Genomic DNA, 71,507 nt, shown 5'->3' with positions numbered 1-71,507 from the left:
CATTCGTGGGACCCTAGGGGTGGTGTCAGGGTGCTGAGAGAATTGGCTAGCATCCAAGGCTATTGTAAATAATCTTTGATGGAGTTTGGGAAAAGTTTCCTGTCATTGGAGAAGAACAAATGCTGCACCCCTGTTCATAAAAGCTCAGAAGGATGGTCCAGATTTCCCTGCTGACAAATATTTAATTTCTATAGTTCTGATAAAAAATGATAAAAACATGTTGAAAGTGAATACTTCAGTTATCAATGGCATTCTATAAATGTTAATACTTATGCTGACTCTAAAGACAGAATGTTTTTGAAAATTAAAGGAAAGCAGGCAGATGTGCATTAAAGAAATCTTAAAGCTACTTCTGTTCTCCCTCATTCTGCAGAGTTTCCAAATATGTAACATAAAGACTTGGCAATGCAGTTGCTGCAGTCCTGAATTGGATCATTGATACCCCGTGCTGTTTTATTTTAGAGAAGAGCAGAGCTGGTAATGACCAAATGAAGAGTTTGGAGAAAATCAACTCTGCAGTTGAAATGATGTCTCAGCATGTCATTAACACATATTGGTACTGCAACCTCACAGATGGGACAGAAGCTTTTTACATGAAGACCATATGTGCACTAAAGAGATAATGTAATGACCTTTCTGCTGTGGCTTTGGCTTAAGGGGTTACTGCTCTCAGCTGCCCGACTCCTTTTGTCTATGCTCTGTTCCTTAGCCCCTGCTGGTTGAACTGTTCACCTGTGTGATTTCTAAAGCAGAAACTAGTCTCTTAAAATGTCTTAACTATAAATAATTTTTTCTCAAAACCAGAATGATTCCTAACTGACGACATTTATGGTTAAATGAAGCATCCCACTATGGTGCAAATGGGGTGTTAACATCTGAAAGGGGCAGAAAAAGTCACGTGGGAGTGAATGGTAGGTAGTAATTATATAGTTCTTAGAAAAAGAGCATGCACATAGTAGGAAAAATTTCTTCACCAAAAGGAGTGTCAAGCCAGACAGGCTAGAGCAGGCAGCTCAGGGAGTCACCATCCTGGAGGTATTTAAAAAACATGTAGATGTGGCACTTGGGGACATGGTTTAGTGGTGGACCTTGCAGTGCTACATTAACAGTTGGACTTGATGAACTTAGAGACCTTTCCAACCCAAACAGTTCTATGATTCTACATGTAACCTATGTGGACCAAAATATTCCTGTCTGAGTGAGTCCTTCGCTACATGTTAGCTCAGGTTCCTTCCAAGACACTGCCACTGAGCACTCTGGGACTAGTATCAGCTGAGCCACAGACCTCCCTGTTAAATGAAATGCTTTCTACCTCACTGTGAGGCAAATCAATATGTATTAGAATGTTAAATGGTTTTCTTAAAGTATTTTGCTGCATAAGTCAATTATTTATGTGGGAATTATACCCAATGAACTGTGAAATATTGTTTTCCTCTACTTTCCAAATGCTGTTCTGCTCTGTACCCAACCTATTGTGCATTAAGGCTCTTCCTCTGTACTCTGAAACCAGGGTCTTTTTTTCAAAGCATTAAAAGTAAGTGGCAGTATGGAATATTACCTTCTCCTAAAAAAAAAAATTGCTGTGGCTAAAGGCAGGTTGGAATTGACACAAACCCTTAGATAAACTAAATGTTCCTGGTATGCATATGAGAGAAATACGCATTGGACAGAAAGGGGTATGTGTGTGCAAATACAGCATGGCTCTTGCTAGTATCACTTGTTCACCTGTAAGAGATTGTTTTGTTACAGCTTTCTCTTATATCTGACTGCCTGAAGATTTCACAACTGAAACAATTTTCAGAACTGGAAACTGAACAGACTTTACCCCCTTTGGACTATGCTGATCTCCAGAGTGTTCACAGTGACTACAGGAGTGCAAAATGTCAGAAAATACTAGCATGGAAATTCTCACTGCTGTGTTGTAAGATTTGATGTACATTTTAATCTGCACAAGAGGAATTGTGGCTTCTCATTGATTTGTAATATACAGACTTCCATAATTAATTTTTAATTAATTCATTATGGATGCTGTCATATTTTAAATGATCCTATGCTCTGACATTGCTCTTTGTGCATTGCTAGATCATGTCACTATTTTTTTAGTCTCCTTATTATAAGATTCTTTTAGTTTTCTCTGGGATCAGCAACATATTTCTTGATTAGGTAGTACCTCTGTTGTAGCTGCAAAGAAATCTGCCTGAGGATTGACTGTATCAACCATTTTTTTATTTTTTGATCTCTTACCCAGAGAAGGCGTGGATGCCCCATCCCTGGGAGTGTTCAAGGCCTGGATGGGGCTTTGAGCAACCGGGTCTAGTGGAAGGTGTCCCTGCCCACGGCAGAAAGGTTGGAACTAGAGGTTTTTTAAGGCCCCTTCCAACCCAAACCATTCAGTGATTGTATGATTTTGTGCTACATACATCAAGAACACAGAAATTGTATTGCTCACTGCCTCCCGGAGCCCAGTTTTGGAAAAGTTGTCATTAGAGGGAGCTACAGAGCAATTTATGAGCAGATCAGCTTTAAGCGTGTTAAGTATACGCACACAATAATAATAATAATACACCAACGATTGGCTCAGAAATGGCTCCGGGCGTTTGTCCTTGCTCTGGTGAATTAATTTTGGCCCTCCTATGAATGGTTTCCTCGCCACTGTATCCCGAGTCTTTTGTTTTAAAGCACTTGTTTGTTTTCTTTGACACCCCTCCCTGCTGTGCAGTATTCCCATTCCCTTAGCACACACATCATTTACAAAGGTGCTCAAAACATTTATGTAATCACCAAAAAATGACCTCTTTTGTTCTTTAGGCCACTACTCCTCTCATCTTGGTAAGAAAAAGCTCTAAGGGAGTTTCAGAGGGGGTCTGCCCTTCCCGTGGATGCATTGGAGCGCCGGGCTGTACTCGAGGCCCCCCAGTGCCAGCCTGCTGTGCCGAGGACCCGCACTGGGCATGAGCTCTGGAAGTGCAAAGAGGATTTCACCACAGTCCACAGCAGCTGGTGCACAGAAGAGAGATACAGCCTGTGGTTGACAAGGGAGTTCAAAAATCTCAGACCTGTTGATTGCCAGAAGCTGAGGGGATGAAGCAGAGCCACGAGCACTCCCCTCCAGTCCTGCTCACAGCAGCTGAAGCTGGCTGAAGCTGGCTCCCACTTCCCGCTTTTGCGGAAGACTGCGGCAGAGTTTCTCACCCAAAGCTTACGCTGAGAAGGACACACAGAAATCACACAGTGATTCACAGTCACACAGAAATGCACTGGAGGGAACTAGTGATTTGGAAAAGAGAAGAAATGTGAGAAACCACATTTAGATCCAGGTTAAACTCCCTGAGGTTTGTGCAGAGAGGGGACCGTCTCCAAATAAGAAATCTGAAAATATGAATCCAGGTGTAGCTGGTGCTGTCGTAGGATGTCTGCCTGCAAGGCAGTGGTAGTCCTGGCTGGGTTTAGTGTGTTTCCACTTCCAGCACTGACAGCACTTATTTGTTATTGATGCACAGGAAAACAGTGACTGTCTTGCTGTCACCGTCTTGGAGACATATTTATTTATTTTTTGTATCTTATCTAATATTAAATTAGATATGAGGGAGAAGTTCTTTACTCCGAGGGTGGTGAGGCACTGGAACCTGTAGCCCAGAAAAGTTGTGGATGCCCCATCCCTGGATTTGTTCAAGGCCAGGTTGGATGGATCTTTGAGCAACCTGGTCTAGTGGAAGGTGTCCAGGGCAGGGGGTTTGGCACTAGATCATCTTTGAGGTCCCTTCCAACTCAAACCATTCTGTGATTCTGTTACATCTTTGCTCTGCGACATTCCCTTCAGATGCAGCCTGCCCATCTGCACTCATATTTCCCCTTGAAATCCTAGGGAATTTTGACTGAGTGAGGCCGTGCACAACTTGACTTACAGAGGCAAAAGCAGTTTGCAGATACAAAATACAAGTGAGCCTTGAAATGTCTGTCCTTCATCATTTTGCATTGACTTGCTGTGGTCTGGGCCATCTCCAGCAGTTTTTCTGTCTGCACTCAATACTCCAGGCAATAATGAAACTGAATAAGCCAAGTGACGAACTTGGCCTTGACACGGTCATAATGTTGTTGAAAATGGTGGAAAATACAAACATACTGCCTTGGCCATGGGAACCTTCCTGCTTCATTTACAGTTAAAAAAAATCAGAAATCCTTAATTCCCTCAATTCCATAGTCAGTTTCAGACTTCTCTGGCACAGATCCACTCTTAGGTATTGTAAAAAACATCAGAGACCAAAAAGTCAGAAGACTTTCATAATTTGATCTTTCCATTCTGTCAGTGAGAATTTTTTTTTATTTTAACTTCCTATTAAAGCAACATGGGTAAAGTTGTAGGGATGTTTTATTTGTATTAAAATGATCACTAGGGATGGTCACATCACTTGGAAACAAATGCTCGTTTTGAGTGATGGTCTCCTGCTGCAAGATGAACCAACAAAATAAGATAAATGGTCTTAGGTAGGGTTGCTGGCATAGCCTTCATTGTGGTCTTGAAGCAGCAAGGAAAGATGTAAATACCTACGTGTCTACAACAGAATCAGAGTGATTTATCTAAACTGGTTTATGTCGGCACATTTATGTGTGAATAGCTGAAGCGAAGCTTCCAGGTTTGCTGATAAATAACAGAAAATTAACCCACCACTCCTGGCTTGCACAGCATAGTTCACATTGCTTTGCAGCAGCTGCAGCATGGGGTTTTTACATTTTGTGTAAACAAGCAGATATGATCCCAGCACAGGGCAGGGCTCCTGCCAGGCTCCAGTGCAGCAGCTCCATGACCTCCTGGCCAAGAGAAAGCAGTCACTGAAGCCTTTGATGGCTATCCAGATTTCTTAAAACTGGCTATTTTATTGTTTGGCTACAAACTTGCTACTGATTAGTTGGAAGTGGGTTTGTTTAATTAAAAAAGAAAAAAAGAAAAAAAGAAAAAAAAAAGGCCAGCTAATTGAGTTAAAACAACATGGTTTATGGCAGAAAATGCCAAAGTTAATTATGGCTACCAAATGTTTGATCAAAATTCTTATTTGCTTTGGATACCTCTATTGTCAGGTCAGTGCTGGTTTTCATATCTTTCTCAAATTTATTCCAGTGAGGAGGTACTTTAAAATTAAATTACCTTACTCTCCATAACCCTGAGCAGAGTGGTGATGTCTGCAGTGACCTTATGGTGCTATTTCTTGTAAAGAAAATATTGCTGTGGCTTTAATCACTGCAAGCTTAGCTCTGCAAGTAGAGAGCTTGCATGGCTTTTTCCAGGGATTTATTAAAGGAAATCTGTGTGTTTCTGTATGAGGCATATTGCAAACTTGAATTGGCATTCTTTTCCCCAGTATCTCCTTTCCAGTACCTGACTATCATTTAATTTCTGATATATCAGTTCTCAAAAAATCCATGAAGAATTCACCTCTCCCCATGGTACTTCTGCACTCACCCTGTTGCTAAGGGCTATGTCACAATATATGAGTCAGCTACCTTGAGAGTCTTGCAATACATTTGTATGACAGAGTCTGGAGGAGCTGCGTGACTGGACATAGCATGAGCTTCTACCCCATGAACTTGATTGCAACATGAGGCCATTTATCACAGGCTCCTGCTGTACTGCTGGACTGCCTGCATTCCCTAGGGGATGCTAGCACTTACACCACATCTTGACTGGTTTCCAGGAGGCTTGTGAGGTATTTGAAATCAATGTTATGTATTAACTATCAGTAAATAGAAGAGGCCAGACTGTTGCTTAGGTGATAGAAGCAAGGCTGTGAAGCTGGCATCAGAAAAATGGCAAAGTACAATAACTTATTTTAACAGCACATCTCTTATTATATACACATTCACCAAAACATTCATTTCTCTGGCAAAGGTATCACTGACCAAATGTTTGTCATTTCCAAGACTCAAAGGAACACATGAACTCCTGTGTACTAAATCCTATGAATTCAAGGAAAATTCAATGGAGATTTGATCTGCTTCTGGAAGGAAAAAATCTTTACCCTGCTTCCTTCAAAGAGAAACAATAACATCCTTTATTATTCTTAGTGAGAGGACTGTGCTGCTGCTACCACTCTACATAGTGAAATGACAACTTGAAAATCTTGCTGCTCTTACATCTTGAATAAATACTAACCTAATGGGAGTGATAGAGAATTAGGCAATAAGATTAGAAAGAGAGATTGTTCCTGAATCAGTCCATTAGGATTAACCAGGCTTTGTTCCATGGCAACTTAGCTAAGAATAATCATGACTGCAAATAGTGCTGTTCCAGTTTCTTGGGTGGAGCACACAGTAAAATTGCCGGTCTCCAAATGCAATTGTTAATGTGTTTGCTGGTTCTTAAATGTCACTGTGGCTGTACTTCAGCAATTCAGTTAGAATTGGTTTTGCCATCACATGTGATGCATAAGGAATTCAAAGCCCTGCAGGCACGCTGAGTTCATAACGTCCTCGTATTTTCAGATTATTTCTGGTGGGACATGATTTCTGGCATTAGCAGTTGAGGCTGCCAGCATTGACTCTGCCACATGAGTCACTGGTTGTACACGAGGTATGAAAGGAGTGTGTGAGAGATGTGGGCTGGGGCAGTCCGGCTGGCACATTGGTGGGTCCTGATGATAAACCAGTTCTCAAGAATGTGGAGCTCAGGTGGAGGAGAAATTCAAAACACCTCTGTTCATTGATGCTGCAGGACATACATAGCCAAGCCCTGTTGTGGGAGCAGCTGAGCTGAACCCAAGGAAAGGCAGTGTCACCAGTGAACAGTTTGATTATGTTGATCACGTCCAGGAAGAATCCTGAGAATCTTTTAAGAATTGTACATCCTGTATTTCTTTATATTACTTGTTTTTATTATTATACTGTATATTCCCCTACCTCACATTGCAATATATTTTTATTTTAAATGCATCTGCCTGTCTCATTTGTGCTTGGAAACTATGGTGCTTCCTTAATACACCAATCTAAATTGGCATGAATCATTTCTACATGTTTGATTATGGTGTGACAATTATTTAAACAAAGATGATGAGAGTTAATTTAATCACTCCACTGCAGGCCATACCAAACTTACTCGGGGTTCAGGTAGCATTTATTTGTGTACTCAAAACCACTGCAAAATACTCTGGTAGGAAAAAACCTGCTGTATTTATTGGCTTATGGTTTAATATGTTTACAAACAGTCACTTATTTTTCCTGAAACCAGCCAAGGCCCTAGAAGAAGGTGTGTGCAGGGACATCCCTGCTTCACAAGTGCCCCTGTTTAAGGGCACTCACTGGGGTAAATATGTGCCTTTGGGGCACTCTCCAGCCTCTCCTCCCCACAACCATTACTAGGTCTGTTGATCCAACAGTCTCAGCTCTTCTGGGCACCCCACAGCCTCTGTCTATGGTGAGTCTGGCTGATGCCAGGAGCAGATGACATCTCATTTAGCTTTAATTGTTTGGCTTTCGCCTGCTGCCCAGGTTCCTCCACCAGCTGGTGGCACGTGGTGGGTACCTCCAGGGAATGGCTCCGGGGCTCTTGTGGCAGCCTTGGGGTTGGAGGAGCTGCCTCCTACCGCAGACTCTACCTCCCCTCCCCCGGCTGCAGACAGGGCACAGGGATCCAGTGAAGACCCAACCTAAATGTGTAAGAAAGGAAGGGAGATACTTGCCAGCCAAGTGATCCAAAGACAAATTCACTGAAATAAAACACTGTTTATTCATCTGAAGGGACGTGAAGAGCAGAAGAGGGGATAAAGAGAGTGAAGCCCATGCATACATTTCCCCATTAACAGTAGGTTTTGTTTTGCCTGGTCTCACTCTTGAGTTCAAAGTCACCCTTTATTATGGGTGTTTCACCCAGGTGGTGTTGACAGTTCCCCTTACACACACAGAGATACACACACACAGATACACAAACCCTCCATCTGGCTTCTTTGGCAGATCAGCACCTTTCAGCTTTTGGTCTCCTCTTTTGTCCTAGCTCCAGATTTGGGTTCTCACCAGCCAGGCACTCACGAGGGTATTCCCCAGCTCACTGCTGTTTTGCAATGGGCTTGTGGTGTTGGCTGAACCCCGCCTTGCCTTGCCATCACTGCCTTTCCCAATTTTTTCCCCCTTCAATTACCTGCTCCTTATTTAACTCCTTACAACCAAGTGAATAATGGCAAACTCATAAAAATTACAGCATCTTTACAATATAATATTCATCCCAGTCACGTTTACCACATGCTGCTCAAACTCTTCATCATAAAGTTTCATTGAAGGTAATTCTGGAGTCTGCTTACTTTTAAAATAGACAAAAGTATATATATGATTTATGCTTGTGGTTACGTACAGCCTTGTGTGCCTTTGGTAGAAAACACCTGCAAATCTTGTGGAGACATGACAGATAGCCTTTCTGGGGTATATAATTTGGAAACTGTTATGCAAGATTGCAGAAAATCCATCCCACTGATGGCAGTCTTCAGACTATAGGAGATTATCCACACAATGCATTGGGCACAGACATAGTTTGCAACAAAGGACTCATCCCATCTAAGTCATTTCTTGGGCAGTGTGGTTTACTGGAAGAGTTGTGCATGTGTGGTCACGATACTGAAGTTCCCATCTGCCATCCAATTTTCTTGTCCTGGTAGAAGCCTTGTTGTGTGCCCTTTTTTTGCCATGAGGAGGAGTACACATTGCTTACCAGCTGTGTTTTGATTCCACTGGCTGCCCCTGCTCTGTGTCCTTGGGTATGTACACCTCTTTGGTTGTCTGTCAAATCATGCAGTTGAGGCTGAAACACTCTTCAAGATACTGGGTTAGGAAATATTTATGAAGGAACAACAAACAAGAGAATGTGGCCTCTGTGTTGTCCTTTGGCTTAAGAGCTAAAATTAGGTTTGTCAGCAGGAGAGGGGAGCAGATGCTCTGCAGGCCAGTGCTGGTGCACAGGCTCCAGGGCCAGCTGAAGCCATGAGGAGAGGGCTGTGCCTTCAACACACAGCCCTGGGCAGCTCACACTCACAGCGCTGGGGTAAAGCTGCAGTGTGTGTAACAAAGAACCCTCCATGCCCTTCATCTGCCCTGAGCAGGAGGTAGGACAGTCCTTGTGCCACTTACCAAGTGCATTTTTGATCTTTGATTCCATTTAAAAAGAGAAAAATTTAGTGAAAAATAACACACACCCCTCTTCTCTAAATTACAAGAATTTTTTCAGTGCTTCATGCTTTTCTGCCAAGTTCAGAAAGAACACCTCCTTTTTAATGCTTTGTAGGAAAACAGTGATACGTTTTCCAGAACTGATTTAATCTGTACAAAATGTTGTTTGATATCCTGTGGATGTTTGGCTAAATTCTAATAAAACAGTCAGAGTGCCCCACCATGGGAATAATATGAAAATCCTCCTGAGGAAAACAATATTCATCCCAAGGGATGTGTCATAGGTCAAAGAAAAGCTTTCATACCTCCTTATTTTGAAAGCACCCATCCTCTTAACTTTTATTTACAACCAATATAAAAAAGCTTTTTGTCAGCAATTTGTCTTTTTTTTTATATGCTGGTGTGCTAACTAATTATTACAATTCCACACAGTGCTAATCTTGCCATAATGGTATTTCTAGTATGACAACTTTCATCTGCTGACTAAACAAGCACAGTCTTGCCTTTTCTCAGCATGGCCATGAGTCAAAAACAAGTCACTGGGAATTAAGGATCTTAGGGCTCGCCTGTACATGGTTTTTGCATGAGTGCAGTTAGACAAGTTCAAGTCAAAGCAATGCATCCCCCAAGCATGGGTGAAACTGCATTCCTGTTAAAGTCAGCACAGCTTATCTGAATCAGCTCAGTGTAACAAGCAGTCCATGTTAAAACTACTGCTCTGGAGTTCATGGGCTGGCTGTCCTGCTCTGGCTGAGACAGTACCACAACATCCACCACCATGACAGTGTGTCCAGAGCATTTTTTTTCTGACAGTATAAGTGTGGGATTTTAGAAAGAGCTCTTAGGACAAGAAATTGGACATCATACTGTTCACCAAAAAAGTGAGATTTTTTTCCCTCTGCCTCCTTTCAGATCTGGGAATTGGGAGCCTGGACTCTGAGCCTACAATTGGTTACAGGGAACAACACAACACAGGGAACTTTTGTTAATCTCACACTAAATGACTGGGTGCAGGAAACACACCCTTTGCCACACACCCTAGAGCAGCAAATGTTCTTCTGACGCAGGAGCTCATGCAAGGGGCTCACCATGCAGAAACCTCACCACAGGACCAGACTGAGGGTAGTTGTCCTTTACCACGTGTTGTACTGTGCATGACACATCTTCTGTATCATGGGAGTTTTGTTTGCTCCTTTTTTTCTTTTTTTTCTTTTCTTTCTTTTTTAAAATCCTGACTACCATGTGCTGATGGTGCAGGTACACAGTGTGTTTTCTTTGGCAGTGAAAGCAGCTGAATAATTTCCCACTTCAACCCCCAGCCCAGCTGTTCACCCTGTTCCTCTTGGTTGTGCTGACTGTTTGCATATGGGTAGTACAAGCCAGGACAGAGAAATAACAATGTTAAAAAGTAACTTTCAACAAAAACCCCCAATATTCACAGTTGCAAGGAGGACATTGACTTGTGATTGGGACAGGAATGCACTGCAGAGGACATGCAATTTTTAAATACATCATTACGAAAGTAGTTCATACAGGACTCTGCAAAAGAAGTAAGAAGCAGCTTGTGTTAGGGAAAAGGATGTTAAAGCCACAAAACGTGAAAAACAAGTGTTGAAATAAATAGACTAAACAACTAAGATGACATTTGGAATTACACAAATGTGTTGTCATCTACTGTGAGCATCATGTGTACTTCTTCAATCTGTCTAATCTAATATAAACACAGAGCAGCAGGTATATCTAAAAAAAGCCTCTTTGAAAACACCACAGATACCCATCTTGCCTTGGGGAGATAATACGGAAGACAGCAAACCAGGTATGAGAGCACCTGGAGGCATCATTTAATGCTTGGTTAGAAGGCATTCGAATTCCACTCTGATGAGAGCAGCAAAGAGGAGAGGAGAGGAGAGGAGAGGAGAGGAGAGGAGAGGAGAGGAGAGGAGAGAGGGACTGTGCAAGTTCAGCATTAAAAAAAAAGAGGTAGACTTAAATCTTTTGGATGCTAAATTTACTGGAGCAAATGGAATGGTTTTTATTGCCACTGACATATGTAAAAGCAAGTTTTCCTTCAATATTTTTTTTTCTTTTTTGTCTTATAGCAAGCTGTTATGATTAAAAAATCCCACCTGTTTCCAAACACACAGCATTAAGACAAAAGACTCTCTGCATGAATTCTGGCTTGAAGGAGTAACTTTGACTCAAAATGAATCTCTTTTGGGACATTCCTAGAGCTTGTGCTTTGTAGAACTTCAGGCTCACTAATTACAGAATTTTTCCTTGACTGGTAATTTATGAACCTACATTGGTTTGTTCTTCCACCCTAAAGTGTTACTGGCAAGCAAAGTGAGGTGTCAAGATTTGATGTGATTTACAGTGAGGATAGGAATGAAGCTGCCATTTGATTTTAATGGTAACTTTCTGTACCCTGGTTTGCCCACAGATGACCTTGCTCAAGAAAGAGGAGGGAGAACTTCAGGTTCTGCAGATGAGAAAACTGCCTTCTGAGAATAGAAACAACACTGCCTGATGTGTGACCCTTGAACGTCTTTTCCCTGTGACGTTAAATTAAGCTAACAGATACTTATTAAAACTTCTGCCATATTTTAAGTGCTGTTTGGATGTATGTACAGTAACAACATCCGAAATGCCTCTGCTCTAAACAGGAGAGGATTTAACATGCATTTTTGTCTCATGCTAAGAAAAGATTTCTGAGCAGGATTAGTCAAGGAGACAGTGTTTGCATTTGAATTACTTTTCTGCCTTAAGTTTAAATTCTGCTACAATAACACTGTCTTTCTAAAAGCCTTTTTGGTGTGATTTTCCCTGACAATGCTGGCAATCCTGTGAAATCACCAGTGATCATATTTCATAGGTTTGTGGGTGAAATTTTGAAGGAGTTACTGAGATATTTTGGCTATGCATAGTCAGAAATCAGACAACCGTCCCTTCTTTCTTTGGTTTTGACGCAGAACTGCTCCTACCTTAGTGATACAGTTTTTGCTCCTGTCCATGGTGCTCTGGCAGGAACACCTGCACCAGCTGTTTCCTTCCCTTGCTGCTCTTCCCCCTCACTGCCACACTGCTCAGATCCTCTTCCACCTGCAGAGCTGGGCTTTAATTACCCAACATGCTGTTCCCTTAAAAAGTTCTCACTTCAATCTATCTTGGCAACTTTTGTCTGTGGCCTGGAGGGAAATATTTTAAAACCCAGCAAAGAACAGATTTCAGCTGTTGACCTCAGCAGTTCTTGCAGCTACAGCATTTCCCTGATACTTGTGATCTGGTAACCGGAGAGGGCGCAAGTTGGCTGGCTTTTGGCCAGGGAGCTGGTTGCTCTGCTCATTTCTGCAATCACTCCAGTCCATTGCCACAAGCACCACAGGAAGCTTAAAAAAAAAATACCCCAAAGATCTGTGCTTCAGTCTTTGCAGTTGTATATGAAAGAGAAGCCGACAGCCTGTCGCTGCTTTGGGGACTTACAGTACTGGGATGTGAACGAGACCATCTTCTGATACTCATTTCTGCACAGGCACTGCTGAAAACAGTGGTAAAGTGGTGCTTTTTTCCTGAATTTCAGAACAACCCCCTATTCCTGGGAGGGCCCCATTCTTCTCCCATCAAGCACGTTGGCACTTACATGAACTGATGGTCACAGAGAATGAAAATTTAGGCAGAGTGAAATATCAGCTTACCCAGGCAGATGTGTGCTCCCCTGGCCATGTGAATGATGGGTATTTCTGTGGATCTTGTTCTCTTCCTCTTGTGTGTTTACTCACACGACAAACAATGTATTTACTCATATTTCAACCACATATATGCTGACAACTTTCTTTTACAATGTATCTCCCTGGTAGATCTAAGACAGATCTTTACATTGAATTTCAGCTATTGCAGCACAATTAGTACTAAACAGCTACTCTTGCTGCTTTTGATGTTTTGGGGGTTAGTTTGGGTGGGTTTTCTCTGTTCTGTTCTGTTTTGGTTTTGTGTTAGGACAAGCACTTCTATCTCTTCACAAATAAATTCAGGCTCTTTCCGCACTGCAGAGGTAGGCACTGGAATCATTGGGGATTTGTCACTGCTGTTCGGCAGGAGTATATCAAGGGTATGTTATCCCTGCAAGGTGCCTGATTCTCTTGTAGCCATCACTCCCAAGGGTCACCACTGGGACAGTCAGACCAGCTCCTGCTGCAGAGAAGGCCGAAACAGCTAAGGGAGCACACCTGGGCAGTGCTGTACGTGAGGCTGACACTTCCTAAGGCCATAACTTAAAACTACCAAAGCAAATGGTACTTAAACCCTTTGAAAAGTTTATCACCACTTCCTAGTCCAATATTTTGGATACTGGGCCAAAATCTGAGTTCTCTTGGATTTTTGGGGGGGCATTGTTCAGCACTTTTTCAAATCAAAAGCCAGTAACCCAAGGCAAGCCTGGTGGAAAGGGTTCATTCTCAAATTCTTCCTAGTCTCAGCTCCTCTGTCTAGCCCCAGAACAGCCAGGACAGTAGAGGAACTGCATTTAACGAGAAGGGCATACGCAGCTCTAAACCTGACCATGTTTTCAGGAAATGTAAAAGTTGTTTACCATGTCTCTTCTGAGCATATGCAACACATATTTTTTCAGACAATTGTAAGCTGGACATAGGAAAAAACACATTTCATGCCAAACTGCAATTTTTTCCTCACGAGGATGGTGATATCGCAACCTTTACATAATTTTCTGTGTGAAAAACCTCACTTTGGTGTTATTCTGCAGTGCCTTGTCTCCCACAGCTGACATGAAAAGAAACAAGCTTCCCCCTGCCCAAAGCCCTTGATTAAATCAAACTGAAGTCAGAGAATGGAAAATTTTAGACCATATGTTCAAAGTTATAAACACTTGAAACCAAGGTATTTTTCTAGCCAGAACTATCTAGCCATATCTACAATGATTAATTCTAGTTATGTTTCTTTAAACAGAAAATCCTCTTCCTGAGAAGATGAACAGAAAGAAAATATAATTCAAGTCGGAAACAAGGGTACTGTTCACAGCAAAAAAAACCACCAAAAAACCATAGCTGGATCTGCTTACAGAAATGGCTTACACTCAGAAGGCATGTGGGTTTGTTGCCACCCTTGGCAGCAAATGACTTTCATTCCCCGTCCATAGCTTTTTGACATGACTGTCCATGGCTTTATCACAGTTTTCAATGAGTTAACTGCACACAGTCTCCAAACTTTCCTGAGAGGGGGAAAAAAAAGGTTGGATTTTTAATCCTTCATGGTTTTTACATTTTTGACATATTTGTGGCTTTTGCTGCATAGCAGGTAACCTGCAGAGGAGTATGTACATTTAAATGTTTCTGTGGCCACCTACTCAGCAGCTTCACCCTCAGCAGTCAGCAAACCTCAAAACCCATTTCTATTTGAGAAAATCTGCCAGGGTGAGGATGATTCCCTAATTAGCCAAATCCTCTGTGTTTCACCATTAGATAACACAAGGAAATGTGTTCACGGCTTGCTGCTTCATCAAGCTGCTGTAGTGATTCATTCCACATCGACTAGCACTGGGAGAGCAGAAAAGCCCAGGCTGACATTAGGGATGTGAAGGAGAGCACCGTTCCTGTATGACTTCAGACAGAGTCTCTCCCACTGTTTTTCCACAGATGAAGGTTTGCCCTGTGGTGCCCCAAGGACCTTGCCCTCCATTTACCTCCCAGAGTAGGAGACGTTTTTGTTTGGGTCAGTTGTTCAAAACATGTGTGTCAAAAAGTGTGTTTCTTGAATGTGTGTTTGTTCTCATAGAGGTATCAGCTGGATGCCAGCGTCTCTTGGGAGCAAGAAAATATTCAGTTCCCATGAAATTGTGCTCCTGGAGACAGGACGTCTCTTGAAGACATTCTTGTAGACACGGGACTATTTGCCTACAAGAAGAAATGGGGCACGATGCCCTGCTCTGAGCACTGTGCACACAACACAATTAATCATTCTGTGTGGGATCCCCCATTCAGCTGTGGCTGTCTGAGCACGGGTGCATCCTCCCAGCGCAGGGCCTGGACTCCTTCTGCGGCCAGGGAACAGCAGCCACATGTATGCATCTCCAGCAGGTATTTAATCTGTCTTGTTTCAGACACTCACAACTGTGCAGGAAACCTAAGCAACCATTTTTGGATCGAGCTCTTAGAATGCTGTACTTTAGAAAGATGCTCGCAGCCCTCTACATGCAGTAATAGGCATCTCTGCATTTTCACTTGATTCCATCTGTCCCAGCATCATTCCTTGTCGCCCATATGTAACCTGCCTATGCTTATGATTGAATACTCTGTGTGTGTGTAGTCTCAGGGTCTATCATTAGCCTGTTAAGAAATGTGATGGGTGCAGGAATTACTGACTGTACAGCCTGGTGCTCTCAATTATTTCAGGGCCTCAGAGTTATTTTTGAAGGGTGCACTGTATTTTATATTACATGTCTGCAACACTGTTTCTTACAACTGCAGAAAGCCATTAGCTTTTATTTCAAAGAACAGCCTCTTTCAGGTGTCTTCACCAGGCCTGTCATGTCTGCATGCACATTCCCTAAAGAGATGAAGAAACACTCAAATGTATCATGGACTCAATGACTACTCTCCCAGGAGTTATGCCAGCCTTCAGGATTAGACTCAGTTCATGGAAAAGTGCTGGGAGTTTTTCCCTCAGGAAGAAAACAGTCTGTTTTGTTCAGTGAGGGTTAGCATTCATCCCAGCAAGAAATAATAGTTTTATGGTTTAGCCCTGGTAGCAGCACACCAGTTAAGTCCATATTAAAACATGGCTCAAGTGTACTTTGTCAGTAGTTTGTGGCCAGATGGCAAGGCCTTATGCTGACCTGCATCAAGGGAAATACTGTGATTTAAACTCCAGTACTGCCTAGCCCAGGCTGCTGCCAAGCTCCTCACCCCCAGCCTCTTTACCTACCACTGAGCAGGCGGATCAGCTGGGCATTTGAATTCTCAGTTCTGCTTTGTCTGTCCCCATTCACTTTCCCTCCAAAGGCTCCCTTTCCCTCCTGAAGGCGTCTCTTCTCATGCATTGGTATTGCAGCCCAATCTGCTCCAGAAACACACCTAAAGATGACTGATACCTGTCAAGCAAACAAAATGTTTAACATTATTCTAAGTGCTTTGATATTAACCATGTGTACAATGTAGGGAAGGTGGGTTTTGGTTGTAATTCTTGTCCCACCAAAAAAATCCCGAGTGCTTGTTCTACTGTTAATGACCTGCTACACACCCTATTTTCCTGTAGCATTTAATGTATTCATTTAGACTCTGCTGAGGACACAGACAAGGATGAGAAAGATGTGGCTAAAAGGAAAACATATCCTTAGGAAAACACCATCAACTGTTCTCTCCATCAAATGGGAAATGATCTATTACTTCTCATTAAAGGTGCTCACCTTCACTGAAAGGGGGGTTTTGCCTTTGTCAGTGTTGTAATCTCTAAAACGTACACACATCTTAAAAAGAGAGAGAAGTATTTTCTCATTGTGTCTGGTCAGTAAAACTAATATATGATTACTTTTGTAGCTTTGAAATGTTGTGGAAGCTCCTTACCTTGCATCAGCTTCTCAAGCAGGGCATTTGTCTAATGTTAAAGTAGTCTGGCATGCTAGCCTGACTTTTAAGAAGACAGTGTCCTTAGTATTAGTTGTATCTCTTTTGGGATGTCCTTTTATTCTTTATTTATGAATAAGTCTGTTAAATAATGTTCGTTATCAAACTTTCCATTCTTAGGAAAGGAGGGGCCTTTTTCCTCTTTAAGAGTGTTTGTTCTAGTGCTTCTGAGGATTACTCATATCCAGTACATTGGCAGGTAGCATAGGCAGCAGGGTTTAGCAACAAATTTACTATACCTGAGTCACAGGATGTACAATGGAAAGAATATAATGTTATTTAGAAGGAATTACTGTCTCCAGTGTAGGGCATACACAGTTCAAAAACTAGCAAAATTAAAAGGTGGTGATGTGTCACCATTTTCTTCCCAAAGAAAATGTGGCCAAACCCACATGAATCAATGTGTTTAAGAAAACATATGAATCAATATGTTTAAGAAAACATATGAAGCCTCTAACATATTTGATTTCATCTCCTTTTTGCACTGTGATCTGTTTTGAAATAGTTCCTCCTAATTTCCATAACCTTAATCCTATTCTTTTTAATGCAAAGCAGTAAATAACTTGAGATGTAGCTCCCTGCTGCACAATTACTTGGAACAGAAAACTACTGTGAGTGGGGATCAGTTTGAACCATCACTGCCTAAATACTTTCTGTGTAAAAAGCCTGTCTCTTCTGCAAAAATTTCTGTCTTGGCCTGTTGCTATGCCGGTTACTTGTGGAGGTGCCCACTCCTGGGCTGCCGTTGGATCAAGCAGAGCTCCTCAGAACACATCATCTTCCTGCTCTTCGCCATCTCTGAGCTCTGTCCCTGTTGGCAGCAGCCCAGGCTGGCTGCCAGCTGCTCATGCCCATACCTGGGTAACAGCTCAACAACTACTTGAAGTACAATTGATTCGAAGTACAGTTGGCCACACTTTCAGCCACAAAGATAGGTAAAAATCAGTGTTCTGCAGTCTGTGATCACTCCATGAAACATGAGAGTGTGATCCAGGAAAAGGCTGCAGAATGTTATTTGTAAACAATTGCCCACACAGTCACTCACCTATACAAGTGAAGAACAGCAAAGAGAAGTAGTAGTGAGGGACAAGCCTTTAGACTGTGGCCCTTTTTCTTGGTTGTAAGAGCAAATCTCTGTGACACTGCTGTACAAATGAACTCGTGTCCTTCTTCAACAAAAAATGTTGAGGAACACTGGAATCAACATCTCTCAGTTTCTCTGATTTTCTCCTATGCAAAGGGTAACTTAAACAGCATTTCACAAAGGTGGTTCTGTCTCTTCTGCAAATGTGACCTCCTTTAGCACCAAACAATGTAACAAGCCAGGGTGGCTGATGCCCCTGCCTGAGTAGCCTCTCTATGAAACCCCTTGAAGAGGAGCACCAAGACTTCTCCCATTTCACTGAAACAGCCATTCCCCACAGATGTTGGTGTAGTGATCCCCTGATCCTCCTTACAGCCCCGCCTTAAAATCCTTCTCTGATGTTCCACCAAACCTTACAGATACCCACCAGCAAGCAGTGGGCCAACTATTACAAATTGCACAGCCTTGCTTTGCCTCAGCACTTGATCACTATCTTGTCTTGTACTACAATCAAACTGTAAAAGTCTGGGGTGATGACTATCTCCTCCTTTTCTCTGGACCTCTTAGGCCAACAGGATCAGGCTCATGATAAGGATATCGAGGAGCTACAGCAAAAGAAGTAAAAAAAATTCCAAATAGTTAAAATAATAAAGATTTAAACAAAGGAAGTAATAAGCACCCATATTTAGCATATTATACATAATTTTAAACAGTGATGGAAAAGATCACCATAGGAATAATAATTGTTACTATTTTTGTCTTGTGTAGATCTTTTAATCTATGACTCTCTGAGCATGCTAATTAAAGATTTTGCACATATCCAAGTACAAATAATTCCTGTCTGGAAGGGATGTGATGTGAGAGTGAAACAATTTAATGGCAAGAATATCCTCATCTGACATTATTGCTGCAGAACTGGGGTTGAGATTCCATTTTTAATTAGCTAGCAATCTTAGTGTGACATAGATGGATTAAGTACATCCTCATTTACCGTTTGATGCATGGGCCAGTAGTCACCATCAGATTATGGATGTTTGCAATGGGCAGGTACCAGCAAATCTGTGACCTCTGAAGTGACTCGGTTATCGGCCAGAAATATTTGTGTGCCAGTCTGCAGCTGTAAAACTGGGACTCTGCTTCAGACCTGAAGGTGGCAACTTCCTTCTCATTTTACCACTCATTATGTGTGATAAAATAATTCCTAACTCCCATTTCTTACTGATGGCATTAAGATTTCAGCTTTTCCTTTGTGGGATGGCAACCACCTCTTTTCTGCAGTAAACAGCAGAGGTGTCACTATCAACCACAGACTTTTTCCTTGGAGCCAGGAAGCCACAGCCCTAGAAGACAGTCTGCTCAGTAGAAAGAAGCAAGTATTTAAACTTTCACCATACATTGATTTATTAAAACTTTTGCAGGTGGTTAGATGACTTTTCACTTTGCTCTGTGCCCATGGGGAGGGATAAAGGCAACCACTTTCTCCCCTAGCTGCCCTGTTTGACACCAAGGTGAGTGATTCCCATCTCTCTTTCAGAGGTCAGCTAGCCATTTGCAAAACTTGCAGGGTCCTACTCTCTTCCCTTTTCACAAACTATCAAATCCCCAGTATTTCTTGGAACAGCTCTGAGTCAGGTTTGGGTACGTGCCACAAACCCGTCACAAGGAGCCAGGCAGCCAAGTAGGCAAAAGGCACCGCAGTTCCATTTAGCTGTATCTTTCAGTAGCTGTATCTTTCAGTAGTTGTAATTCCTCTTTTGTTCAGCCTGGAGCAGATGGTGAATCAGAGCACATTTGGGCAGGTGGAAAATCTTCCAGCAGCAATGTCTGGAGCTCTGAACTCGGCTCCTTGCATGTCATCCCCCCTGCCTGGCTGTCCTGGCCCGGGGTGCTGTGTCTGCTCAGATGGCTCCAGACAGAGAAGAGGGCTGGGGAGGAAAAGTGGCAGATGGCAGCTGAAGCTGGATCAAAGCAGGAGGCCTCACCTCCATATAACAAGCACTGATAGGAGATGGATTTTTTTCCAGCTGTGCTTTGGGTGGCTATGTTTAGAAAGTGTCCCTTTACAGAGAACTTTGAGGTTTTTGATTTTAAAAATCCACAACTTTTTGCTGCTTCCCCCATCTCACCCTGCCCATGGGCATGAAGTGACAGATCCAGACCTAAATGAAATTATCTGTAAGTGTGAAGCTCAGGTGGCAGGTCCCCATGGCCCAGTGTTTACCAGATGTAATGCTCCAGCTGTGGCAAATTTTTTCAAGGGGTGATCCATCTTTATTGCCATGTTTGCTGTGTGAACATGTCTCTGCAAGATGTGTAATAAAAGCAAGGCAGCTTTTACTATGGCCTTCCTGAGTTAGCAGAAAGCTGGCAAAGCTTTTATAGCCCTTCCCAGGTGCCCTTCTTGTGACCATGCCAACATGTTTTGCAAACACCAAATTGGCCAAAACAGCTGCTTTCACGTAACCTAAAATTTGTCCACACAAAGTGCTAGGAGGGGATGAGTAAGAGTGGTGAGCAGGCCTGTAGGAACTGGTATATGCCCCTGCAGTGCTGTTCTCTGTGCAGCTCAGGATACAATAATGCTCTTGTGCAGGTCTGGGGGTATTTAGCAGAGGTATTTGGTACCTGCTGCCAGCTGTCACTCTTTTTTTCACTTCTCCTGCTTTGACAAAAAAAAAGAAGAGATGGATTCTGCCACCAGGATGATGACAAGTCCTTGAACAAAGCAAGTATCAGACATTTATAATTTAATTTTGCAACCTCACGATATGGAAAAGCTAAAGAGAGACCAATACATGATAGGAAAACTTGCTAGCAGGACAAGAAAATGTGGCAGATATATCAGGACAGCTCTAAGACTTAGGTCTTCACTACTTACACTGATTAGGCAGCGCTGCTGAGATCCATAAGCCTGTGTTTGCTGCTCCACCAGAAGTGCTGGTGTCAGTAACTGTAGTCTTGCCATAGGACTGAAGTGTCCCAGCCACTCTGCCATGAGATCCCCAAAGCAAAGGAGATCTAACTATGAAGTTTGCCAGGCTGGGGAAATTGAAACCCAAGCTAATCTGAATCACAGAATCACAGAACAATTTACATTGGAAAAGACCCTTGAGGTCATCCAGTCCAACCGTTAGTCCAGTTCTGCCAAGTCCACCACTAAACCATGTCCCCAGGTGCCACATCTACATGTCTTCTAAATACTTCCAGGGATGGTGACTCACCACTTCCCTGGGCACCCTGATCCAGTGCTTGACAACCCTTCAGTGAAGAAATGTTTCCTAGAATCCAATCTAAACCTCCCCTGGCATAACTTGAGGCCATTAATTATGTTAATAGTAGACCGGGGACAATCTGTTCCTCCTGGTTTTCATCCTGATGATTAGGACCACTTCAAGCATTTCTTATCTTCTCAATCTATCTGGAGGAGGTTTCACAGAACATGCAATATCTCAAGGAGAGCAATACTCAAGTAAATTGAACTGTGTGACTTATTCCAAGCAGGAAGTGGTCTTGATAAGCATTCCTGATTCTCTGCTTACAGCTTCAAAAGCAATTTGCCAACCTAGGAGACACCTTGTTACATGACCAAGGAGAAGCTGTGCTGGCAAAGGTCCCTCCCTGGTCCACCAGCAGGAGGCCGGGCTGGAGCAACTGGACTCTACTTGCAAGTTGTGTCCTGCAGCGCTATGTGGTTCGTAAATGGTTATCCTCTGTGTCTTTCTTTTGAGCTGGGCTCCATCCCATCATCACCTGTAGATGGAAGGACTTACAGGGAATCCCCTGTCTGATTGCATGTGGTGTGATCTGCTTCCACGGAGGTAACTTTGCACTGCACAGGTACCCTCTAAAATAAGCTCAAGGAAAAGTGCTTTGGTCTATTTTAATGTCTGCACTAATTGGTTTTGTCATTTCACAGACATGAGGTGACATGACAAAGATTTCACCAGAAATTGTGGGGCATTGTCCTGCCTGTAACTGAAAGGAAAACATCTGGGTTTCTCAAGGCAGATTTGCAGGAAAAAAGCCAGGGACCTGCCAAAAGTTTGCTAAAATTTAAAATATTAACTAAGCCTTGGAGAAAAGTTTGAGGTGGTACTTCCCCAACTGCAGTTTTGAGTGAAGACCAGGGAGGAGGGCAACACCACCTCAAGACACATTCCTTGCAGAGGGGAAGGGGACCCACTTGCATTCAAACAAGCCCTGCAGATTGGCAGGGGATCAGCCTGCAGCACTCAGCCCCTGGTGTGCTGGTGAAGGAGTCCATGGGCTCCATGGCTGAGGGGGTACTAAAGAGGGATAACACTCTTTCAAAGCATGTCTGGAAAACCTGGCAGTACCCAAAACACTTACCATAGTTCTGAAGGTCAATTGTGTTATTTTCCTTTTGTTCATGGCTGCCAGATTCTCCATGTTATTTGCAGAAATGGAAGAGCCAGAAATAATCTGAAAAAAAAGCTGTCTTCCAGCATGTAGATCTACATTATAGGCTCTTGCATCACCATGGCAATTAAGAAATCTCTGACATCTTAGATCTCACTGAGAAGGAAATAAAGTAGTAAAATGTCACAACACGGCAGGATGAAATCTGTCCTGCCTGGATACTTGGTGAGATAAACAGTTCTGGACCCGGGTCAGACAGAGCAGCTGAACTATAATAGGCTCCTGACAAAGGGCTCTACTGGCAGAGAGGAGTAATGTTTTGAGTGGTTAAAGTGCATTGAAAATTTCTATCCTGCCCCTTGGAAAAACATATTAGTTTAAACATTATAGTGGTTCCTTTGCCAGTGGCACAGGTCACAGGACGAGGACAAGCACAGACAAATGACCACAAACTTGTTTCTCTCACCTTTCACAGATCCAGTGTTACATCCTGGTTTCAGGCTTCATAGGTCATATTTATCTTATAGTGCTCCTGACACAGTGATTTTAGGAAACACTTTGCTGGTTAGCCAGCACAGGCTAAAGCCTGCTGAAGAAGGTGCTGCTGTGTCAGTGCCACCACTGCCTTGTTTCTCAGTCTCTCAAATATTTGCTACTGCCATGTCATTTGGCTGGATACTGGCGCTTCTCTGACCCTTCTCTGAGACGAGTTATTTCATTAAGATGGCAGAAAGCTAAGGAAAACTGAATCCCTGCTGGGTCTGTAGCAGGGAACTAGATCCATTCACTAAAGGGTCAGACAGCTGGAAAGGAAGGAATTATATATTGGGGAAGAGCAGGAGTTGGGAAGGCAAGGAGCATGTCTCCCTCCTTTGGAAACAAGGAGCTGTTGGAGCAGGTAAGCTGTATTGTCTGATTGCAGCCATACTGCTCATGGTGCAATGGCACCCTGGCAGCTGGGCTGGCCTTGGCCCCTGCTCCATCCTCCAGTGAGCAGGGCAAGTGAGACAGGACAGGCTGCAGGAGCCACTGCAAGATGGGTTTCACTGGGCCTCTGACTTGGGGGAAGCTACATGGCAGTCTAGGGCAGCAGAGATATGAAAAATATGGCCAAGGGAAGGGGGAACAGAGAAGGAGGCTTTCCCTGGCTCCAGCTGCAGCAGTCCCACATCCTGTTTTGGTTACTGCATTCCCTCCCCTATGCTGATTTGCTCCAAAACCTGCAGGGGAAGTGAAAGAATAACCAGAACAACACGTTTGCTACTGAAAGGCACTCAGCCTTGATCTGAACACATGCAGCAGAAAACAGGGTGTCAGAATCTGGTGCTGAACATGACAGGCCAGAGATAACATAGATCAGGCAAAGACACAAGGTCCCAGCCCCACGGGGTCAGGAAGAGTGTGACATGGGATTTGTGCTGTCCCTAGGCTGGACGCAGGAGATGATGGGTGATCCAGCATAAAGCTTGAGCAGCACAAATAGATGATACTAAAGCTCCTGTGAAAAAACCCCCAACCCTGCCAGCACAATAGATTAACTGTGAAAACTTGACTCAGCAGCAAGGGTTTGGTGTAAGTCAGCACTTTACACTGTGTGGCCACAGTGATTTTGGCTTCAGAGCCCTAATGCTGGATTTATTGCACTGTGAAATCATGGGCACAGGAAGGGCAAATGACCAAGTGAGGCCAAAGCACCCAGCATCTCAGGGACAGAGGCTGGTAGGGCTAAGACTGAAAAACACTAGATCTGCTGGGTTTGGCAGTGTTCAGAGCTCTCGGCTCTACTGTAAGCACTCATCAGAGCAGGTTAACAGCTTGCCAAGTCCAGTGTCTGTATGAAAAGTTAGGAAGAAGAAATACGATAAATTATCTTTCCATATCCTGATTGCATCTAATTTGGTAACTGACCATCTGTCTACTTTTTTTTTAGCCTCTTTTAAAGTCTGTGATGTGTACTTGTTTTCCAAATCACTTCCAGATATAAAATTCAGATAACAATCCCTTTTTAAGTCTTTCACATTAGACATTTGGGTGTAATGGGTATTGGTGAAATGATTTTTTTACCACTGCCTTGTTCATAAACTCTTCTTTTTTAAAGTGTGCCAAATTCCAGAATAAGAATGCTCTGCCAGTCCTCTTATGTAAGTAGTCCCAGTGCCTACAGTATACACACTGACATCCAAAGTTGCAGTTCTACAAACCCCTCTGCACAAAAAAAGGTCCTTTAAACTAGCAGAGAACTGACCCAACTCCTGGGGTAGTGTGCTTAAAGTGGGGTCTGTAGGAAGGAACCTTATGAGAGAAAGGAACCATGTGAGGAAGGTACCAGTGTTGTCTAAATCTAACAGATTTTTTAAAAATAGCTGGAAGGACTGGCGTGTCAGACTTGCACAGTGACAAGGACCGAGTTCACAGAAAAAATTAAATAAGATAAACATTAAATCCATATGGAATGCCATGAATTTGAATGTCTAAAATTGGTCTCCCAAGGATTTCTGAACGACAAATTCCAATACTCTTTAACAGACAGTGAAAATGCTCTGAAGCCAGATCTGAAATGAATGCATTTCTCAAGATGCCTCATCTCCTCTCGTCTTTTTACTTTCTGGCTCAGCTTCAGATAACATGTGGGAACCATAGTCTCTACAGAACTTATCACAGGCACTATGTTCTGGCTACTGGCCTTCATATTAAGATGAGGGATCTCAAATATTTCCATTTCTTTTATGAGAAAGTTAAGAATTTCTGCATAAAATTATCAGTAAGGAAAACACCTTCTCTGAAACTAGCTCCTGGTTATTCATGTTACCAGGAAATAGGATAATGAAGATAATGGATATTTTGAATCACAGATAGTTCAGAAAAAAATGACAGGGAAAAAGAATTTTGAGTTGCATCAAAACGGAAACCTTTCAGAAATGGCTGGTGAAATCAAAAAGTTTGAGAAAAATAATTTCAGGATAAATGAAATACTTGGTTTGACTAAAATGCATTATTCTTTCTGCTTTGAGCATTGCCATACATATGAAACATAATAGAAAGTAAATTTCAAGGAACTACCAAGTCAGAAAGGTCAAAAGAAATCCATTTCATTTTGAAAAAAGCAGAAGTGAAACAACAAATTTTCTTAAAAAGAATTTTAATTTTTTTCTTAATAGACAATTATAGCCCAGCATCAAATCACAAAAACTCGCAGCATTATTGAAACTTCTCTGAGAAATAATCCCACATTTGTGCATGTAAGTTGCTTTTCAGGTGGAAAGAGGAGAGAACAGGAGGGGGATTCAAATAGCCACAAGGAGACAGGAGTTACAGGCCCTGCTGCCCATCTCCTCTGGTGAGTGTCCTGAGGGGCCCCAGTCCTGGTTTAGTGGCAGGACTCAGAGAAAATGAATCCACCTGGGACTCCCAGCTGTGCACAGATTGAGACGTCTTGAGCCAATGAAAGAAAATCAAAACCTCTTGTTCTGAAATGACTTTAATCTGGTGAGGGAGAGACCTCCATATGGATGTTAAAATAAGCAGAAATTCTTACTGACAGCGTAACCCATTTAGATTTCCTGTAAATGTGGATTTAAGGAATAGACACTGGAACACTGGTTTTTGTGACCCCCTTCCCTGTTTGTGTGTGGCACCTGAGATGCCATGCTGCCCTGACTCAGAGGAAATTCCAGAGGGAGAAGCCCTCCTGTCTCCCTCCCTCTGGGTCAGCTGTTGATGCACCAGCCTCTTGCTTCTAAGAGCAAAGGAACTGGGCACCTTGAGCCCATGCTTTGAGTGATTCTGCTGGGAAAACATGAGTATTGCCTTGGTATTGGTAGCCCAGGTGCAGCTCTGGTGTTTACCCTTCAATTTCACCCCAAATTTTTAAACCACTTTCTGTTTGATTTTCAATCTTGTGCTTCAGGTCACATCTCCTTCTTGATCTTCCTAAAAGTTGTATTTGCTGTATTTGCGAAGCTATTATCAAACAGCTATTTGTGGCTGCTAATACAGAGAAGGGAAAAAACATTTCTGCCAAAAACATGAGAGAGATTCCTACTCCTAAGGGCAGGATGTCTCAGCTCTAAAACCTTATCTGCACATGAGCTGTACTGCCTTGCAATGGGTTAACCACCTTGATGTGGAAGTGCTTATTTCTGGGAAGAAGAATCCATCTGCAGAGGCATCTTTATATTAATCTGATGGAAGATGGGACTGTATGGTGTGTGTTAGGCATAAGTGAACCTGTAAGGATAAAGCCTCATCTTCATATCTAACTCAGTGGAAACTTTCCAGTTGGAGTATTTTGGCAGTATGTCATTTTTTGAAAGGGCATATTGCTGCAATGTAGTGTTTGCTTGCTTTCTGCATACACTATGTACTCCATGGATTTAAAAAAAAAAAAAAAAAAAAAAAAAGAAGTATTTTAGCATAGGACAAAGAAAAGACACAACAACTATAAAACGCAGCACAGAAACTCTGATGGCAATCACCCCACACAGTAGGGGGCTCGTATTCAGCTAAACCAGTCTTCTGGTACAGCAGGTTCTGGTTAGTGAGACTCCATTGTCATTTACAAGCAAGCATATTTAAGTGGTTAGGATATCTCATTCTATTTTGTTCTGATTTGGCTGGTCTCCTTGTACTCATTCTCTCTGAACACACTTAAGGGACCAACCCCTTCATTTGCATATTCAGTTACACAATAATTTTTTCATCAGGTCACTTTTCCGTGAGTTGCCATTTGCCAAGTACTGCATTTGGAAGCACTTGCTGGTCTCAGGAGAGGTGATGCTTCACTTGTCTTGAGCAGAAGAAGACAGAAGTCCTCACAGGCAGGAAAAACCGGGCTAGATGAAAAATGCATTAGCATAAGTAAGACAAAAATTTAAGGTGCAGAAACTCTAATTGCAAAATACATCTGTGTGAATTCTGGCGTTAAGGGAACCCTGGAAACCACAAAGAAAATCACTGCCATTAGCCTGGGAATGACAGTAAAACACGTTTAAACTAAACTACATTAGGTGGTGATTAGGATGCACTGAGGACATGTGTAATCATTGGGGTGTACCCGTACAGCACATCTGAGGATTACCAGCAGTTTGCCACTGCCAGAAGGGGCAGCCCGGCCATTCTTCACTGGATTTAGCTTTGCCCAATCTCTGTCTCTCAGATGAGAATCTGTGAGCCAATTCTCACCTGGCAAAAACTGCTCACCTTTTATTTTTGGTAGGGTTATTTTTGGTCAGGACAAGCAGTTTCAGTTCATGCTTCATTCCAGCAGACAAGCACCATAGTCAGTGCTTGGAAGAGATCGAGGTCTCCCACCCAATGTGAGCAGGACAGAGCTCTGTTTGCAGTACCTGGGAGCTCAGGTACTTTACCTGTACTCTGGTTGTGTAACTCTAAGGAGTCTGTTCCTGGGCTATAAGAGTCCACCATCTTTCTGCAGGATTCGTAATGCTGCAATAGCTTTTTCTGTGTGTAGAGCTTCTGAGTTTAGATGAAGAACCAGTTTGTTTGGGGGCATGGTGTATATACCCCTTACACTAAGAAGCACAGGCCTTGAGTAGTTGGTAGGCATGACCTAAACACAGTCAGAGAAAGCTATGGCTTTGGACTGAGGATTGCTCAAAATTTGTCTTTTTTCTCCCCTCTCAGTTCCTGTGAATTTACAGCATCATTGTTTCTCATCATGTCAACAAACCAGCCTCAAATATCCAGGGTTTGTCCCTACCAAGGAAGTCTGAAAAGATAAATAATGTGGAGACAGCTGAAAGTGTCATTTAGATGCAACCACATCACTATGTGTTACTGCTGGCATAATTCATTTTTTTCTGTGTAAGTGTTCTGATTTTGATTTGGTTTCAGTACACAGCCTATTCCTAAGGACTCTACAACACCAGTTGCAGTTCCTGCCTCTTGTGCTGCTATCCCAACATGACAGTCACTGCTGCTGAACAGCAGCAGAACTGAAATGCTGAGGAATGTGGATGGGAAGGGACTTTTTGGAGTCCAAGCAAAACTTGTAAGGAGAACAGCTTAAACTGCAAATGCAGTTGGGAAGTCGAGATTCCATAGAAAAGATTACTTTGAGACTTTTAGAACAGGAACGGAGGTTTAGCCACATATCTTTCATTAAATAGTATGAGGAAATCCCCATGACCAGCTTGCAAAATTTTGATATAAATTATTTAATTGCGGAATGACGGAGTCTTCCTGAGCAGTACTAGCTCCAGCTCTGACCCTTTATAAGTACCAAAGTCATAGAATATAATGATAGAAAACAAACACAGAAAAACTGTTACACATACAAAAGTGCTTAAAAATTGAATACTTTCCACTGTGATTAAAAAAAAATAAAAATCAATCAAGTTCTTAAATTCAAGCCAGCATTCAGGGGATGAAACAATGTAGAAACCTTGGCAGGAAAAGGAGCATTGACTGAAGGTTATTGTTATTATTCTTTTTCTGGTAAAGCAGGAGCCAGTTGTGCTAGTTTATCCCACTAATTTTAAAGGGAGCTGTTATTTTGTTGTTCTCTTAAACTTCTGACTACTTCTGGTTTCTTTTTTTTTTTTTGTCAAACCCACAAAAATTTGTTAAGGAGGACTTGGTTAGTTCAGTGCAAATTTCCATTGATTGCTTTCTGACCATTGTTTCTTTTAAATCTTACATGAGCAGAGGTAGCTCGATGGGTTTGGAGCTTAAGTTCCCATTCTTTGACAATCCAAGCATGGGAGAACTGCAGCTTGATATAACACTCAGAATAAAAACTAGGGAGGTGTTAGGTTTCCTCTTAAGTCATCTCTTCTGTTTTCCAATGGTCCTTCCCCCCACCCCATCCTCCCCCCCCATTAATGACTGCTGAATAGTTTGCAAAGAATGCTGCAGACGACCAGTCTTGTGTGCTGCAAAGTGTTATATTCCTCTGCCCCTGGAAGCTCCTCAGTGTGAGCACCATTACCTATTTGTACAGAGAGCCTAACAGGTTACACTGTAATATGAGGTGAGGAAACAAATCTGTAGAACTATTGGAGGAGGAAAAAAGAATAGAACTGAAAAGAGAGCCAATAAGAATTACTGCAGAGTTACATAGAAAATTAATTTAGCTAGTCATACAAGATCCACCAGCCTGTTGGCCCCCCTGAAAGAACAGACTATATCCTTGCCTGCAATCTTCCCAATACCTTTTGAGGAAATGAGTGCAAACCAAGGCCCTTTGGGAAAACAAGTAAGAACCAACTCCCTTTCTAGCTTTTGGTTTTGAAATATTTCCCACTGTCCAAATCAAAAAGTTCTTTCATAAATTCCTTCCTCATCTAGTTTTGAGCCTGAGGTGGAACTAAACTCCCCAAGCACCAAAGTCCTCAGGGAGACCATAATTCATTCCAAAGGCAATGGCAGCTCAGCTTTCAGTTGAGATAGCAGGCTAAAGGACCCTCCACATCCCATGTAAGAGGCTGTGGGTGCATATATCTGGGAGTGGGATGGGGATGGAACAGGGGGAATCAATGTCTTTCCTGTGTAAGCCCAGGTGGGCCTGCATAGGTATAACATCATACCACAGTATAGGATCAAGAATCGCGCATAAAGTCACCTCCAAGTGCTGGTTTGCTACTTCAGAGCTTTTCTGATGGCCAGGATTCCAAAACTCCAAACTTTCTTCTTGACTATTTTCGTGTTTCCAAAACAAGGAAACACTTCTTACCCTGGAGCAGCAGTTCTTAAGGTTTGAGGGACAGAGCATTCTGTAGCAGAGCTCGGAGAAGCAGCTGGTTATTCACACAATGGTACAGGGCTTGTACATTAACATGGCTCTTTTGAAGGTAATTACCAGAACATAACAAAAGAAATAAAAGTTGGATGGAGTAACTTCTTGAACATACTCTGTAATCTGTGGACTAATAACTGGTCTGCAATGCCATAATTTGCTGTGACATAGTTTGTGGTATACAAATCATGGAGAACTCTGGCTCTCTATTGCATAATTACGGTAACAATTTATGTTGGCTTAAAAGTACTTATCCTCAGAAAGTCCTTGTTCCCTCCTTTGGCTTTAGAAAGATTAAAAAGAGTAACTGATACAGTAATTTAACTTCTTGATGACCATATTAGTCCTGTAGATCCTGCTCAATCAAGATGCTTATACTGCTGCTGATAAAATACAAGTTGTCTGACACATACCTGCACCAACTTTATTCCTGCACTTGACATGAAAAAAGCATAGTTAAGGTCAAACATAAGGAAGTTCTAGTTAATCATAGTTCTGGAGTGAAGTAGAAGCAATGGACATAAATTAGTGTAATACAGAGCAATTCTCAGAAAAAAAACCCCTAAGATTTTATTATTATCTCCCTGTGAGACTGCAATTTGCAATTTGCACTACAATTCCATCAGCTGTCTTTTCTGCTTCTGTGCATAATCAGATATAACATCACATGTCATTAAAGAAACAATTATTCTAACAACAGACTAATAAATGCCTTCTGTTAGATGCAGGATTTAGCCAGCAAACATAAACAGACCTTTTACATCAATACCAGTGAGGATTAACAGTGACATTTTTATGTCACCCACTCATTCGTGAATTGCCACATTGTCACTGCAAGCCACAGGGTGGAGGGAAAAAAAAGGAGACAACCAGCAAATGCAAAGTTATCATTCATGGGAGTGAAGAAACTGTGACTATTTAAAGATGTTACTCAAAAATTCCAAAATTAGGAGATATTTGAATCCCACATAAATTCCATATTTAAGATTGTAGGATTGAATATTTAATGAGAATTTGGCTGAGCAGGTTTTGTGGGGTTTTTTTGGGTACAGTACTTCCTACTTATTCACAGTCTTACTGTGTTAACTTGGACAACTCATATACTATTTGTGTGCCTCATATTTCCTCAGGCTTATAATTTTTGGGATATATTTTAGGCAGTATTTCCCATTCTGATATGTGGATTGGAAGCAGTTTAGTAGCGTCTGCAGAGAATCTACAGGCTGCAAAGATCCTAGGGACTGTCGGTGAGGAGCTTCATCCTTTCTTGTATTTGAACAACATCTGAGATTATGGGATACTGACTGTACAATGTCATCAGCAGAAGTTTTGACAGCTTAATGCATTTCCTCCTCTCCCAAGCAATCAATTTCCACTTCTTCAGTATCATTTCCCTGTTGTTTCATTCAATCTCAAGTCAAACAAGCAGGCAAAACCTTCATGAGGCTGCAAATGACCATAAAAAGAAGCCACACTGGCAACATTGGCAACAACTCCATAGCCTACAGCAACAATTCCTTTCCAAGAACACTGGTGGAAAAGCAATATTCTGAGAGCAGTTAATTCTTCATTACTGACCCTCCACTGTAACAGGTCAGAGGGATTTAAACCAGGCACCAGAAAAGGACCCCCGAAGAGCACTAGTGTGGAATGAGGAACACTGAAATCATTCAGTGGTTACAAAGACAGGAGATGTTGCCCTGTACTGCTTTCTCACTGTGTGTACTGGCATGTTTGAGATGGGTTGCTTTTTTTTTCCATTGTTTTCACAACAGGCATTTCAGTTTGAAGGGTGTGTAGGAAAGTGAACTTTCAAAATGTTAGTCATCTGTAAAGTTACAGTATTCTTACTTTCAACAGGATGTGAGGCAAAGTTTTCCAGAACTTGGATTCAGTTACACAGGGATCAAAAGGGGCTCATTTGTAAGATGATGATGTGGGCAATCCAGTTAGCCAGAAATCCCATTAAGGACCCATTGTAAAAGATACTACTTTTGACATGGTTAATGGAATAATCATTGGAAATTCTGTAAACTATATGCAGTGTTTCTTATTCAAAGCAGACTATGATTCACAGTGTTGACTTTAAGTACATAACACTAAAATCATGAAGGAGAAAGTGCGATCTTTTTCTACATTTACCCACCAATTTTAAGTTTTGCCTCTGTTGTAATTAAAATTATGTATGTGGAGACCTTTATTATCAACATAATTTTTGTTCTTTCCAGTCCTGAAATTTCAAGCAGAAAAGGAGAGCTTATGTTTAGTTTTTCCATTTCATTCTTAATAAAGAGATTTCTTTATTTGAAGCATCCCCATTTTCTGAGCCTTATAGATCTATTAATCAATATTTATGCAATTCAAGCTACTAAAAATAGAGAGAGGAAAAAAAAAGGGGGACGCGTGAGAGGCAGCTAGGAAAGAAGAGGGTAAGTACAGAAGGGACGAAGATGCACAGCACTCCGCTCCCAAGAGCTCTGCACTTTGCCAAGCACCAGCAGCAGACTTTTTCATAGCAGGACTTTGCTACCAAGTGGAAAACCAGTTGCTTTGTTTTTAGCCAGGGTTTCAGTCTAGAAGGAACCACACTTTAATTTAGAATTCTCTGATTTGTTATCTGTTCTGAGCTAAATTGTAAACTTTGCAATGATGTAAAAAATAACAACTGCTATTCTGTACAACTGGTATATCAGAGAGAAAAAAACAGTCCCTCAGTGCATGCAGCAGAAGTCCCTGCTCAATGTTTGCCTGTTTGCAAACATTGCTTCAGATAAATTTACTCCAGATCCAGGAAAAGGTTTGGGTTCTCATTTTATTTAAGCCCCACAAATGTAAACACTGGATAAAGGCCACTACCACATTTCTCTTGCATACACAAGTTCAAGAACTGCCCAGCACTTTAGTTATCCCAGAAACAAAAATTTGGCTACAAGGAAGCTGAGATTACTGCAGGAACATGAAGCAGACTTTCGATGTCAAGAAAATTTCAAGTTAATGCCCAAAAGCCTAATATTTCCTAGCATGCTGACAGCTGTCAGTGACCTACTATACAGCCCTTAAAAAACATACTGTGGATGTAGCACTGCAAGCTCTTACCCATGACACAACTAACTCATTTTGTGAAGAAAAAACATCCTTAATGAGATATCTTTAAGAACAATGAAGTATCTTATGAACAGATATGATAATCTTGCAGCAACTCTTTTCAGTAGTTTCCTGTAGCTACTGTTCAGTGTTGATCCAACTGATTTCTGTCAGTAGCTGGAGATTAATAAGACTGTTAACTAGCTATGTCAGCAATATAATATTAATTAGTTATGTCAGCTATATGAGGTACTTGGCACCATTTAACACCAAAAGTCTTCTCAGCCCTCCAGTTTCACCCGTAGTTCAGTTCACGTCATTTATTTACATGTGAAAGAGTGATACCTGTGTAAATGTCCCAGGCAGATGAAACGACGTAGCATCTCTGCTTCCATCCCCATCCAAGGAAGAACTGCCAGCAGCTTCAAAAGGCCTCAGACTTGCCAGTGCTGGAGCCCACACTGTGCAGCTGCAGACTGCAGGGGTGCAGCTACAACACCCACAGTCTGTTCCAGCCAGCCCTGCTGTGACAGAAGAGGGTGTTTCAAGACGCAGAAGACAAGTGTGAGGTTGGTAGCTAATGGTCTTGCTGCAGGAAGCACCTGAACCAGCAGGATTTACCTGCATTCCTTTAATTATACTGTCCCAAACTGTCACGGTCATTTCCACAAGATGTATCCGTAGTAAGATACTATGCCACAGGTAACAAGGAAAAGATTAGGCAAATATAGATGTCCTTATATATTCAAGTGTTACAAACATGTTTTCTGGTACTTTGATGGTTTATATCATGCAAGTGTATGTCCAGTGAACAGAGACATCTTTATAGTCTGCACAGTTAATTTTGTCTTTCTGTATTTAAAGCAGTAAAAGGGACAGCACCTCTTTAGTACGAAATGTCCCAAGGGATTTCTGTGCCTCAACATATACTGCAGGCATCCTTTATCTCTTTTTTAAAAGGAAAAAAAAAAAACAAACCAAACCCACTTCCAGAATAGCCAACAGCTCCACCCAACCAACCATCACTCCACCCAGCTTCAGAAAGAGACACCTCTTATTCATGCCCACCCTACTACCAGTTTCTCAGGCACTCTTAAGGAACTGCAAAGTGAAATAACAGGGAGAGCTCAACAGCCAGCCAGCAAAAGTGAAAGGCTTCTGGCTCCAGCAGAGAAGTACTGAGGAAATGCCCAGATACAGCCCACGTGACTGAATTATTCTGGTTGTTAGTAGCATTTGAGATTAGGTTTACAATGTCTCTTTTCATGGCCAAGGGTTGATGCAAGGATACATTCTACAGGCTTTCTGCTTTAGACGGATAGCAGTCAGCTGCAATCATTTACCTGCACTGATGCAGAGTCATGCACGGACCTGGGTCTGTCCACTTCTGTCGCTCTTGGCAGTCCCACTGCGGGTTTGCCAAATGCCTCTTAGTGAAATAAGGGCAGGTTAAAATAGATTCCTGTGACTTCCCCCCAGGAACCCAGGGGAGGGGACAGTTTACAGCTGTCTGTGCAGAAGGGTAGGTGCATGTAAACACACTACAATGGCTCGTTTGGCATGGCTGGTCTACCTGAAAGACCACAGAATGCTTTTGCACCTTGACCTATTACCTGCTCTAAGGGCATCTCATGTGCCACTAGCAGCTTCACTCCTGGTAAAAGTCTCAGAACATGGTTTCTTCAGGTTTTACCACGAGAGATGAACTACCTAACTTTTAACAGTTTTATTAAAAGCAAACACAAAACCTGCTGTGTTGGCTCAATTTTTCCAATAATGAGTGCACATTAGGACACGTCAACACTAAATTTGGCTAAACTGAAAAATCATAGGAGATAAGTTCTGGAACATGTTCATCATTCATGATGTTTCATTATAACAAAACTAGGAATTCAAAACCATGTTTCATTTTTTTCTGTCAAACTGTTCACAGTTTAACACAGACTGAAAAGCTAGTTCCTCTCCTAAAACCTTCTATTAAACTCAGACTTCTTCCTTCTTTGCACACTCCGATGAGGATGTGAAGAAATGAAAGTATGTACCTTTTGTTTTTTCAATGCCAACAAGGAAATGAAATGCACAAATCAACTACTTTTAGTAGTTAGTTTAGTGTATTGCCTTCAGGTTCATATGCATTCCATATAACTCAAGGTGTATTAAGTCAGGCCTGTAATCTCCTTAGCCCTCCCTTCTAGCTAATGGAAAAATAAGCTAGCAATGCAATGCTGAAAGGCTTCTCTTCCACTGAGAAGCCTGAAGTTACACTGGGCTATTCTGATGTACCAGGACTGTGCTGCACCAGCTGTAGCTACACTCAACACAAGAGTTGTTTGTGCTTTTGCAAACAGTACTAGTCACACTAAGAAATGTTAGTAAGAGGGCCAACTAAAATACTTAGCATCAGACATTAATTTATGTTAGAGCTCTCAGCAAGCCATCTCTCTCAACTATTACTCTAGGAGAAGGGACATATGTTTTGATACAAATTTCTAAAGAACTAGTCAAGCCATCGCATGACCAGCAAGCTTCCTGTAGACTGCTTTCCTACCAAGTCCTCCACTTCCCCCATAACCTCAGCTGCTTCCACATGCCTCAGTTCTCTCCTAAGTTTCCAAGAACACTTCCTCCTCCCTTCTTCTCTCACTTGTGTCACCATAGTACTGATTTAGGGTTGCTCGGCTTGGAGCTGCATGCATCCTGATCCACCAGCATGGTAACAGCTGAGACTTTTTTCAGTTTAAGCACAAATCTGGATGTCTGCTAGGAGCTACTGGCCACATGATGTTTCAACATATCTTCTGGTAAGGCAACACCTTCAAAGAACTTTTAGATACACCAAAATCCCCTAGTCTAGCTTGGTAATGAAACTTCCCTTTACAGTAGCCACCAGCTGTAGTTAAGACACATTACAAAATACCTTAATCCTAAACCTTTTTTAATTAGGTGTTGACCTTTACACAGTGACTAAAACTAAGTATTAGTCTTTCCAGAGTCAGAGATATTAAGCTGCACAGAAGTAAGGTCAGGATGCTATTTTAAGTTAAGCAATGCCATTCTCCCAGGCCCTTATTTAGACATACTTGTCTACCATAAAAATTGTTGTGTCTTCATTTACTTTGACATGAGCTATTAGAAAGTAGATGCCAAAGAAAAATGTTACTGTCTTGCAAACAACTCTACCGTATTTTTTCCATGTCTTACTGCTTGAGTGCTAGACAGCATCAAACATCCTGATGATTAAAAAAAACCAACACAAAACAGTAGATAGTTTTAACAGCCAATACGCACCTAAGTATGTAGCATACAGGAGACAATTCAGAGCATTCATGGGCTCTTTTTATTTCGTAAAACTAAAGCTTACAGATTCTCAACTCATAACCATTCAGAGAGACAACCACAAAAAGTGTATTAATAAAACCCAACAGGCTTCCAGGCCTCTAAAATTTTTCAAACATAAAGTACAAAAAAAGATACTACGTGTTTACGTTACAGTCTTGCTGCCTTACACACCATCATAAAAAGTGAACAAACACATTCAGTAACTTCAGGCGTACCATTAAAAAGATACCAGTTAGTGCTCTGGTTTTCTGTACCATACAACTTTATTTCAGTCACATCTTTCTAGGCAAAGTATCCAAAACATTTGACTCAAGCATACCTTTAGACTGCAAATATACTGAAATAGGGCATCGAGTCTTTCCTGTCTCAAAAAAACCCCAATAAGTTTTAGCTCATGTTATAAAAAGCAACCATGTGGAATGTAACAAGTCATAATGTGAAATCAAAGTGCTTTATTCCCATAGCGCAGACAGATATGAGTGGTTATCCAGCCATTCCTTAGTATATCTCAAACACCAAAAGAGGTATTTGCTCTGTTGCATCCCACCTTGCAAAGACCTTTGGACCATTACGGTGAAATTTCATTAACTGACAACTAAACAGTATCAGTGGACCAGCAATTTCACTTCGATACTTCAAATAATGAGTTATAATTAGGCATCTTTTTATTATTTTTCAAGTTCCCTTAATAATTTGCAAAGTTCTACTGTATTATGCAACATTATATTCCAGTTAGTCTCTTAAAATCCCAAGGTATGCTCTATTAGAAACCCTCAAATTATTTCCCCAGAACCCAATACCTGTCTAAGACTCAGTATTTTTGTGCAATTCTTTGCTGTTTGCATGTGAAGAGAGAAACACTTCACCCAACAGCCTGTATGAAAGAACTACAAACTCTCAAAGCAGAGAACAACTTTAATAAGTTTTGGACATCAGTAGTTGCATGGAATATGTACTCAATTCAGACATGCCCATACTGAAGAGTACTCACGTTTTAAGTGTTCAGTCAGAAAACTTCCTTCCTACAGAAGTCTAAAAACCTATTTATCTTCCAGAGAGAAGGAAGTTTAAGACTTAGGAATTTAATTCTCTTTTCTGTTACAACAGAATTAGCTCTATGTTATAATGTGTATGATTTATCCCCCCTGTTTCAGACACCCCACTGTACATGTGTACAGTTTAAACGAGGAGGACTGAGGGAAAATTTCTGGTCCCGTCCCACAGACATAAAGACAAAGTGCTTTGCAAGACTGACTTTATCCATCGCATTTGTGGCAACCAACCCAAAATGAAGGCACATGAAATCTATAACACTATAGCTTATAAATTGTAAACTAAAGCTGAACCTCTCTATAATTTCTAGTCTTTTTGCACAAAAGTAATGACCAGCACCTATGCAGAGGTTCTACTTTTTTTTTAATGTAGCTTTTCCCAGAAATAGTTAAGTGTCACTTGCATGCCTGTGCAAACACTGTCATTTATTAGCATTTGACATGAAGTGCAGAAACTGGTTGTTTATCTGCATGGAAAGTCTGATGCCAATGCATCAGTAGCACTTCCTTCCCGTTGCTACAAGAAATGTAAGTCACTAGCAACAGCCACAGAGAGCTGTTACCTCAAAAGTGCACACTCCTAGCAGCAGTTTTCCTGTGAGGTGTTCTACAGCTTGTGCCATGCATTTAATCAGTGTCTCAAATTTGGATTTTAACATGTCAAAGCCTATCTACTTTTGGTTAGTTACAGGCCAGGCACGCACATGCATCTTAAGGAAGCCAACTAGAAACATGCTTTGACAGATGCTGCATTGAAACTGGCCATACCTTAACAACTAAACACAGATGAGCTGCTACACTGGGTAGCATTCAGGATCCAGGGTGAGCTCAGTACCTCTTACGGAAAGCCGAATATGGATATAAATCTGCCTCCTAGATTTCACTGGAACTGCTACCTTTAAAGCAGAGAAACAAGATTCAAGGTTTCCAACAGTTTTAGCAGACGGATAGGCTCATCAATCAGATTAAGACTTACTAGGTTGTCAAACAACAGTTCAAAGCCTTGGCTATCACTTCTCTACAAATACAGGTTTAAAAGAACTCAAACACCACTGCCATCACTTAACTAGAATATGCAATTATGCTGTTTCATTCAGAATGATAAACAGGGATATAGTTTTGGAATTCTACTTTTTCATCCTATGTGTGAATTCACACACCTGCTTTGTTTTTTCTTCCCCTCACTTTTATTTTTTCTCCATTTCCACGCAGTGTCAGTTGAAGGGATTGGCACACAAGTTACTAGAGAACACAGACCTGTAGCTACTACATTACAGAACCAAATTAGAGTTTCATGAAGATTTCATGCAATGGTGTCTGTGCTCTTTTATTCTAAAAGAGAACGACTTTCACAGGTAACACATACAACACAATTTTCTGATTTTAAATGCAGTATGCAGTGAGTTACACAAGGAACATTAACAAGAATTGACCAGACTTAATAACTGGAACTGCGCTAGGTCTGGCACCTGAGAATTCACAGTGATTAAAATAAAATTGCTTTGCCTAAGACAAAACAAAAGATACAAATATATATAAAAAGTCTATGCTTGTATTGTCTTGTATTAGTATTCCAACAGCGATAAGCAAGCTCAGTAGTACCTCAGACAGCAAAGACTTCTGCACATGGTTAACTTTATTCATTGCTTGCAGTGCAATGGAATTTAAAAAAAAAATTTAATAATATATTCATGATGTCAAATCAAGCAATTTTCAATGCATAAAGTCAACACAGGCTCAACTCTTTGACGGATTGAAGCTTGGATTCTGACAGGAAACCATTCTCTACCATCTCAGCTTGTGTACCCAACCCCACATTGTGCCAGGTGGTATTGCTGTTAAAGAGAAACTTAAGGTATACTTGTATATTGCTGAGGTGTTCTGACATACGAAGTTGTTTGCTAATAGTTTATAGTACCAGTTGATAACATAAGAGTAAAGCATTTGCACTTTTCTTTCCCCCACTCACCTCACTAATCCTAGTAGATCCACTAACACAGGTTTATGATCCCAAAGCCTGCTTTTAGACAGAAAGGAGCACAGCTTTTAAACACCCCAGCGTTTCTCAACCCACCCACTGCCTCCCATTTCAGCACCGAGGGCCCAGCTGAAGCAGCTGCTCTCAGGAGCTGTGGGCTCCCAGAGCCCTGCTGACCTGCTGGGCTCACTGACACTGAACTGGGAGTTAAAGGAAGATACTCAGGACCCATCTGGCCGGAGTCCATGAGTGTAGATGAGCACCCACTCGTACCTGCCTCACCTTCTACGCTACACCTGAGGGCACTTTGGTCCGTGCATTCACCTCCCAGACCTCATGCTCCCTGGCCTTATCCAAACACGTTGGACTTCGGCCTGAGCTTGAATGATGATTTCAGGGATTTCTCCTCATGCTCTTCCTCCTCAGTGTCACCACGAAAGGAGGGTGTGTTGTGGATGATCTGAGTCCTGAAGCGGATCTTATTAAGCCGAGGCTTCATCCGTCCGCTGCCAGAGGCTTTCCTGGTCATCTCCTTGCCTTTGCCTGGCACCGCTGCCCCATCGGTGCCTTCAGCTTCCTCCCCAGTGCCGTGGTGGTGGTGGGAGAGCCGGTAGTTCATGAGATTAGATGGCAACACCTTGGAGAGTCTCCAGCGCCCGCTCCCATTGCCAGCATTCCCTTCCTCCTCCTCCTCCTCCTCCAGGGCCCCCACGAGGCTCCGCATGTCCCCCGAGGTGCCCTGGTGCAGGTACTGCGCAGCCTTGCGCCCGCTGTAGTCGCGGATGTCCACGTCGGCGTCGTAGGCTCCCACCAGCAGCTTCACGACCTCGGCGTGGCCGTGCATGGCGGCGATGTGCAGCGCCGTGTGCCCGCCGCTCGTGCGGGCGTTGATGTCCACGGGCAGCCCGTGCCGCTGGGCGAAGTTGACCAGCGTAGCCAGCAGCTCCTGCCGCCCGTGCTTGGCGGCCCAGTGCAGCACTGTGAAGCCGGTGATAAAGTCCCGCTTGCAGAGCAGCGCCGGCTCGCAGCTCAGCAACCCCTCCAGGCTCTCCCACCGCCCGTCCGAGGCCGACAGCATCCAGGCGTGCTCCAGGGGGTCCAGTGCCACGGAGCCGGTGGTGCTCCCCTCCTCCTCGGCGGAGGACGAGGCCACCGAGGCACTGTCCGAGTCGCGGCCGCGGCCCCCGCCGGGGAGAGCGCCGCGCTTCAGCTGGGGAGAGCTACCCCGCGCCGCCTCCCGCAGGCTCCGGCGGCCGCCGCCCTGCGCCGCCGCCCCGGGGGCTCCCTCCGCCGCCCCCGTCTCGTCCACCGGCGGGGGCCGCCCCGGGCCCGCCGCTACCGCGGTCTCCTCACCGCCGCCGCCTCCGCTGCGCCCGGGCGGCGGCCCCCGCCGGGAGCCCCTCCGATGGCCTCCAGCCACCGCCGGGCTCGGCCGGGGCGGCTCGCCCCGCTGCCCTGCGGGCTGAGGGCGGCTGCCGGCATCATCGCCTGTTGCCGGCGGCGTCTCCTCAGCGCCTGCCCGTGGGGAGGGCGGCGAGTTCGGCTGCTCCGCGCTGTTCTCCGCCGCAGGCTCCTGCTCCCCGGGGGTCAGGGGGGCTGCGGCGGCGGGGGGTTCCGGGGCACAGTACCGGCGGCGGAGGTGCACGTACTTGACGCCGGTGTCGGGCTCCTGGCGCACGGTGGCCACTGCGTTGACCAGCTCCTTGAAGCGGTGCCGGGCGGCGCCGCGGCGGGAGGGCTCCGCGGGGTTCAGCCAGTCCCGGAAATGCTCCAGCAGCTCCGCGTTGCGCGCCCGCCCGCCCCGCGCCGCCAGGAACCGCACCACTGACTCCTGCTGCAGCTCCGCCATCGCCGCCGCTACCCCATCGCGCCGCCGGCGCTCCTCCTGCTGCTACTGCCGCTGCTGGTGATGGTGGTGGCAGTGGTGGTGCGGGCGCGGCAGAGCCGCCGCTGCCCGAGCCCCTCCTCCCGGCGGAGCCATGCCCGGCAATCATTGCCGCGGCGGCGGCACCGCGCCGCCCTCCGGCCGGGAGGCGCCCACCAACAGCACCCGCCTCGGCGGCGGAGCCGCAGCGCATCCCCTCCTCGCGCTCCTCCCCGCCGCGGGGCTCTCCCCTTCAGTGGCAGCTTCGGCCGCGCCTTTGCCTCCCTGCTCTCCTCCCTCCTTCTCTGCCTCGCCTGGCGGGGTCATGGCTGCTCCCGATGCCGGTCGGCACGCGGTAAGTCCTCTCCGCGGTGGGGGGGCGGCTGGTGAGCAAGCCCCTGCCCTGGGGGTGAGCCCGGCGCGGCTGAGGGGACGGAGGGGCCCGGCAGCGCCCGCACCAGGAGGGGAAGGAGGGCGGCGGTCACACCGTGCGAAGAGGTGGAAGTGCCACCTGCATCTCGCTACGGGAACCGGGCGCTGCCCCGGCTCCGTGCTGGGCGCTGGTGAGGGTCGCGTCAGGTCGGGTTAGCGGCAGAGATGAAGGCTCCTTCCTCATGCCGTCTAGTTCCCAGAGCTGCCAGGCTTTTAGGACACTTGTTGTTAAAGGAACTTGTTTTCAGATGCCGCCCTTCTTAGCGCTCCCGTGGCGTATCGCGTATTCCAAGTATTAAGTTGAATCTTGGCTATTGAAGAATTACTTTTGCGTAATGGCAAAGCTGTCAACTTTATGTTCTGCAGACATTGAGCCCATCCACACGGCAGCACGTCCCCTTGGAGTGTAGTTCCTGTGCCTGTTGGTAGTAGTGGAAGACTTGGGGCTCGGAAGAACCACATTTGGGCTGCCCATGGGCACGTTAATGTGGTGATGTCCACCCTCGCGGCTGAGGGCATGGCATCCTTCCCAGGGCCTCCGCGTAGCTGCCTGGGGCTGGCGGGACCATCACCTTCTGCATAAGCACACACTGATTACAGTTTCCTTCAAGTTTTGGAGGGCAAATTTCAGTCACCTCTACAAGCCCAGTAGCAAGCTAGTTTCTTGCTTGGACTGCTGGTCTGGTTCTGCAGAGGCTTATGCAGAGTGGTAGTAGTCTGAGACCTAGCTTTTGCTTCGGAACGGCATGGTGTTGTGAGCTTTTAGCCAGAAATATGTGGCAATTTTAAAAGAAAATAATTTTTTTAGTTTCTTTCTGAAGGAAAGAATAATTTTTAAATGTTGCACTGTCTCAGGCTATGGGGTTTTTTTATGCTGTTTTTAATGGGCAAGACAACTTTATATAAACCAAATATTTGATTAAATCATAGAATTGTAGAATGGTTTGGGTTGGAGGTGATCTAAAAAAGATTGTGTGGTTCCAACCCCCCTGCTCGGGGCAGGGACAGTTTTCGCTGAACCGGGTTGCTCAGAGCCCCATCCAGTGTAATGAATCTGGAGAAATCCAGACAAATTAGCTCAACCTTTAAAAAAGAGGTTGAGGGAAGGAATGAGATGCGATTTAGATCAGTTAGGTGATCAATTAGGTGATATTTCTTTGGAAGCAGTAAGAATGCGGGTATCATGTGGTCAGTTTTGTGGACTTAATTTCTCTGCATATTTGTTAGACAATAGCAGAGTGAAGCTGTATGAGGTGCTGATGTTAGAGACAAACAGCCGATGTCCTTGGAAAATCTCAGAAGGAAAAATGTAGGCTACTTTTTTTCTATTAAGAGAATGCTTCAGTTGTGGTCAGGTGGAATAGGTTTACACAGTGATTCTTCCATAAGGAAGGGAGGTGGTGTGCTGAATAAGGGCTCGCTGCTTGGTAGGCAGCAACAATTTACACACTGAGACAAGGTACTTCTATTTCTTTATTCTAGTTTGTGCTAAGTAGGGTGCTAGGTGATAACCCACAAAGTGCTAGCTGCCCAGTCATCAAAACTACATTTACACATTTTAGCACGCCGGGAAATCAAGGGTCATTGGCTACTAGTTACATAGTTTTCTTAATTAGTGTTCTACCTTCTATTGGTTTGTGATTCTCTCGTTTGTCATGCTACTTAGGCCACACTTGGAATCTTTCTCTTCTTTTGAGTTGGTGGGTTTCTTGAGTTGGTGGTCCACGAGTTGGTGGTCACAATCTCCTCCTGCCAAAATTGCCTTGGAGCTGAGTTAGTTGGAGCTGATTTCAGCATAGTTGCTGAGTTGGCTTTGTTAGTTTCTTCCTTACATTGGGATTTCTGCCAAATGTCCTTGTGGCCTGTAAATTTTGCATTCTTTGTGTCCGGTATCATTAGCACATCCTTCTCTTCAAGCTTTGTTAACTTCCCCCAGCTCTGAGATCACTGAGGCATGTCAAGTCCTAAACCTTAACAAGGCAATTCTACTGACAAAGTAATTTATCTTTCTAACACCTGGACATCAGAAGGAAATAAATTTATTCCTGCGACAGTTTTTTTGTTGGAGTGTTACGAATGGCAGTGCAGTGGTTTTGAGGGTAGCCCAGCACGGTTGGGATTTCGCCTGGTGACATGAAGATGAAGGGCGTCCTTTCTGCACTCATGCTGAGCCTCTTGCACTGGTTTTTGGTGTGGAGACTGAATAGTTTGTGTTAGAGGAACTGTCTTATATTAGTGGCAATAGAGGTGCTTTGAGTATCAGACTGAGTAGCTAGAGTTCTTAGATGTGCCACCACTCTGTCTCAGATACACTTGTCTTTAAATGGACAGGATACTGACAGTTTTCAGTGTCTCTCTGTGCTTTTTAATAGTAATTGTTTTCTGGTAGAAGGCTTGAGAAATTTTGTTTTCAGACATGCTTTGAATGTACTTTTTTTAATATCCAGAGATGTCGTATTTTCTCTTTAAATTGTTCACTTTGCATATACATTTTCCCTCATGTTAGTCTAAAATGGAATTATCTGATTATAGTAGTCAAAAATGAGAGTTGGTGCAGTTAGTGCAGTGCAGTCTGTAGTCCCATACAAGGAAGTCCTGTGCAAATCAAGAAGAGGATGGGTATTTGCTGTGAGGAATGTCCACATCCTTTTATCTACAATAATTCTGAGTCTTGCTATGCATACCTATTAGGAAAGGTGCTACTTTTATGGGCTTTAAGTGCTAAATTAAAAAATTTCCTGCTGTTAACTCTGTGCATGTTCACAGGAAACAGTAATGGTTTCCAATTCCCTGTGGATTGGAAATAAAAGAGAAAGAATAGCATGGACCTGTCACCGTTTCTACTTCTGATATGTAATGTTTGTTTAAAAATACAGTTCATTTGTGTGAACCAAGATATTTCGTTTCGCCTTATGCATTTTTAGTATGCTCACTGCCTTGATGTCCTGGTTCTAGATTGCTAGCTGATGTTTGAAAAGGAATGTGCACGTTTAGATATTTCTAATGAAATCAATATAATGCTATCTCAGAGTTCTGGTGCATATAATGAGTGTGGATAATGTATTAGTTTACCTAAATAGCAATTTCAGTTCCAGCTCCTCAGAATGAGTTCCGTTTGATAACACGCACCTTCCTCTGATTAATTATGTTCTCTATTTTGAATTGTGATGTTTAGATTGTTTTTAATACTTTTTCCTAATTTCTAGGAGCAAACCAACTGTGATCTATTTTCTCCCTACATTTTTCAGTTTACATTTTCAGTTGGACTTGTCTACTTTATTTCATTCATGTTTCATAAGGTTGTTTGGTTGGGGGTTTTTTTGTTGGTTTTTTTGGGGTTTTTTGCAAAACCTGGACTTTATTTTAAGCCTGCAAATTGTCCTGTAAAGTAAATTTTAATTTTTTCTCAAATCATGGAAAAAAGCTGATTTGACAGGTCTTTTTTTCCCCAGATTTTGGCTTTTCTTCGTTGCATGTGAAATCATAAGGAATGAGTTCTAGCTTTCTAGTAGAATTAATTTGTTGCCATGGTTAACTGATACTTTAAAATTATTTTTCTGTAGCAAAATGATGGCTGTCGAACTTTGTCCTTGTCTGCACATGTTGGGTTTGATAGCTTACCTGACCAACTGGTTAGGAAATCCATCAAGCATGGCTTCTGCTTCAACGTTCTTTGCATTGGTGAGTAGTATCTGGGTGCTTTAAGGCTTTAGTGGTATACCCAAATTAGGAAGTGACTGAAATTTAAATCCAGTTGTGGTGTTAAACAGTTTCTTTAATGTTAAGCATGCACTATAATCCCACCCCTTGTCCCAGCTTTGTTTATTTATATTCATTCTTTGGGTTAGTATATAGCATTTTTGTAAACAATGCGAAGACCAAAAAATGTTGAAAATGGATGCCAGTTATTTATTCATTTATCAGCAGCCTTTTGGATTCTTTTGAGTAAGCTGGGCTTACACTCGTAACAAAGAGCTTCAGATTAAAAAAATTCTAAAATTCCCAGGTGGTATTACTGTAGTGTTTTTATACTTATTAAATGCTTTGCTCTAGTATTTTACCCTTATTCTTAAAAACCCTTTGTTTAATCTCTGTTTTCACAGCTATCTACTTAACTTTTTTAAATCTATAGGAAGTTAATTGTCACTTTTAAAGAAATCAGTGTCAAGGTACTGTTCTGCTCACTACTCATTAGCTGGTAATTTACCCTTATATGTAGGATGAAAAAAAAAAAGAAAATATATTTTGTGCTCAATAAAAGAATGCACAAATACATTTTGCTCAGAGAAATCAGTTGAGAAGTTTTTGTGTACAATTTCTGTGCTTATTATGTGTTTATTTGATGTGCAAAATGTCTTCCCAAACGCTTCTGTTTACCTTCAGGGGAAACTGGAATTGGGAAATCAGCCTTGATGAGCAGTTTGTTTAACACCAATTTTGAGGATGCTCCATCAACACATTTTCTGTCAAGTGTACAACTTAGAGCCCAGACTTGTGAACTCCAGGAAAGTAATGTTCTTTTGAAGCTGACCATTGTAAAAACAGTGGGATTTGGTGACCAGATGAACAAAGCAGATAGGTAAGTGCCCTCTTGTCACTCTGTTATGCTGAAGTTTTGGTCTCAATTGCCAGCTGATTTTTCTTTGGGCTTTGTAGTAAGTGGTTGTCTTACATGTGTTCCAAATAGATGGTTAACTTTCTCCCTGTGTGTCAAAGTAAACCTATTTGTCTTTCATGTAGGAAGTTATTTTATAAATCAGATGAACTCTGCCCCTTTCTTTATGATATAATCCTTTATAAATGTATGTACATGCAGTAGTATCTTTTGGGGTGGAGAAAAGCAGGGAGGTCAATAGGAGGGTTTTTAAACAGCCAAGCAGATTATAAAGTACTGTATATTATATAGATTAGATCTACAGGGTTTTTAACAATTTGACTGTAACATGTTGAAGACCTTAAACTGAAAGTAACATCATGTGGATTACCAAAGGCCTTTGTTTTTTTTTTTTTTTTCGGACAGCTAAGTTGGGAGATGCAGAGGCAGCACACTGGTGGCTTTCAGAACTTTTTTGAGTCTCTGCTTTTGTGAATTTAAGGTTTTACAGTACTGAACTGTCTCAGCAGATTTTGTTTCTTTCACCTTAATTGTAAAGAATTTATGCTATATGAGTACCTAAATGGTGGTACTCATATAATAAAAGAAGGTTAGTCGCATTTATCATGAGAGCTATGCCTTATGATATGACTCAATAATAGCTACTGCTAGTGAATTGGATGAAGGAGATGCAAGCAGGTACTAGTATAGGTATCAGAGGTTTTGGTGTGTGGTATAGGAGGTGCCTTTTCGTTCTTTTAATTTTTTATGCAACACTTGCTTCTGGATTTCAATAGCATTTGATCTGGTTTATAAACTTTGTGTAGCAGAAGAAATGTAAGGGTGCACTGCTTCTACATCTAGTGAAACTTTCTTTTTGAAAGCACATTAGAATCTGGTTTTAAGTAGGATAAAGTATACTTAAACTGTACTTACTATAAATAAGATTTATTTTCTCTAACATTTCTCATTTTAGTTTTTGTCTGTTGTTTAAGAGCTCTCTCATGCACAGTACTTCAGAAGATAAAGTTCATCCTGTTTCTTGGTACTATTAGTTGCACATTCTTTCTTTTCTTCTACCTAAGAGGTTTTTGTGTCTTTCTTAAATATAAGAGTTTTTTATTTTGACAGCTCAATGGCAAAAGTTTAAAAACATCACTTGGGAAGTTCGATTATAATCATAATTAACTTTATGTAGCTTTTTTCACTAATGGCAGCTAAGAAGTGTTTTGTCTGTATTAGATGCACAATTCTTTTTTGAGTAGCTTTTCAGAAATTAAGATTAGTCTGTACATGTAATTTTCTGCCCTACTTGAGCAGCCTTTTGACATGTAAAGCAAAAATCCACGGAACAAGACAAGAGAATTCCCTTCTTAGTCTGTCTCTGTTTAGGAGTAGCTAATATCTGGTTGTTAAATTTTATTTCCTACAGCTATCAGCCTATAGTGGATTATATAGATGCACAGTTTGAAGCCTATCTCAAGGAGGAACTGAAAGTTATACGTTCTTTATTTAGCTACCATGATACTCGCATCCATGTCTGCCTCTATTTCATTTCACCTACAGGCCGTTGCCTAAAAACCATAGATTTGTTAACTATGAGAAGCCTAGACAGTAAGGTAAGACTTAGAAACAGTTCCAAGAATTTGTCTTACTTTCTAAAGCATCTTGTAGCTTTTAGGTCCACTACCACCTTTCAGTTCTATATTGATGTGTTTGGTTTTGTAATTTTTTTTGGCACTGGTATACTTTAAGTTCAGAATAAATGGGCTCTGCAAGTAGCTTGCAGTTCATCACTTGTTTATTTACAAGTCAAAAGGAGAGAGACATCCAGCAAGAACATTGAAAAAAGAAGCATAACAAAGTTTGAAAAAATAGTAAAAAAGGTAGAACCACAGCAACTTTACTTTTATTAAACTGTAAACATCGTAGTGAGATTGGATAGGGTACCTTCCATAAGTGCTGTAGTATTTCTAATTAAGCTTGTTTCTAGTTTTGGGGCTGCTGGAAAGTTGGCATATAAAAAGCTCTGCAGCACTGTGAAGATCTTAGTTATAGATAACTGAAGAGGCATGTGCCATGAACAGAGCACCCCGCCAGCGTGGCTTTGTCTAAGATAGGCTGCAGTAGTGTTTTAACATCTTGATTTGTTTAGAAAGCTTTAAAATAGCAGCAGTTTCTAGTGAAATTACTTGCATTTTCTAAATCCTTAACTTTCTTCTGTAATAGGGCTGTGTGAACTGGATGAAGCTAAATGTTTAAACAATTTTAAGAAACCTTATATTATTTGGATTTAATTTGTTGAAATGTTGAGAAATTTGAAAACTTAAATGCATTTGCTGTGCCTTTAGCCATTTCCTTTGTGCTTTACTAGAGCCCCTCCTGCTAAATTTTCTTTCTGCATTTTCTTGTTTGTGAGAAGTTTCTCCAAGATAACAAGGATTAAATCAGCTGTCTAGTCCACATTTGTGGCTGATAAGCACATTTGGGATTTTTGTTATTTTGTTTGTGGATGTAGTTTGCATTTTGAGCTTCTCAATAGCAGAGAGCAAGCAGAGGGAAGATGTGGTACAAGGGTAGGGGAGTGCAGGGTTATTTCTATGTGCTATGTTGTTGGTTTCTAGGTTGTGCCCTCTCTTTACTGAACTTCCTTTAAAAGTGTTTCTTTCAAAAGAAAAGGATATAGATCCTCAAGTCCCAGTATCCTGAGAAAATACTTCCATGAGGATAAACCAAAAGTAATTCTGCTTTGGGGAATTTTGGCTTCTAGCCACCTACTGCAAATATTTTTAGTCCTGCTTTGGCACAGAGAGTGCATGAACCACATGTAAATCTGTTGTTTTATCCCTTTGCAATGGATTCTTCTTTCTGATCTTACTACAGAAATACCATGTACACACAGAAAGAGTTATATGCTTTAGCTGTAGTTTAGTTTCCATCTCGTTGTGGAGCCATGTTTGTGGTGCTTTAGTACTGCGTTGTCCTAGTGGTAATGAAGAACTTGGAATTTCCCGGGATGTGGAAGTCCCTGGGTGCATTCACTGAGTACAGAATTCCGTAAAAAGATGATACAGCCACATGCATCCATCAGATGTGTAAATCTGTGTCCAAAGATGTCTTGAGTTTCTTCCTAAATCCACTACAGTGTGCACTGTGTGCTTTTGTTATGGTCTGCTGCTACAAAACAATACCAGATTACACAGCTCAGAGGTCGAGAGGGTTCTTGGAATAGATTAGGTTCATCCTGTACTCTGTAGTCCTTGAAGAAAAAAAACAGAGTATCTATGGTCAATTTATTTTTCTCTATTATGAGTTGGATGACTAGCTAAGAATTTAGACCTTGGAAAATCCTGTAGTTTTGCTTAGGATGGCATCATCACAGACCAGCCAGATTTCATTTGCAGATAAAGGGAATCTTTCCCTGTACCCTTTCTTGCTGGGAATAGTGATTATTCATCTAAGAGCTCTGCAGTTCTGATTCATTCTTGCAGAATTGTATACAGGTTATGGTTAAGTCAGTATTGTGAGGATTTAGTTTGGGTTTTTTTCCCTCCAGAAAGAATCTTCAGAAATTTTTATATTGATTCACAGAGATACACTTAAATCAGCCTGCTCTTCCAACCAACAGTAATTTCAAATACGTGTATTTCTTTTCATTCTTTGTTGCTTATCTAAAACCAGAGTAAATATTATGCTTTTCAATTTTAATACAGTGGTGGTGATTTAATGTCAGTGTTGACAGCTGTAATCACAGTTTCTGATGATTTTGCTTCTTACTGTTCTCCTTGGTAGACTTCCTCTGCTATTTGTTTTCTAAGAAATTCTCTCCTAATTAATGAGTGCTTGAAAAAGTTTCATGTTGAAGAGACAGAGTAGAGGTTAATTTAATTCTGAGGACTTTGTGTTCCATCTATTTTTAGACCTATATTAGAGAAAACCTAAATTGATGTCCCCCAGCTAATTTGATTGAAGGTGTGAATTACTCCTAGCTGTAACAGATTGTTTATACAATTCTAAATTAGTTCAGTTATTAAAAAAATATATTCCATCATTTTATTTGATTTTAGATATTTTACCCCATGTATGCTTAGATTGTGTATGCTACACAATTAAGGACTGTCATCATGTAACCTTAGAAGTCATACTTCAGAATTGGCTTGCTTCTTACTCTTTGGGACACTTTGCTTATGACAGAAGTCTTATTTGAAAAATATCCATTTTGAATCTGTTCTTGACGTTTAGGTGTTTCCATTCAGACAGAATATTCAGAAGAATAGAAAGTGTATGTGTGTTTTCCTTTTTTTTCCTCCCTCTCCTTCCTTTTTGCATCTGTGATCAAGGAGCTCTGTAAAACTCTTCATCTTCTGAAATCTGGAGGAGTTATTTATATTGTTCTTTCAAAATATTTGGATATTGGCATTCATTATTTGCATTTAGTTCTGAAAAATGTGTATTTTGGGAGTGGCAATAGGATTTGTAAGAAAAAATTGGCATTACAGCCTTCCAAGTTACTGCCATAATTATTTTAGGAAATAGGGCAGTTTAATAGAACTGAATTCTGTGTTCTGAATAATTAGTGTAAAGACTGGAAAAGCATGATGTTTTAGCCTTTGTCATTCCTCTGCTCATGTCAGACACTTGAGAAACTGCTGCAGTGGTGAGGTGAAGAAGATGTAGCTGAAAGGAACCCAAGGAAGAGGCTCAGGGGTAGGCAGGATTTGGTAGCCAGCTTCCTTTTCTTTGTGTATTTAGACTGTCAGCTTTCATTTAACACCTGAGCCATGTCCCTTGCTGCTATGAACTAAACAATCTATTTTTTTAGCAGAGATATAAATACTTAATGGCATTTAGTTAATAAGTAGGCACTGCTTTCTTTTGAGTACTTCACTCTGTGAGACCTCCTTCTTTGTTCTTAGAATCAATTACTTTTAAGGGAGTATATTGAATAATTGGTTGCTAGTTTGTTAAATGATGCCTTTGAGAATATTTTTAATTGATGGAAAATTTTGGACTGCGGGGGAAGTTTTGAACAGCTTATTAGAAAATAATTCTATTTACAAAAGTTCCCACCTCAAAATTGAAGTCTCACACATTTTGTATAATTTATGTCATTAATAGGTGAACATTATACCAGTTATAGGCAAAGCAGACAGCATTTCTAAAGCTGAGCTAGAGGAGTTCAAGAAGAAAATAATGAGTGAATTAATTAGTAATGGCATCCAGATATACCAGTTTCCTACTGATGATGAGACTGTTTCTGAAATTAATACCATCATAAATGTAAGTAAATGACAAAAATACTGATATTTCAGTACTAAAGCATCATTCTCTGCTGATAAATGTCACTGCTTTCACCATTGTCTTTAAGCTTATAAGTTTGCATGTCACAAGTTTGTTGGGTTTTTTTGTCTCTCCTTAAAAAGCTCTTATGTGTTGGGTTTTTTTTTCCACTTGCAAATCTTCCTGTCCCTCTGGTGTTGATATCTGTAACAGAAAAGAGGTTCCCATGCCTAAATGGTTTTTCTAATATCTGGTTAATTAATATATAATTATTATTATAGATGGACAGATTGACTTTGCTCTTTTCCTCAACAAATAAAATTTTACATCTGGTAGAGAAGATATTTAGGCGCCTCATGTCTACAATTTTCTCTGGTGTTTATCACAGCAAGTCTTCCACCTGCTTTTTTTCTTTTGTTTAGTACTTTCTTTTGAAATTAGGACAGATTTTTCTCTTGGGATGAAGAAGTCAGATGTAACTCTAGCTTATTTTCTGTTGTCCTTTCTGATTGTCCCAGGGGTAGCTGCCAGCTTTCTGCAAGGCTGTGAAGCTAGATGGCTTTGCCTTGAGCACTCTGTATTTGCTGCTCTTGTGCCTGTGTTTGTAGGTGCACATGACCATGTTTGTGTGTACCAGGGTTTGAAAGTAGGGAAAAGGAGCCAGGATGCCAGACCCCATGGCTCTGCAGTCCCAGCCTCTGTTAACTGGCCAGGGAGTGAGAATGTGCAGCTGTCCATCAGTAATGGGTCCTTTTGCTGTGGGGAAACGTGGTGGTTTGTTACTTACCACTTCCATGCTCTGCTAGTGATTTATTTTCCAGGTAATGGTGTTCCTTTATTTGGTCAGCTGTTCTGGGTCAGCAGGCAGGCAGTCAGTGCCCAGCCTGTCTTTGTGCCAAGCCCACAGCAGTAACCACACCACCACAGGTTCCAACCTGTGGTTGTCACATGAGTGTTACTGGGATACGATGAGCTCTGACTGAATGTGAGTCATATGTTCTAGACCAGTTTTCTGTTTGGGGCTGACACTTCCTAGTGCAGCTCAGGATGCAGTTGGTTGCCTTTGCCTTTGGGGCAGTCCTGCTGAATCAGGAACAACCTGCTGTTCACAAGATTGTTGGCCTCATGTCTTGTTCTGCAAAGTGCTTTTCCAGACAGTCGGCCCTCAGCATATGCTGTGGTATGGGCTTATTCCTCCTGACATGCAGGACTTAGCACTGCTCTCATTCCCACTTCATGAGTTTCAGTTTTTTATCAATAGATACTGCCTAGCTACTGATCTCCTAAGAGTGGTTTCTGGTTTGAAACTTCCTGTTGGCTTTTCCTGAAATGGTGTTTTCCTCCCTAATTTTTTTATGAAGTGTTTTTCTGTTTTAGCATAAAAATGCTGACAGATAAGACTTTATTGGTATGACTCTTACAGGGTCATTTGCCATTTGCTGTGGTAGGAAGTATGGAAAAGGTGAAAATTGGAAACAAAATGGTGAGAGCTCGTCAATACCCTTGGGGCATTGTAAAAGGTAAAGGAATTCTTAAAAGTATTTTTACAAGATTTTTGCTGTTGTTGAAGTATAAAATTCTCCAATAATACAAGGGGCTGTTTCACTGATGCCAGGCTGACTGTATTTTGGATGAACAATTTAAGGAATTTAACAATTAATTTTTGAGGCGTGCACTAACCGGTAGTTTCATCCACACTGATGCATCCTTGGAATTAAGGTATGAGATGGTGTATGTAGTATTTGAGTAGGTTAGTATAGTGGCAGTGCCTCTAGCACTACCAAATTTCAAACATTTGTGATTGTCAGTAAAGAAGAGGGTTAAAAAAGAGAGAAATGTGGTGTTTGTTGTTCAGCTCAAACAGGAAATCAGGATGGGTTGAAATACGTTCACCAGTGCTTACAGGTCTTCAGTATGTCAGTGTGTATATTAGAAATGATGAGGAAGTATAAGAGTTATAATAAACAACAAGATACCTTTTCCTAGAAGTATATTTAGTGAACAAAATAAGTGATGCTGTTTAAAATGTATTTTCTACTTCTGCATAATAATAAAATCTTTTTACTGATTAGTGGAAAATGAGAGCCACTGTGACACTGTAAAGCTTCGCAGGATGCTTTGCACCAATATGGAAGACTTAAGAGAGAAGACTTGTGCGTATTATGAGTTGTACAGACGCTGCAGACTGGAAAAGTTGGGTTGCAGAGACATTGGCCCTGAGAACAAGCCAATCAGGTAAAGGACTTCATGTGCAGCACTTGCTTTCAGCATCCATTCACTTCACATCAGCCCAATGCAGAGCAGGGTTCATACATAAAACAGGTTTTCTAGGAAGGAAAGAATATTTATTTTTAATTGAGGTTGTAGCTGTTCATTCAGTTGTCTTCATGGAGAAGTATATGGGTTTAAATGAGCATTGTTTTTGAAAACATGAAAGCCAGTTGTATTTCTGAAATCTTTCTCTTCTGTAATAAACCTGAGGATTTTAATTTTCTTAGGAAGGAAGTGTGTCTGTTTTCTTTTGGTACATGCACTTTATGAATTTTTAAATTATTTTCATTATATATTGGTATTATGTTTTACTTTCTCTCTTAAGGATGTCTGATTCTGAATAATGGTTTGATTGGACTCCAGGTTCGGAAGGAACTGAAGCCAAAACTTTTACAAAATAAGTGGTTACGCTGTTGACTTCCCAAATTATCTGCCATAATAACAAATGTCTTAGCATTTTCAGGTCAAGAAATCTCTTGCTAGACTGTAGGGAGTTAAAAGAGGATTCTAAAGGAAAGTTAAGCGGAGGGTTATGGACACTCGGTTGTTTCATGTAGTAAAGCGGCTTTCTGCAGGAAGCATTTAAAATTTCTATATGCATTTTGTTTATAATCTTTTATTTCCAGTTCTCTCGTCTCCCTCTTCCAGCTTCCTTTTTTTGTTAATGCACGGGACTGTACTTTTAACTGGTCAGAATCCTGATGAGGAAGAGCGGTTGCTTCAGGAGTTGTTCAAGCCTTCATGGTTTGAAGCAAAGCACTGTTACTGCATAGTCGTGGTGGGAAATGCTGACTTAAAGCAGGCATGAGAACAGAATAAGACTTTGCATTAAAAACAGTTTCTCATTGTTTGAACAAAGGCACGTTTGCAGATTAGTTCATTTAGATGATCTTGAGCTGACCTTGAACCAGTGGTCTCTTGACTTACCAAAAAAGGAATACATCCGTTTCATAAAAGAGAACCAAAGGTGAAAGAGGTTTAAAACCAACTGAAATTAACTGTAGATTTTAATTTGGTTTAGGTTTAAGAACCTGTGTTAACAGCCGATGTCTTGTTATCCTTGTCTAGAGAAGACTTTTTTTAGAGATTTGTTCAGGGCAATATTGACTCCACTACCTTTGGCTTTTCTTAAACTGGATTTCATGGTGTACAGCCATCTTAGGATAACAGTTAAATTATAAAAACCATCATCCATAGAAGTGTTTTCTTCTACAAACACAGGAATTGTCTTTGTAAAACCCCTACACAGTTTGTATTTTGTTAACAGCCTAATAAAGTGGCAGGTTCACATCAGAATGTCCCAGTACTTTACACTTAAGAGCTCATTTAGAAGTTGTTTTTCTTTTTGGATATACAGAAGAGCTGAGTTCTCTTTGGTGGGTAGTTTTTATGTATGGCCCACTAGATGTCAGTTTTATTGAGAGATTTTGGCAAGACAGTACACTTAGTAATTAGTTTAAATAAATCAGGTCTATTGAAAATGTCATTGTTTTGGAAGGATGAGAATAGATATTCCATAAGAATCTAGAAAAATGAATTTTTTCCAGATTTACTGCAACAGGAAGAGAAAAGTAAGACTAGGATGGATGTGGTTGTCCCTCCATAACGTGGCGTAGTGAAAGACACTGAGGTCTGAAAGAGAAGGTGTGTGGTGTTTTGGGAGAGACATTTGATGATAACATAAAAAAGGGAGAGAATTTAGAGGATGTGTATGCCGTGTAATTAGCAGACTAATGCAGCCTTACCCATAAGGTGTTTTATCAAGTTACTGAGGAAACAGTAGGAAGTGTCATCCTCAACAGTGTGATAGAAAATGTCTTTTTACTTAGAGGAAGTTCAGTGCTTCCCAGTTTGCTTGTACATTTAAATAACTTTTAGAATAGGGACTATCCAGTTGTTTTAGGCAAAAATGTATTATTAAATTGTCATCCTTTTTTTCCTTAAAGATGTTCACAACATATACATGTGGATTCTAAGAGCTGTAGTTTTAAAGTATAATTAATCTTGCATAGCAGTATATGCCTGAAGATTAAAATTTCATGCTACTTGAGTAAGTAATCATCAAAAGGCATGTTGAGAAGTCTTATTTTGTGCCTGTGATGTAGCTGTCTACATACTAAATTTGGTAATAGTGTAAATTTAGACAACCTCAGCTAGACTTGAGTAATTGGCTGTTTGTAGCATTTGAACACTGACACTTGAGTAGCTAATGTGCCCTGCCTTTTGGCATATTGTGAAGAAGCTGCTTGTGAAGTTCCAGTACCATTCTTTCAGATTTAGAAGTAGGACAGCAGTTTATTAATCCAAAATTGTATGCCACTGCAAAGCAAAACCAGTAATTCCTGGATGTCCAGCTACCTTGTGAGATAGGTTTTGGGCAGACATCTGTAAAAGCTTTTGCTCCTACATGTGTGTAAAACACATGTTGGCAAGTTTTACTTTTTTAATGGGAGATGTGGAAAGAGATGTTTTCAGCACACAATAGAAAAATATATTTGCATCTTATTGGTAGGGAAAATAAATGAGGTCTGAAGTGACTGTCTTGTGCACTTTCAAAAACACCTACTCCCTAATTCAGTATTTTTGGTGAAGCTATTTCATAATAACTTTGTTAGTTTGCAGTTGCATTCTAAGAATGAAGTAATGAAGTCAATAGATAGCAGAGTATTTAGGGTGTGGTTTATGCATCTTATGCAGTAGCTGTTGGATATAAAATTCAGGAAGTGGATTTTTTATAACTTTATAATTTTGTATTTTTTTGCTACTTAAAATTGGCATTTGCATTTCTTTGTTGTTGAAAAGTAAAGATAAGCTTTTTCTGTGTGTGGGTACCTGGTCTGGTCCTGCCTTTTCAATGGTCCAATTATGTTCATTAGGAACACAAATTCCTAGTTTCAGGTTGTTCTCAGCGAGAGATACTTGCTGAGGTGTTTTAAATGGTAAAATTTGGAATAATTGAAAAGAGAAATCTAGACATGAAGAGTGCTTCCAGGAAAACAAACTTCTAAATAACACACACACCTAGTTAGCCTAGGTGTTTGCAAGGGAGGAGAGGATTGCTAGTGTTTTGAAATTGGACATTTTGTTAAGTTCATTTTTCAATTTAAGCCTATGGGCTTAACAATTTTTCAGTTGTTGCCTATGGGGACATTTTTGTTTTGAAAGAAGAAAACTGATAGACCATGGTCGGTTGAAAAAAGCTGAGGATTGATAATTCAGGCTCTCTGCTTGCATATTTAGATCTGCTGATGTTAATCATTCTCTGGGTTAGTTGTTTTTCTGTCATCATAATTACAGTTTGTTCTTCATTATAATTGCAATTAAACATGGTTGTAACGTAAGCATCTTGGTTTCTCAGTATGTGGGGAATCATTCCATGCTTTATTCCTCCCTGCAACTGGGATATTCAGAACTTGCAGTTCTTGAACATGTTTATTTTTCAGTCTGTTTTGAAGATGATGACAGAAAACCAGGAAGGATTCACTGATATGAGTAAGTTTATATGTAGAGGAAGGTTGGCATAACTCTTGTTGTCACATCTAAGAAAAGAAACCTAACATTTGAAAGGCTATTAGACCTTTTTCTTAAGAAGTCACTTGGCAATGGAGTTCATCTGACCAGCTGCAGACCTTTGCATTTTAGCTAAATATTGTAACCATCTTAGAATGAGATCGGACCACACCCAAAATACTTGTTTTTCATGCCTCTACTGGAAAATTGCTAATTATTTAGATCTACCGCATCCTTATTATTGCTCAATAGCAACTGAGCCAGTCGACTGAGTCAAAGCACTGTGCTAGAAATACCTGCCACTAGTTAATCTTTGGTTTTTTTAGTTTTTCTGATATACCTTAATTGATAGTCAAATGCTATGCAAAAGTTACAGGTGTTCCTTTCAAATTTGAAAGCTTTTAAAAGTTGAATTGAACAAACTTTAAATACCTAAGTTGTTCAGAGTTCCACTGAGAATTGAAATCACTTCAGAATCTTTATTTATGAACATAATGTGTCTGGTTTGCAATTTTAGGCTTCCATTCTTTCAGTCTCATGCAGACAGAAAAACTGTATGTCACAGCTGTGCTTCTGTAGAAAGGCAGGTGGTAGTGCTGGTATGTATGATTAGCTTAGACTTTTTTCACAATCCCTTACTCCAAAACCTCAATAAGAATACATTATTTAAATCATTAATTATAACATTTAAATTTTGTGTCTTTGTACAGAGTGTAACATTCTGGATGTCTAAGCCAGAAGAAGAGAACCTGTGAACTTGATTTTTATAATGTGCTAACTGAGAAGCAGTAAAACCAGTCTTCAGATAAAACAAAAAATGTTTTACTGTGAGCAGTGGATGTAGTAATGTTGAAAGGATTGGCTTAAGATTTGGTGAACCATTTTTCCTTCCTCCCCAAATCTCCAAAACCAAAGAGTGTTTGGGTTATTGTGTTGATGATATGCCAAACACAAAAGGAAATTTTGGGTTAGTTCTGTCTTGGTGATTGTACTAGTTTGAAAGCAAACTAGTGAGAGACATGAAATCAGAACTACAGTTTAATAGGAGAATTTAAAATAAATGCAATAGTACAAAAACATTGACAGAGTCAGGATACAACCTGACAGCCTGCCGGGCAGGGTGCTGGTAGCAGTCCGATTCAATGGTGGCTGCAGTCCTGGTGAAGTGATAAATGTGGTTCTGCTGAAGCGATGATCCTGTAGAAGGGTCTGCTCTTCCTCTGAAGGTCCAGTGGTGGTTATGTAGCTCTTGTCCTCTGGGAATCCAGTAGGTGAGGCTGACTGTGCTGTTCCTAACCTCAGATGATATCCAGGTAGGAATGCTGGGTTCCTCCCCCTGGGTGGAGCATCTCACAATGGGACGATGTAATTTTATGAGTCATGCAGTGAGGCTGGATGTTCCATTAACAGAAGATATCCTGCTGGAGGGAGTTACCAGGGGTGAGTGATGGAAGAGAGAAAGAGCACTGCCCCACCTGGTTTTAGCAGCTGGTGATAGAATACATATTTCTGGTTACATTGTAACCTAAGACAGTGATGCCCAGAACAATTCAGTCCAGGGGGAGAGGACATTTCATGGGATCATAGAATGGTTGGGGTTGAAAGAGACCTCAAAGACCATCTAGTTCCAACCCACCTGCCATGGACAGGAACACCTTCCACCAGACCAGATTGCTCCAAGCCCCATCCAGCCTGGCCTTGAACACTTCCACACTTCCACTTGAACACTTACTGGCATTCACAACCACCCACACAGTAAATTTAAAAAATACACTTTTATTTCTCCTCTTCTTTCTATGTGTAATTTGATTACTTACTGAGTCCAGTGTCTTCAAAGTTAATCTTTTACTTATTTCAAGACAAAATTGCTTTTACCTGATAAAGTAACCTAGTCTGGGTGTAAAGATGTCCACGTGAAGAAATGAAGGTGGGATTGCAGCATGTTAACTTAGTCTAGCAGCTTTATTGTACCCAAAGGCAGCATTTTATCTAGCAGAACTGACACTGGGTGCAGAAGTGTGTATAGTGTGAGATTGCTAGCACTTGAAAAACCCGTGCTGTAGCATTTTTGTCTAAACTTACAGATAGTGTGAATTAATACTGTGTGAAATTAATCTGTGTGAAAACCATGTCCCTGTTTCATGTGGATTTAGGGATTTAGAATTTCAGGGTGACTTAAGTTACTTCATAGCTGATTAAAAACCCCCAAAACAAACCCAAACACAAAAAGGTAATTGTTCTGAATTTATTTTGTTGCCACGTAGTGATCAAATAAGATAGAATAGGAGGAGTGCTCTGACCTTGATATCTTACAAACATTGTCTGCCTGTGCAATTTCAAGATGTTTCTTCTGTCTCTTTAGATGATATTTTGAATACAAATAAGAAACTTTAGGACTGGGAAACTGCCCAGTCATCATAAATTTAAATACAGACGAGAGCTGTTTAAGTTTAGATTACTCTAAATAATTAACTCCTTAGATCTCTTTTTTTTTTTTGTAAGTTTTTACATTTATAAATTGTTTAAATAGAAACAGTAAATGAACAAAAACTGCTACATAAGTATGTATGTGTATTAAAAGTATAAATCAAAATTAAATACTTGGTATACATACCTATTTATTTTACATCAGGGTGGAAGGCATGAGTTACCTGGCAAAGGACAGTAACTCATGTTAGCTGAGGAAGGCTGACCAGTCAGCACTCAGGAAGTGTTCTTACACTGGGGTGTAAGAGAACAGCCCCAGAAAAAAGCTAGAACATTATCCATGGTTTGATCTGTTTTTAAGCCCTATGTCATAGAAGACAATGCTTTTGAGTTTCCAATAACCATTAACACAGCTGTGATCCACCAGTTCTACTCTCTGGAATCATGTGACTTAGAGAAGTCTGTGGTAAATGTTTTGATGGAAGAACTTGTATCATTAAGGAGGTTTGTTTTCAAAGGCAGTTTGGTGTATGAGCTACATCTGTGTACAAGCTCCATTCATTTTTCCTTGAAAAGCAGAGCATTTCTTGCCAGCACTGCCTGACAGTGGTAGTATACACCCTGAAAATGTCAAACCTCTAGTAGTTTATTCATATGAATAAATTACTAGCATCTTTTAATTTGCCATGATATACTTCGGCATGAAAGAAGTATCTCAATTTCAAGTACCTCTTGTTTGGAGGAAAAAAAAAAATTATCTTGTGTACTGAAAAGGGAGGCATAGATTTAAAAGTAAAGAAATGTTTACTTGCTGACTTGTTCTTTTGCCAGATAGTTGCTCAATGATCTGAACTAATTTACTCCTCCTATATAATTTCAAATATAAGTATAGTATATAGGCAGTTTATTTGCTTCTGGAAGAGAGGGTTCAGGAAAAAACAAGCAGTCTTGAGGTTTTGGCTGGTGCATGTTGGAAAGTAACCCTGTGTTTTGGGTGTTGAACTACTTAGGAAATTGAATTTATTCTACATTAATGTAATCTGCCATATTTAAATTTTGACATTACAAAAAGAGAGTGCAATATATTTTGAAGATCCTGTTATTTTCTTTCATTTTCATATAGGAACAATCAGTTCTTGTTATGTTAATGCTCCAGAATAATTGTTTTTATACAGTCCTACCTGAAGACTGAGGTTTCACAATGCAGAAATTTTGGGGGATTTTTCTGGCTATTTCAGTGTCTTAGTAGTAAGTAACTTAAGGAAGAAGCTTATGCATGTTGGAGTCAGAAAGGTATAAATCAAGTCTTTAGAACATGAGATGCCTAAAGTGCTGTATTCACTTTGAAATGTAAATTGCCCAGGAGCTGTTAGCATAAATAATTTTACTCAGGGTTGTTTACATAAATAAAAAAAATAGATAAGATGCTTGCTTCTGTTTAGGTTTCTTTATGAATTTTTATGTGGGAAGCTGTAGAAATTAATATTTCAGATGAGTATTAATTGTTTACATAGTTTTCTAGATTGTTGGTTTTCCACACTGAGTAAAGCAGTGTGCTGGAGAGTTGCTTACATTTTTGAACTTCAGTCTGCAGGAAGTCATTGAGGCAAAGAGGCTCAAGTTCTTCCTTGAAATGGAAAGAAAAGAAGAGGAGATTAAGCAACGATTTGTGCAGAGAGTGAACGAGAAAGCAGCAATGTTGGAAGAGGCAGAGCAACAGGCAAGCATGCCTGTCTGTCTTGAGTTTGTTTTCTGAGCTTTGGAACAGCTAAGTTCTTAACAAAATCACTGGTTGATATTTATAATTTCCTAATATTTTGAGGACAGTAACACTTTAAATCAAAAGCAGTTTGATTACACAGGTTGATTGGCTTAGCAGATTGATTAGACACCAGCAAACAAGAGAATATGTCTTAGGAGGAGCAGCTGAGGGAGCTGGGGTTGTTTTGACTGAAGAAGGCTCGGGGAAGACTTTATTGCTCTCTACAACTACCTGAAAGGAGTAGTGTAGTGAGTTTGGGGCTCATCTTTTCTCCTGAGTGATAAGGGACAAGATGAGAGGAAATGGACTTAAAGTTGTGTTGTGGGAGGTTTAGCCTGGATATTAGGAAAAATGTCTTCACTGAAAGGGTATGTTAGGCACTGGAGAACAAGCTGCCTAGGGAAGTGGTGAGTCACCATGCCTGAAGGTATTTAAAAGATGTGTAGATATGGCAGCTGGGGACATGGTTTAGTGGTGGACTTGGCAGTGCTGGGTTCATGGTTGGACTTGATGATCTTAAAGGACTTTCCCAGCTTAAATGATTCTGTCATTCTGTAAATGGTACTGGTTTTTTTGAAAGGCGGGATCTTATGGTCTAAAGGCTTTGGTGGATAGCTGGTACATGTCTATAGAGTAGGAGTTGATACGGTGAAGTAAGAGAGTGAATATAGTAGTTGTGTTTCTTTGTCTTCTCTAGCAGCATGCTAAGAAACATTGGTATGCCGTAACAACACAGTAGGTGCTTTTTGTGCATAGATTGCTCTGTAAAAAACAAGATTTTAGGAAAAAATGCCATGGGTGGTTTTCCAGAGTGGGCCATGCATGTTTGCCTGACTTCCAGATTCAGTTAGTAAATCTAAGCTCAACCCTCATGCTGAGAGGTTTGAAAGTGTGTGTGTCTGGTATTCTGTTGGTTTGTTTTGGTTCTGGTTTTAAAATCTCATCTATTCCCAGCTGCCTTAAGACTATTTGAAGATGTGGAATATTTCTTGGCTATGTTGTTGAAGATTTAGCCCTGTCAAGCTGGACTAGCAAGATAGGATCTTCTCATCTACTTTCTGCCAGACACTTATCATGGTCTTGCGTATTTATATTTGAACACTGGTTTAATTGAAATTGGAAACCTGTGTATTTTTATTAATGTTCTTTTCTGTACCTCAGTCCCCCAGCAAAGCTGTAGCAGTTTTTGTGAGGTGTTCAGGTACGTGTTTTAAATAAGAAGGTGGCTTAATATTTGTTTTCTAAGTCTGTTAAGACCCCCATGCTGCTTGTGGAGAAGAAAAAGATTCAGGCCTTCTCAGGATGAGGCTGTCCAACTGGAAGAACGCTTAGCCATGTTCAAAGCAGGTTCAGCAAGGTTTTATACAGTATCTGTGCTACCCTTTGATATTTTCCTTGTATGATTTATACCAAGTGGTTTGTGAGCTCTGCATATTGCAGCAGAATGGGTATTAGTTATCCAACTTCCTGATGTGGGAAAGTGATCATGCAATCTCACTCCTAAAGAACATTCGTCGTGTACTCTTGCTGCTGTATTGTATCTGGAAACTAAAGAAAACCAGGAGTTTCTGTTGTACTTCAGATTTCTTTCACATCCTTCATTTAGAGGAAACTTGTAGGTGCACCTGTACAACTTGTCAGCTCTGCTGTGCACAACAGGCATACTGTTACATTTATAGTCTTAGTTAATTCTTAGTTTCTTCTTTGCAAAAGCAGGACTCTAGGAGAATTTGTGTGGGGGGAAATGAGAGACAAGGAGAGGCAAAGTACCCTTTTGTTGTCACACACAACTTCACAGTAGGTTTAAACTGGTTGAAATACATCTGGAAACTGAAATTCATTAATATGTCAAAAAAACCCAATCAGAGAACTATTACTGTAGAAAGTAGTTAGCTTCTTGCAGGCCACCAGTAACTCTCCAACCGGACCTACTCTGTGTACTTACTAATATTTAAATCTGATCAATATACACTTCCCCACTTGGTTTTAGGGAACTGTATTCTACTTGACACATCTTGATTTAATCTATCTGTTGATAATTGGTTCATCTCTAAAGGCTTCCTTATTTTTGATATAATAAAGGTGCAGTAAAACGTAGTAGGAAATCTGGTATTCACTTAGTGCCTCCCATGTTTTCCACCTGTACTTTGAGTGTAATAGCATGGATCATGAGAACAGTCTGATAAAAGTTATTATTTTTCTGTATTGCTGTTTTTTAGTCTTAACAGTTTGGGGAAATAACTGCAATTTCTAACAACTATTAACACAAATTGAGATGGGCTTTACTGTTAATTTGCAGAGGGTTTTTATATTGTGATATCACCACCTTGTGTTGCTAGTTGGAAATGCTGTTTTTTCTGCTTTCTTTAAATAGGTACTGACTAAATCTGAACATCTTGCGCTAATACATCAAGAAGAGGAGCTGAAATTAGGGGAAAAGAAAAAACTTCTGGAAGATGAAATAGCTCAGTTTATGGAGATGAAAGCTATCACTGAATTGATTCAGTCAAAAGTGTCTGTCTCTACCCCTGTTGTTAGTTTGAAGACACAAGGACTGCAAAAAGTAAGTGCTGATGCTAGTCATCAGAGGCAGCAATAAAAAAATTCTTCACATTCACTTCTATAACTCAAATTTCAGTACTCTTTTAGAAAAGACAGAAGCATGCTCCTATTCAGTGATAAGAAGACAGAAGTGTATAAAATACCGTCATGCTTGGATTTACTTTTAGAGTAATTGCTGTATGTTCAACGAGCATTGTTTTGTCTTTCTTTTCTTTTTTTCCATGAAAAGAAACAAGATTTTCAACTTGAAGTCCAATGCTTTCATGTCAGAGATGAAGGAACTATGAATATTGGAGAACAGAGGGAGAGTGAGAAGGAGGAGTTAGAGAGAGAAATTCACCCAGGGACTTCCAGGCATAGTATTTGATTGCAGCACTCAGGTTTTGAATGTAGGATATGTTAGTAGTTTTATGAAGAGGTCCAACTGCTGTTGTCCCATATTAGATGTATCTTCCTAGTACAGATTTTTGAGAGATGAGATTGATAAAATTGGCTGTAAAAATACACTAAGTGCAGAATATAACCCAATAAAGATTTCACTTTTTTCCCACCCAATCACTGCTTTCTTTCAGCACTCTCAAAAGAAAAACTTGAATAATGTGAAAATTCAGAAATACATTCAAAAATAGTCTCCAGAATAACATGCCCAACTGATTCATATAAAAAACATTGAATTAAATACTCATATATTAAATTGACTTAAATGTTTTTCTCCTCCAAAACCAGAAGTCAATTAACTTACTCATTTTCTTTCCTGATAGCTTACAAATTTGCTGCAGGTAACATTTTGTTAATTAATAACTTCCTGCAGTTGAAAATGGATTTCTTGGTTCTGAATTTATTTATAACTGCCAGATTCTGAAGAACTCCAGAAGCTAGATTGGTGCACGTATTTCCACGGATACCATCAAGCTTTGACATTTTTGGGGTGTATGCTAGAAGCCTAATTTTGCCAAAATTTATTGCATTTCAACTAATGTTACCAAATTCCTTTTCCTTGATTCCTTTTTTCCTGGATTTACATATGAAAGTAGAATTCTTGGTAACAGAAGTCATTATCATTACTATTACTATCATCACTACTATGAGTAACTGTCAACTTCAGAAAATTTTTAGATTTATTTCTTCTGGTTTAGTTTCATTTTTTCAGAATATGTTAAGTTTATATACTTGCTGTGGTTTTTCAGTTCCAGCTTTATGTAACACTGATGACAGAAGACACAATATTGATAATTTCTCTTGAGGAAGCAATGATTCATGGTGTGCTTTTGAAGGTATAGGAGTTGCAATTTCTTACTAAAATGTTTGGCAAATATCTCTTACTGCTACAAAAGAATAATTTTTAAGAACGATCTGTACACACAGGTGTGGTGATTACTGTCATTGTCATCACAGGCTTTCTGTTACAGCTCTGCCTTGATACATGTTTGCCTTACATAAGTGTGGTCAGCTTGCTTTAATTTTAAATGAATTGTGCCAAAGAAGGTGTCCCTGCCATAAACAGTTTGATTCAGACTATGAATGATGTAGTGCAAAAGTATTCAGTGAATATATTCACTACAAGCTTCCTAAAGAGTTATTTTCAAATGGTATTGTTTATTAGTCCACTAAGTGTTGTTTAATACAACTGTTAACATATTTGAACCATTTACTGATTTTGCTGACAGATTTTTGTTTATAGGCTTTTATGTACAAGCAGTATTCTAATTTTCAGATACAGTCTTTCCAATCAAAATTTACTGAGATATTTTTGTAATGCTGTACTTTTGCAGGATAGTTTATCTGCTGTTACTAACTCAGTATGGAAAGTACCTGTATTTGATGTTTGTGAGTGTGGTATTCAGTTACAGTTGAAGATTTACAAAAACAACTAACTGTGAAAGCTTCAGGTTGGTTAAAACAAGTTCTGAGTGCTTTATATGTTTTTAGTAGCCATGATAAATAATGGGAAACTGTAAGAGGTACAGTTCTCTGGAGTTGTATTGTGTGACTGTTTAAAAATGAAATACTAACTTGACAGAAATAAAATAGATTGGTTTTGCTTAAGTGTTACTCTTGTTCTGCTTCCTCTCCCTTATGTGTTATTAAAAAGGAGTAAGATTTCATATTTAACTGAAAAATAGAAAAGTTCTACATCTGTTTTAAATATCTTCAGTCATTTATTGATTGGAAAAACTAGGTGATTTGTGTGAACTGTACCAGAAGGGCAGTGTGACTTGTGATATGCTTGTCATATACCACTGTACTTACCATTTAGTCATGGAATATCTCAGATTGGAAGAAAACCATAAGGAGCTGGAAGAGACCCTTAAGGTTCATTGACTCCAGCTCTCTGCTCCTTGCAGGACTACCATAAAATCCAAACTTTCTTGGCTTATCTTTGTAGGGTAAGTGCTCCAGTCCCCTTATGAACTTTGTGGCCTGTTGGAACCCTGGGTTCTGAGAATTTCAGCCTTTCAGTGCTGAGAGGCAGTGATCCTCAGAAACACACTGTATTCGATCCAAAACCCTGGGAAAAGCTTCCTAAATTGTGTGATAACACTGAGGTTATTGCTGTGTAATTAAAAGTTATATCACTGGGTGGCATATGTAGAAACATAGAAAATTAGGTTTAGGGGATATAGGTAATAATACGTTACAATATGGAGAATTTTGGGTGTGGATTTATGTCTTCTTCTTTCTCCTTCTTCACAAATCTAGGGGTTTTGTCATTGGGTCAAAAGTTCCTCACTGCAGAACATGAGAAGTTAGTAATTGGGTTGTAAGTAAAAACATGTTACTTAGCATTTCATAATTGGTTAGACTTTAAAAAGCCTTGAAAATTAAAACTCACAGCCATTTTCCACCTTGCCAACTAAAAGGCACACACTGTGCAGCTGTATTACTGATAAGATATAATAAACAACTAAGTCCAAACAAGAATTCTCAATCTCCTGCATCTCCATTCAAACTCTGAGTAAAAGAACTTGAAATACAAAACCAGAAGAAAACTAATAGTGGCCCTCCTCTGGACTTGCCCCAACAGTTCCATGTTTCATCCAGAGCTGGATGCAGGACTCCAGGTGGGGTCTCAGAAGAACAGAGTAGAGGGGCAGAATCCCCTCCCTCACCCTGCTTGGGATGCAGCCCAGGACATTGTTGGCTTTCTGAACTGCAAGTGCACATTGCCTGCTTATTTTGAGTTTCTCATGAACCATCACCCCCAAGTCCTCTGGAGGGCTGCTCTCAATCAATTCTCTGCTCAACATGTACATAAAAGATTGTTTTCCTTCAGTAGCAGTGAGAAGAAGATGCTGAGACATAAACCCTTCATTGACCAGGAAAGGGTCAAGCTGCTAATTCAGTCATCTCTACAGGCAGAACAGGCTGTAACATGGGAGGAAAGGGTTAGGAGGGGACACTCACTTAGCCCACACACTCAGCCAATGTATGACTTTGCTCAAGAGAAGAAAATGGGGCAGGGCCATGCCCTGTCATTGCTCCTTCCTGAGCAAAATGTAGCTTGATGAAAGACTATTTTTTGTTTGACTTTGTACCATTGACTGGGCCATTTGCATCTGTTGGATTAGAAAGAAAGGGATATGCCTTCCTTAAAGGAGGTAACAGCCAAAGGAAAAGAAAGAGATTTTTTTAAAGTGATTAGGAAGTTTTATCAAGCAATCTTGAACAGAATGTAGTGATAATTGAGTGATGTGTATTGTCAGCACTCAGTTACCTCTGAGTGTGCTATCCCAGCTGCTGATGTGAGTTAGCTCAAGCACAGCTCTTCATGAGTGTTACAAAACTGCATCAAAAGACAGATTTAGCTGTCTAGAGTCTGGCCACTTCGCTGAGGACAAAGACTGAGAATAGTTAAGTACTGTTCGACCTAGATAGCTCTGTGCTTGGCCAGTGCTAGAGGATGTGCTGTGCTTTGGCAGCTGGAAACCATGAGTCGGGCTGTATGGTATCACATGTCTTGATCAGATGGGTTTCTGTGCACTGGCACGTGCTGGCCCTGCAAGACTTGGCAGCAAAACAAAACTGGTGCAGGTCTTTAGAACAGGTGACAGTCCAAGGGGGGTTGTTCAATTGTAGCACAAAAAACACTTAGCACAAACTGAGAGAGCTGGTGGGTTTTCCTTTTTGTCATATTCATTTAAACAGTGGAGAATCATCAGTAAGTGGGGGGCAATTCAACTGTTACTTTATTTAAGTTTGTCTAAAGATGAGAGACCAGGTAAGTGCACAAGGGCACATCAGAGCCTAACAGTCAAATGCAATTCAAAGAATTACAAAGGAGCAACTAACAATATTGTCTGAAAGTGAAGAATTAACAGTGGTGGTAAATAAAAACATATGTCTCCTTGTGGTTTATCTTAGCCATGTACTTTCCAATTAAACACTTCAGAGAGGTTTATCCTGCATGTAAAATGGTTTCAGGACCACATATTATGGTCTCTTTATTGTTACGGTGCCTTCTGCAAGTGGCTGCTGCAAGATTATTTAGACCCTTTACAAATCTGAAGGCTTTGTTTTTTTGGATCCTTTTCTTAGGTTATTTTCCATATATATTTTGTATAAGTATTCACAACTATATCTTTAAAGTTACTTTGCCAGTAACAAGACAGAGCCAGTAAGTAGTTTTATCCTAAATCTCACTGCCAGGTTGGGCTCAAAGAATTACAGTAAATGGGTATACATCAAGCTGGCAGCCAGTCACCCCAAGGCTCAGTTTTAGGGTCAGTGCTCTTTAATGTTTTTATAAATGAACTGTACATAGGAGTTGAATGTGCATTAAGGAAGTTTACTGATGATACTAAATTGGGGAAGCTGTGGACTCCCTCTAGGATAGAGGCCTTACAGAGACATCTGGATAGGCTACAGAGCTGTGCAGTCCCCAGCTGATAGAAATTTAACAGGAGCAAGTGCCAGAAATTAAGTTCAGATTGAACATCAGGAAAAGACTTTTCACTGGGAGGATGGTTGGAACAGGCTCCCCAGGACAGTGGTTACAGCACCAAGTCTGTCAGAGTTCAAGGAGCATCTGGAATATGCTCTTAGTCATATGGTTTAGTTTTAGGTAGTCCTGCAAGGAGCAGAGTTGAGCCTTATGGGTTCCTTCCAACTTGAGATATTCTGTGATTCTATGATTTTAACTTATGGAAACACAAGCCTCTTGTAACAGCAGCAACATAATATTTATATGGAAAGGAAAATACTCAAAAATTGAGTAATTTTTCAAGACCTTTGTGAAGACTTCTGTAATTCACATTCAGTGAATCACTGCAAAAAGTAATGTAGTGTAATTCATAGATGGGTAAAATACCCAGCTGGATTTTTATGAAGTACTGAGGCATTTACTTCTCCACGTTTTCTTTAATAAGTGTATTTTTTAAAATTCAGACCCTAGCCTCAAGGCAGCAAAGCACTGATAGCTAAATATAGATACTTGCAGGATTTTAAACCGGAAAGAAAAAGCTTCAACAGGATGTTCGCTAGGGTGCGCTCGAAGCACATGGCTTTTGCTTTTGGGGACAGGACCGTGGCACTGAGCAGCTGTGTCACTGGCCCTGAACAGCCCCCTCTAGTTAAACCTGCTTTTGTCGGAGGCTTAGAGTAAATGGGCAACATCAGCAATTCTGTAATTCTGCAGCTCATTTATCATGAATATTTTTTTTTCTTCAAATACTAAGAAAATAGTAACTTATTTTCTGTAGAAACAAAGGTGTAAGCACAGAAGGCAACATAAAAGTAAGTGATGTGAGAAATCTGAGCTGATGTGGTTGATGTGCTAGGGCATTAAAATGCTGGAATCAGTCTTAATAGTTTGAAAACCTAAGAGTACAATTGCACCTCATTCTGAGCCAAAATGTTTTCAAATGGCTTCCTAGAAAGGTGTGAGAAAATAGCATGTTTTTCTTGTTGAGAAGTATGAGTGAAATGTGTCAGGATGGTTTCTGGGTGACTATCCTGTGGGCTTTAGACTTTCTGAAAAAGTATTTATGGAGGTACATAAATGTCTTTTGGCAACAGATCTCTAAGTATCTCTTTATTTTTAGGGTACCTGTATTTGTGATCATTAAGGGATAATCTCTCTGGGCACTTCAGTGTATCACAGTTTATAAGTGCAATTGTCATAAACAACCCACCAAACCAATGATTTCAAAACTAAATTCTGGCTTCCAACAGAAATTTGCCTTTTTCTGATTTTCATATCCAAGTATGAAGGATTTTGATGTATTCCTATTCACATATACAAATCCATACGTTTTTTCTAAGTGCATATAGAGAGATGTATCTCACGCCTGCTGGTGCCTATGGATATATAGACCACTCACAGCGAGTGACAGAGTTAGCTAAGAGTGGTCCTCGGGCTGTGTGATTCCTGATCAGTTCAAGAGACTGTTTCAGTGCTTAACACGTGCTCTGGGTGCCTGCCTGCCGTTTCTGCATCCCCTTGTGCTGGCAGTCAGAAATCTTTACTGCCCCATTAGTCCACATACTTCTGGGGGGCTGATCGTTCCCACTGAGAAGAGACAGCAAGGCAGAGCTCTCTGCAGATTTTATACCTCTGTCCTCACAGAGTGGAAATGTGGACCTACTCCCTCCTCTGGAAGATGTTAACTCCTTCACCCAAGGCTTAGAAGAAGCAGACTGGTAGTTGTCACCCCTTTGGAGAGAAGAGAAAATAAATGGTATGTTTAGAAAGACGATGAGAAGGTGCTGGTGTTTGCACAGCTGTTTTTCATGGCTTCTACTTTGGTTTCATTGGTAAGTTTGGGGAAATCCAGAGACGGAGTTCCATTCCCATTTGTGCTGGCAGTGTGAAGATGCTCAGTCCTTTTAGCTTCTGGGGAAATGACAGTCCCAGTGCATTTTGGCCTGTCCAGCCGACCAGGTGTGTGGGCAGCCAGGCAGACAGGACACACAGAACTCTGTCACAGCCTTTCCTCAAGCATTTGTTACCCCATCACATCATGGGGTGTGACAGGACTCATTTGACTTGCGGGCTCCAGTGAAAAATTCATACGAGGTACCATCTAGAAACACAGCAGGCAGTACTGAAGCACTGTGCAGAGGAATGCAAAATACCAGTGCTGGTGTATGGCTGTGTTCACAGTAGATGAATGACATCCAAGCTTTGTCCCAAGGTCAAATCAATATATACCCCTAATAATTTAAAATGTACAAATGTGCAGTGTGAATACCTACATGTGGGAAATAATTCCACTGCCTGTCCTGGTGGGGTTTGAGATTGGCACCTGCATTTTGTCTCCAAAGTTACGGAAGTTCTTTTTGCCTATGCTAACTTCTCAAGGGAAAAAATCTCTTAGGCAAGTTTGAGTATCTTCTGACTGCTTCTTGATCTTCGTTG

At 41.0% G+C, this 71,507-nt stretch overlaps 2 protein-coding genes and 1 long non-coding RNA gene across 5 annotated transcripts; 1 reads left to right on the top strand and 2 right to left on the bottom strand.

Annotated features, from left to right (window-relative positions):
- Window positions 1-25,361: 25,361 nt before the first annotated feature.
- LOC121673276 lies at window positions 25,362-34,767 on the bottom strand. The gene is made up of 2 exons (XR_006019168.1): window positions 33,425-34,767; window positions 25,362-27,071 (listed from the first exon to the last, which is right to left on the bottom strand). It is a non-coding gene; the product is annotated as an uncharacterized LOC121673276 (long non-coding RNA).
- Window positions 34,768-36,393: 1,626 nt separating this feature from the next.
- Window positions 36,394-41,465, bottom strand: LOC121673275 (ankyrin repeat domain-containing protein SOWAHC-like). Its single transcript, XM_042046460.1, has one exon. The coding sequence runs from the start codon at window positions 41,295-41,297 to the stop codon at window positions 39,798-39,800; it is 1,500 nt and encodes a 499-aa protein (XP_041902394.1). The 5' UTR covers window positions 41,298-41,465; the 3' UTR covers window positions 36,394-39,797.
- On the top strand, window positions 41,390-66,202 carry LOC121673274 (septin-10-like). 3 transcript variants are annotated; one of them, XM_042046457.1, is made up of 10 exons: window positions 41,390-41,667; window positions 45,308-45,425; window positions 46,128-46,323; window positions 47,771-47,957; window positions 51,457-51,618; window positions 53,042-53,138; window positions 53,691-53,853; window positions 61,414-61,546; window positions 63,963-64,151; window positions 64,380-66,202. In XM_042046457.1, the coding sequence occupies exons 1-10, from the start codon at window positions 41,428-41,430 to the stop codon at window positions 64,515-64,517; spliced, it is 1,623 nt and encodes a 540-aa protein (XP_041902391.1). In that variant the 5' UTR covers window positions 41,390-41,427; the 3' UTR covers window positions 64,518-66,202. The 3 variants fall into 3 exon arrangements, with proteins under 3 accessions (XP_041902391.1, XP_041902392.1, XP_041902393.1); XM_042046458.1 differs by having other exon boundaries at window positions 63,963-64,155; window positions 64,380-64,487; XM_042046459.1 differs by lacking the exons at window positions 61,414-61,546; window positions 64,380-66,202 and having other exon boundaries at window positions 63,963-64,055.
- The last annotated feature ends 5,305 nt before the right edge of the window (window positions 66,203-71,507 follow it).

Source organism: Corvus kubaryi, unplaced genomic scaffold, assembly GCF_017639235.1.
Source record: "Corvus kubaryi isolate FWS band 111438036 unplaced genomic scaffold, C.kubaryi_AGA036_p1.0 65309, whole genome shotgun sequence".
NCBI classification, from domain to species: Eukaryota; Metazoa; Chordata; class Aves; order Passeriformes; family Corvidae; genus Corvus; species Corvus kubaryi.
Note: the sequence above shows the minus strand (reverse complement) of the source record. Positions and strands in the feature narration are given on the sequence as shown.

What these genes read in the sequence shown, in the direction of transcription:
- LOC121673274 (XM_042046457.1), top strand. Translation starts at nt 41,428, where the DNA reads ATGCCCGGCAATCATTGCCGCGGCGGCGGCACCGCGCCGCCCTCCGGC. An exon ending in TGGAAGAGGCAGAGCAACAG is followed by an intron (nt 61,547 to 63,962) that starts GCAAGCATGCCT and finishes TTCTTTAAATAG; the next exon opens with GTACTGACTAAATCTGAACA. An exon ending in AGACACAAGGACTGCAAAAA is followed by an intron (nt 64,152 to 64,379) that starts GTAAGTGCTGAT and finishes TTCCATGAAAAG; the next exon opens with AAACAAGATTTTCAACTTGA.
- LOC121673275 (XM_042046460.1), bottom strand. Translation starts at nt 41,297, where the DNA reads ATGGCGGAGCTGCAGCAGGAGTCAGTGGTGCGGTTCCTGGCGGCGCGG.